Source organism: Eupeodes corollae, chromosome 2 (assembly GCF_945859685.1).
Source record: "Eupeodes corollae chromosome 2, idEupCoro1.1, whole genome shotgun sequence".
NCBI classification, from domain to species: Eukaryota; Metazoa; Arthropoda; class Insecta; order Diptera; family Syrphidae; genus Eupeodes; species Eupeodes corollae.
Window position 1 is genome coordinate 79,243,167 of NC_079148.1, and position 60,455 is coordinate 79,303,621.

At 31.6% G+C, this 60,455-nt stretch overlaps 4 protein-coding genes and 1 non-coding gene across 9 annotated transcripts; 1 reads left to right on the plus strand and 4 right to left on the minus strand.

Moving 5' to 3' along the window:
- The first annotated feature begins 213 nt into the window (after positions 1-213).
- LOC129944555 (catenin delta-2) lies at positions 214-4,374 on the plus strand. The gene is made up of 2 exons (XM_056054076.1): positions 214-623; positions 708-4,374. The coding sequence occupies exon 2, from the start codon at positions 1,047-1,049 to the stop codon at positions 3,861-3,863; it is 2,817 nt and encodes a 938-aa protein (XP_055910051.1). The 5' UTR covers positions 214-623; positions 708-1,046; the 3' UTR covers positions 3,864-4,374.
- A 5,495-nt stretch (positions 4,375-9,869) lies between these two features.
- LOC129946103 (uncharacterized) lies at positions 9,870-10,751 on the minus strand. Its single transcript, XM_056056140.1, has 2 exons — positions 10,296-10,751; positions 9,870-10,231 (listed from the first exon to the last, which is right to left on the minus strand). Exons 1-2 carry the CDS (start codon positions 10,636-10,638, stop codon positions 9,879-9,881), a joined length of 696 nt encoding a protein of 231 aa, XP_055912115.1. The 5' UTR covers positions 10,639-10,751; the 3' UTR covers positions 9,870-9,878.
- Positions 10,752-13,836: 3,085 nt separating this feature from the next.
- Positions 13,837-22,469, minus strand: LOC129947180 (proton-coupled amino acid transporter 1). Of its 5 annotated transcripts, none has more exons than XM_056057629.1 (5): positions 22,363-22,469; positions 17,246-17,365; positions 16,357-17,172; positions 16,114-16,286; positions 13,837-14,389 (listed from the first exon to the last, which is right to left on the minus strand). In XM_056057629.1, exons 2-5 carry the CDS (start codon positions 17,356-17,358, stop codon positions 14,145-14,147), a joined length of 1,347 nt encoding a protein of 448 aa, XP_055913604.1. In that variant the 5' UTR covers positions 17,359-17,365; positions 22,363-22,469; the 3' UTR covers positions 13,837-14,144. The 5 variants fall into 5 exon arrangements, with proteins under 5 accessions (XP_055913604.1, XP_055913608.1, XP_055913603.1 ...); XM_056057633.1 differs by lacking the exon at positions 22,363-22,469 and adding an exon at positions 22,170-22,320; XM_056057628.1 differs by lacking the exon at positions 22,363-22,469 and adding an exon at positions 22,067-22,152.
- Trnad-guc (transfer RNA aspartic acid (anticodon GUC)) lies at positions 18,366-18,437 on the minus strand. The gene has a single exon. It is a non-coding gene; the product is annotated as a tRNA-Asp (tRNA).
- A 4,542-nt stretch (positions 22,470-27,011) lies between the features above and the next one.
- On the minus strand, positions 27,012-52,931 carry LOC129945980 (proton-coupled amino acid transporter 1). The gene is made up of 6 exons (XM_056055977.1): positions 52,400-52,931; positions 29,131-29,248; positions 28,675-29,035; positions 27,855-28,306; positions 27,616-27,788; positions 27,012-27,559 (listed from the first exon to the last, which is right to left on the minus strand). The coding sequence occupies exons 2-6, from the start codon at positions 29,223-29,225 to the stop codon at positions 27,315-27,317; spliced, it is 1,326 nt and encodes a 441-aa protein (XP_055911952.1). The 5' UTR covers positions 29,226-29,248; positions 52,400-52,931; the 3' UTR covers positions 27,012-27,314.
- Between the last annotated feature and the right edge of the window lie 7,524 nt (positions 52,932-60,455).

The following is a 60,455-nucleotide window of genomic DNA, read 5'->3' on the forward strand; positions in this document are numbered from 1 at the left end:
TTGTTCCTCTTTTGGAGTTGTGAAATTCCATTCAAATCCTTAAAAGTTTGTTTATTCGAACACACCTCATTTACAAAAATATTCATCAATATGGGGAAATTCCGACCTCAACACCAAACACTTTTTAAGAAAATCCCAGTTTTGGTGTCAAATCGATGTCAATCGACTGTCATTGTGCCCCTCCTTTAAATCTGGCATCACTTATTTTGCATGTAAAAAGGTATACAACATACACTTTCTACATTAGTTATTAAATTCTATGTATTTTGCACGTCAAATGAGTGAAAAGAAGAAAAAAACGAACAATTCCAACATCGATGTGTAAAAAAGTGATTTTCCTCCTCGAATTTTGTTAATTAAAATGCAATAAAACAATTAAAATACAAAAGCTCTACAACTCGATCGGAAAATCGTTAAAAACAAGGCTGGCTTTTGCATTGCTTTGCAAAAAGAACGCCCTTCTCGGTAAACAAAAATCACAAGTGGAGTAGATTTTGTTTCGTTTTTTTCCTCACTTCGTCTTCGTCTTCGCCTTTTTTTTTTGCTTTGCTCTCCCGGAATCTAATCGAAAGAAAATTTTAAAAGAAAAAAGAAATCAAGCTATCGACCTTTTCTGAATAAAGGTAATTCACACTCTCCACAAGAGAGCGAACACTTATTACTTACTAGTTCTTTTGTTGTTTAAAAATAATTAATTATTTATGTAGAACACAATTAAAAGAAAATAAAAAGGGGAAAGAAAAAATGTTTTCTCCTTGTCCGTACTGGAATTGAAAAAAATTGAGGTGCCATTACATAGCGTAGACTGCGACGAGTAAGAATTCGACGACGACGACGACGATTCGATTACTATCATTAAAGCAATAGAAACATCAGGCCATTAGTAGAGCATTAGAGTAGTCTCGGTCTGGTCTCATTAAGAAAAAAGAAAAGAAGAGAAGAGAAAACGGGAGCAGGGGGTACTCCAAACTCCAAGTGTGCATCCTGCATGCGTGGATGATGTGCAGCACCACCACACCAACCAACCAACAAGCAGCAACAATCATATGATGCTTTGGACCAATAACGAAGGTCAGAAAAATCCATCGTCTGTGAACTTGGAATACAACAACTTGAATAATTCCAAAGACCCGAGGTGCCAATCGCCGAGCACCTATTCGCAGCATTCGCACAAGAGTGAGGACACCGCTTCGCTGCTGCATGCCCACAAACAGAAGACCACTCGCCGAGTAACCACTGTTACCAAAGTAATCCACGAAGTGAACCACATTCGTCCAGAAGCTATCGTTGCCGCCGCCGATTACATAAAGATGCCCTTGGAGGACAATCGCGAAACCAGAGGCGTATCCATTGACTATGTAACAATGCCGATGGGCGTTCACTCCCGATCTCAATATATAAACTACAATCAGATTGAGCAGCACACTGGTGCTCCCATCTACATGCAGGAGAACAAACAATTCCAGACCCACTACCAGGAATATGACAACTTTCCACCCGGTGGCCACTATCCGGCCTCGTCGACGTTCAATGTCATGCAGGCAGTCGGCAATGCCGGCTCTTATCTCTCAGAATACAGTTCCAATGAACGAATAGGAACGCCACAGACTCCCAACGAGCACAGCAGCTCTACGTCCCCTTTGCCGTTGAACACAGCCGCCGGGATGTCGCCCAGCTTGGCCCAATCGTACTTACAAACGTCGCAGTTCGACGAGCTCGCCGACTACCACACATCGCCATTGTCCGTGAGCAAGGCAGATAACCATTACGCCGAGGAGTCGGCCCTCCTTTACGGCTACATCTCGACATCTAACTTCGGCATTCCGCCCAACAACTTGGAGTCGAACGCCAACCCTGCATATCCAACCAGAGCGCTCATGTTCGGTGATAATCTAACTAGTTCCTCTTCGAGTGCAGTGCACTCGCGGCAGAGGTTCGGCACTGAGCAGGAGCTGCTGAAGCACATGTCACAGCTCTCTACCAACGACGCAACCACTTCTCCGCGTGGCGCCGACGACCGCTATGTAGAGAACAATGGCGAGCACTGTCAGGCAATTAGATGGCGCGACCCGAATCTTTCCGAGGTCATCAGCTTCCTGGATAATCCCAACAGTTCGGTGAAGGCCAACGCCGCTGCCTACTTGCAGCATCTCTGCTACATGGACGATCCGAATAAGCAAAAGACAAGAACTCTCGGTGGCATCCCCGCACTGGTGCGGCTATTGGACCACGAGAACCTCGAAGTACACAAAAACGCGTGTGGAGCTCTGCGGAACTTGTCTTACGGGCGTCAGAACGACGAAAACAAACGTGCAATAAAAAATGCCGGAGGAATTTCTGCTCTAATAAATCTGCTATGTCGTACGATGGAATCAGAGATCAAAGAACTGATCACCGGGGTTATATGGAATTTGTCGTCGTGTGAAGATCTCAAGCGGTCCATCATCGATGATGGATTAAACGTCATCGTGTCCTGCATCATCATGCCGCACTCTGGATGCGATCCCACATGCACAGGCGAGATGTTCACATCGACTGTGTTCCGCAATGCATCGGGAGCCCTTCGAAACGTCAGCTCAGCCGGCGAATATGCCCGCACCAAGTTGCGCGAATGTAAGAACCTCGTCGAGTGTCTGCTATTCGTGGTGAAGACTTCAATCGAGAAGAACAACATTGGCAACAAGATTGTCGAAAATTGCGTTTGCATTTTGCGGAACTTGTCGTACCGCTGCCAGGAGGTGGAGGACTCGAACTACGACAAGCACCCGACTCTGATGAACAAGACCGCCTCGTCGATCGAAGTGAAGGCCGAAAACTTCGGCTGCTTCGGAGCCAGTAAGAAGAAGCGCGAATACGAATACACCGAACCCAACGATAGCATGAAGTCGGCCGAGAATGGGGGCGCTTCGTCACTTCAAACTCTGCCACGCAGCAGCACCCACAGGAAGGGCTACGAACAGTTGTGGCAACCAGACGTGGTTCAGTATTATCTCGCCCTGTTGCAGAGCTGCTCCAATCCGGAGACTCTGGAGGCAGCTGCTGGGGCCATTCAGAACTTGGCCGCCTGCTATTGGCAGCCGAGCATAGACATTCGGGCCGCAGTCAGAAAAGAGAAGGGCCTGCCCATTCTGGTCGAGTTGCTCCGCATGGAGGTGGATCGAGTAGTGTGTGCCGTCGCCACAGCCTTAAGAAATCTTGCTCTAGATCAACGAAATAAGGAGCTCATCGGGAAGTATGCAATGCGGGATTTGGTCCAGAAGCTGCCTTCTGGCAACGCCCAGCACGATCAGGGCACCTCTGATGACACCATCACGGCTGTACTAGCCACCATAAATGAGGTAATTAAACGGAACGCCGAGTTCGCTCGCTCTCTACTCGATGCCAATGGCGTCGACCGTCTGATGAACATCGTGCGTCAGCGCCAGAAGTACACGTCATGTGTATTGAAGTTCGCCTCACAGGTCCTCTACACCATGTGGCAGCACAACGACTTGCGCGAGGTCTACAAAAAGCAAGGCTGGAAGGAGCAAGACTTTGTCACAAAAACAGTCGCCGCTCGCAACGCCGCACCCAACTCCCCCAACAATGCAAACAACACCCTAAATCGACCAATGGCATCACAGAGTCAAACACGTTACGAGGATCGCACCATCGGTCGCAATGCCCATCACAATTCAATGGCCAGTCGAAACATGGAGACAGTCATCTGCGAGAACGGCGAAGCGGCCAACTTCAACTCCGGCACCATGACGTACCGAAAGAAGAACGATCAGTTCTACGAACACCCCGACCGCGACGGTGGCATTCCAACCAGGCTCACACATTCTGATTCCGTGGAGAACAACCTCCAGGAGCCTGCCTAAGATTTAAGAATTAAACAAAATTAAGAATAAAATGCGTGCGCGTCATCTGTACTTTGATTTGATTTGTTTTTTTTTCTTCTCTCTATCTCGACAATGTTTTATATAACTAAAAAAAACAAAAAAAAACAACAACAAAATCTATAGAATCGTATTCAATTTATATATATAAATATAAATATTATATAATTTTTTGTATTTTCTAAATATATTATATTAAAATATATTTAACAGTAAACAAATTAGTTCTCTTGTCAACAAAACAAAAAATAATAATAAAAACAAACATAAAAAATCACTTAAGAATAAAAATAAACATTTTTTTTTAAACATTATTTTTAAACAATTTTTTTGTTTGTTTATTAAAGGACACCCCATACACACATAAGGATATACATTTGCTTAAACGATTTAATTGTTATAAACAGTCAATTGTGAAATATTCAAAATAAATAAATTAAAAAAATAATAAAAATAAAACGGATTGATGATTTTCACCACAAGTTATTTGTCAGTTGGGTTTTTGGTCTTTGGTCTTTGGCCTTTGTTGTTCTTGTTTTGTTTATTTTTGTTTTATATGATTTCTCCTGGGCGTGGCTGGTAGTTGCTGTGTTCGCATGTGTGGGAAGGAATTTGTTCGTTTTATTTGATTTTTTGAATTCTCGCGAAACTGTTAAGTTTCTTGAAAGATGTTTAAGATAGTTTTAGTTTTTAGATAGTTTTTTTTTACGAATTGAAATATTTCTTAAAAAAACAGGATTATTTGTGAATACAATGGGAGTTAATGGGGCTTCCACCAATTAGATAACATTTATTTTCGTTTTTTCTATGAATCGACCGAAATGTTTCTTTTAATTAAAAATTTAAACGTATTAGTAGGAGAGCATTGTTCATAATTATTCCAACAGTTTGGAGAATATTACAGTTGATAAGAGACATAAAGTCCAAGGAGTCAATATTTAAATTTATTATTTTATTAATAAAATAATACATATGTACATATGTAAATAAGAACGAATGCTCTCAGCATATCAATACGCTTTAGGGTGTGCTTTTAAGTAGGATCGTAGGGATTAGCACATCCTAAGCCCTCAGCGCAAATCTCAGGAACCTTTTTGTACCTGACAAGTGTATTTGAGAATGTTATAAAAAGCTGCTTCATGACATAAGGATCATAATATTTCTTTATAGTTTTTCTATATTAACTTTTTCGTTGGAAACAAATTTATCTACTGATATACATTTTACTGTAAATGAGTAAATTATGTACGTTCAAACAAATAGTCTCGAAGATATTTCGGAATTCGGTTTTGTCAAATACCTTATTTTTAAATAATCAAGGGGAAATTAATACCGGAAATTAATGTTTGAATTTGAACACAGTGCGAGCTTTACAAAAAAGAGAAGGTTTTTAAAAGAGGAGATAGTTGTGTCAGTATCAGTAAAACAACGAAAAGCATGGAAGTGGCTATGGTTCTAACGCCTATCATTTTCAAAGCACTTCTTTGCATTCTAATCAAGAGATTTAAATTTGTTTTTGGGGCACATGTCTAGATATGCGAGTTATATTCCAGCCTTGGGCGAAAAGAGGTTTTGTAAATTACAGCGGGAAACGAAGGCGAGACAAATTTCTTGCACTGTGGGAGAAATGCTAAACACCTAGCAGCATTTTTAGCAATGTCGAATGTGTGATAATTCCATAAAAGGGTGTCTCTGATACACATATCGAGCGGAGAGCGTATTATAAGTTGATTAGCATTCTAGATGCATGTTCCACTCATGGTTAAGTTACGCTTTAACGACAGGACACACCATTGAATTTTTGAAGCATTCATTATGCGATTAATAACTGCCCATTGGATAATGCTCTCAAGGTCGGAACTTAATAAGCTTAACATCAGACCAAAAGAGGTAAAAAACTTCTTGCATCGTCAGACCGAATCTTAACCATTTTTGGTGACTTTAAATATGTCCTCAATCCACAATAGATGGTTTGTGAAGCACATACACATACCTACTACTAAAAACTGCTCAGTCTCGTCAATGCAAGTACCACCCCATTGATATTTGCATTGGGGAGGGTTACGCTTTGAGATTTCAAGAATGTTGAGATCGGGGAGGAGGACTCGCCTTTTTCGGTATGGGCTGGAAAAATGCTGGTTTCTACCGTAGAGAGACCTTTAGAGGAGGAAAGATAAAAAAAACTTTGCCAGCGTCTTTATAACAGTGGGGAGATACTATTCGGTTCATAGGATTTGTGAATATCAAGGTCTTTCCGAAGTCTTTCAATTGCACTTTGTCCCATAAAATCTTCTCCGCACTCAAGTACAGCAGAACTTATGACTATCTTTGGTAGAGTTGAATTAACAGCAAACTGTAATGCAAACAAATTAGCTTTATTGATTAAGTCGAACCGAGGACGACGCGACATGGTACTAACAGAAATTTTTACTACCTTTGGGGCATTGTATTATTTTTTACCGTAATTTCTGGTCATGTAAACAAAATTTGAGCGTAACAGGTCATTTTGGCTTGTTTGAATTTATTTCAGCTTTCCCCAGTGGGGTTGGCTTTATAACAACAGAAACGTACGGCTCTGATTCTAATAACATCTTTGCCTTCCTTCGGGTGTTGTCTGTCCAGAAAAGCGTAGCCAAGTAGAATTGTGTGCATTGAAATGGATTATGGGCTGTAATTCTTTGAATAGATTCAGAGAGTTAAAATTGAATTTCTGTCCAGATTTGGAGTTCAAAGAAGGAAACTTTCGTGAACGATGTTTTTATTTGTCGAGAATTTTAATAAGATATATGTTAAGGCAGAAACCATATTGTGGATAGAATTGGTAGGCAATTTTTTTTTTTACACTTCAGAATTTCAGAAAGTAATTAGCTTAGGTTTCCTTAGGCGATGCAAGAAATATTTCACCCCTTCTGATCTGGCTATTATCTACAAGAGTTACATACGTCCAAGGCTTGAGAACTACTCCCATCTCTGGGCTGGTGCTGCTGCAACTTACTTAAGCCTCTTGGATAACTATAGAACGTAGAGCATTTAAATTGATAGATGATAATATCATCATAAGTTCATTTACTTCGCTTGAACATCGTCGTAAGGTCTCTTAAACAGTTTAACCGTAATACTCGCGCTTCTAGGAATGCTCATCAGTATACCCTCGAGCCAAATTCGGCCGTACTGTCAAATACAGAGATTCGTTCTTTAGCCGTACTACGCGAATGTGGAATGCCTTACCACACTCTGTCTTTCCTATTCATTGCAATATTCAGGAATTCAAAACCAATGTGCACCGACATCTCCTTTTCAACCCTCTCTCCTCTTCCTAGTGCTCACACTGTGCCTCTGCATAATAACGGTAGTAATATCCCCATGAGTGTGTTTTTATTACAAAAAAAAAACTTATAACAAGCTTCAAACTAAGATCAGAGGCTCATCATAAGTGCATGTGTGCATCAATTTCACCGTTAATGAGTTGATGAAGAAATATTAAATCATTATTAACACGCCTTTGATGGAGAGATTGCAATTGAAGAAGCTGAATACGATAGCGAATGAAATTATGTTGAATTGATTCAATACGTTTTCTATAGGTTTCGTAATAAGGAGTCCATACTTGCGATGCATATTCAAGATGAGGACAAACATGGCAATTGTACAAAGAAAAAATAACATAGGGATCATTGAACTACTTTGCCCAGCGTTTTATAAAACCAAGCATAGAACTTGCCTTATTAACAATAAAATTAATGTGATGTGTAAACTCTAAATTGGAACAGAAATGTACACCTAAATCTTTAAATGTGGAGACACGACAGAGTTTTTGCTGTGATATACAGTAGTCAAATACGTTACTGATTAGTTTTTTAGTGAAAGTTATAGTCTGGCATTTTAAAGGGTTGAGGGCAAGGCTATTTTTTCCACACCAAAATGTGAAACTATTAATGTCGGCTTGTAAAAGGATACGATCATGGGTGGACTTTATAATCTTAAAAATTTTCATGTCATCAGCAAAAATAAGAACTTCACTTGAACGTAGACATGACGATATGTCGTAAATAGACAGGATGAACAGAAAAGGGCCAAGATGCCTTCCCTGGGGAACACCAGATTGGGCAACAAAAGGTTCTGAAAGACAATTTCTAAATTTTACCTCATAGGATCTGTTTGCAAGGTACCAATCTAAGAAAAATGGTGGAAAACCAAGAGCTAAATAAAATAATTCCTTGGCTTAGTTGGGCAAAAGCTTTAGAGAAGTAAGTGTATACATACATAGTCAACTTCATAACCTTGTTCTAAAGCGTTTGAACATATGTTTGAGAATGTGAGGAGATTAGTAACGGTTGATCTGTTTTCCACAAAACCATGTTGCTGTTCGCAAATGATATTTTTGCTAAAAAATGCTACACTTTCACAAACAACTTGTTCAAACAATTTAGGAATGCAAGAAAGCTTTGCAATGGACCTGTAGTTTGTTATATCCTTGAAAATTGGTGTTTGAATTTACTTTTTCCATATGCTGGGAAATTTGCCAGTTTTTAGAGAAAGTTTGAATAAGAACGTAAGGGGTTCAACTAAAGCATTACTAAACTTTTTTAGTACTATCGGGCGAATACCAACGGGACCGGCTGAGAAGTCAACATTCAAAGCAGATAGAAGATCAAGGACGGTACTCTGTAGCACAGGTATGTGACTACAGCTAGTTTGCAAAAAGAAGTGAAGATTATGAAAATATACTTCATCAACTTCTTGAGGGCTATTAACAAATGCCTCATGGACATTTTTTTCGAAAGCGTTACAGATACCAACAGTTTTATCTAACGATCGGTTTTTGTAAGTGAAGTTAACTGGAAAGCCATCTAATTTTTTCTTTAAGTTTACAAGTTCCAAACATTATTTTTGGGATTCTCTTCCAAAGAGGTGCCCATATCAGTAACATAACAAGCGTATGTATGTTTATAGTGGGGCACTAAGTTAACCCATTAAGACTGAAATGGTCGTAATCTTGGACTATTTGAGTTTCAACTGGACTGTTTGTCACAGTGTGAACAAGTGTGGCACAGAAATTCTTTCTAAGACCACGAATTTGCTAAATTTTTTCTCAATTCACTCAGAACTATAATACGATTCGATATAAAGCTATTAATCTATTTTTGTAGAATTCCATCTAATACCAAGCTATTTATTGTTTCTCATTTTAAGAGGATGGATTCAAGGTCGCACAAAGATATGGCCCAGTGTTGTTCATCAAGAATATTTTTGGTTAGAGCAACAACAAGAGTTTTAAAATGTGCTGCTAATGTTTCAGCTGCTACAGTATTCAGCTAATTTTGTTGTTGAATTTTGCACGTACTCTTTTCTATTTCGTGCAAACAGTACTTGTTCACTTGTAGTCAAATGTTTTAGAAAAAGGCGTTTGTATATACATAGATCGAAGTAGCTAAAGATACAGAAAAGACAGTTTGCGGTGTCTTTTTCAATCATTATCGAACCCTATTTTCCGTGAAGTCAAAGAATAAATGTTAGAATAATGAGCAAATAGAGCTCGTAGAGAATTGCAGTGACGATTTAAAAGCTATGTGTATAAGTGGTCATTACTATCTATACACTTAATTTATAAATGTTAAGTCGCTCGAAATAATCAAGTTTTCAAAAAATTCGCTTAGGCCTTTCATTTTTTACATTGTAACCTATTAAATTATTATTTTTAAAAATTCGTTGTCGATATTGTTCCTTTCAACAGAAAACAACTTATCAAAAACATAAACTTGTTATGTGTACCTCTATTCCTATAACAATCTACTTTAATAGATCATAATGACTCATATTTAACTAATGCTTTTTAGTTTTAAAATAGTATCCTTATTCAATAGGAAGATATTTCTTAAGAGGAATAAAGTGACACCATGAAAAGTGGAACTTGAAATTCAGCTGCAGAAACGAACCCGCAAATGATTATTCTCTTTTCTGGAAATTTTGTTAGAGAAACAAAATTCATTGAGTCAATTATGTTGTTTTTTTATTATTCATCTTATTCTTTTTCTTAATAAATTCACTTTGATCTAGATTATTTTGGAAGAATGAAGTCTCCTTTCTGGCCTGTGAAACTTCTGTCATCATTCGTTGCTTGTGCACAGCTTGCTCATAGTTCATACGTTCTGTTAGATGAACCCATTTGAATCGTGGCAGGTATTTCATGCTCCACAATGAATCATAGAACTGGGATTTTTTTCTCGTTGATATTTGTTTATTATTGAGAAACTCAACAATTTGCTTCGCAGTTCGTTTGCTTTCAAACTCTACCCAGCCTTCGGTGAAGTGACGAGATAACCGTTTGCGTTTTTTCTGCTTCTCTGTTGCTGTGAATAATAAAAATACATTTTTTAAAACAACTAGTTTTAATTTAATAACTTTATGACAAACTTGGCATTTTTTCCGGTTGTAGGAAAACTCGACCAATCTTTCCATAGCCCCCTAGAATTTCTCGAATGCGTGTAACATTCATGTGCTTGGGTATATTCGATACGAAGATTATTCCCTTTTTTCTCTTCTTTTTTGGTTTGGAAAGTTGTTCCATTTCGATGTCACTAGGTTCTTCTTCATCCACATTGTCTATTGAACAGTTTCCAGCTTTGGCGGTTTCAGGTTCTTCGTTGCTAGAATTTTCGTCAGTGTTATTTTGATTTTCTATACTTTTGGCTGGTTTTTCAACTTCTTTTGCAGATAATTTTGGTGCGATTGGTCCATTAGATTTTCTTTTCTTCATTTTATTTTTTTTTATTGTAAAAATGATTAAATATTATTTTACTTGTGTTATGTGTTGCTTTTTGTTATTTTGATTTGAATGACAGAACATCTAATTTCACGTGCGACCAAATGAAACAGAACTTAATTTAAAGAAAGAGATATGTTTATCTTTTCATAGACGAACATTTTTGTGTACAGTACAAACAAAATATTTGAAAATGTAATTAAAATCCCTAATGGTACGTTCACACTCGTTGGTTTGAGATTGGAGATTTTCATTTTATTATTTTTAAACTTTATTTCTTCAATAAAATGTATATTAAATAATTAAAGAAATACATATTACGTTGAAATAGGAAGACAATTATAAAGATAAGGATCCCAAAAACACAAGTAGTTGAATGATTTTACCGATCTCAAAGATTTTTTAAAAGATGTTAACTCATTTAATATAATGTTAATTCTACTTCAATTTTTCAGAATTCCTACGTAGAGCTGTTGAATACTCAGTTGACACTATTAACAAAAAACATTTTAAAGATTACAATTTCAATAAGAATCTAACTTTTTAACTGAACTACTGGAATTTTTTGGATCCTGTGCATTGATTGGCTCGATATTATTAGATATGGTGAACTGGCGTATTCATGTGGCCAGGGAAGTTCAGTTATCGACATTTGTACTGTTTCTGAGGAATGGCTTAAAGCTGTAAATTATTTTGGAGCAATTTTTCAGTCCAAATTTCCACAAGAGCCTTTCTTCGCCTAGACTGGTATACTGTCTAAGTTTAAATGGTTATCTCATGAGGCAGATAGAATCAATAGAAGTTAAACCGCAACATTGTGTCATTTTGTTTATAATAAGCGCACACTATAAGTGCTTTGTATACCCTTAATATGCCAAAGTCACAGTGTGAGCATTAGGAAAAGAGAGAGGGTCAGATAGGAGGTGTCGGCTTACATTGATTTTTAATTCTTTAACACTGCGTTGGCAAGGAAGATAGAGCGTGGCAAGGCATTCTGCATTTAAGTAATACGGCTAATGAATCTCTGTACTTTATATTACGGATCAATGGTAAACTGATGGACATTCCTAGAAGCGCGTGTATTTCGGTTAAATTGCTTAAGGGTAGGAATGCAACTGGCTATTTCAAAGAGAATAGTCTGTTAAAATAACGGTAAAGAAACGTGAGACAAAAAACTTTACGAAGATGTTCGAGTGACGTTCGAGTTTATAAGTTTATGTCACCTCTTCCTTGAATACGTTCCAAGAAGTTTAAGTAAGTTACTGGTGCACCAGCCCAGAGATGGAAGTTATATTCAGGTTTTGGACGTATATAGGTTTTGTAGTTTGTACCCAGATCAGACGAAGACAAATTTCTTGCATCTTCTTAAAAAACCTAGACATCTAACGGCAATTTTGATAATTTGTTGCTAATGCATGTACTGAGTATATGAAGGTATTCAATTTCTTTGATACAAGTGCCACCCTTAGATAGTGACATGGAGGGTATGTCGTTGCAGTTCCACTTCCGAAGGGGAGGGAAGTGAGTGAAGTAAACGAATATGAAGAGCTAAGAGTACTAATGTTATCGAAACATTTAATTTATTAGAAGTTGCAGACAGTAGATCATTCATAAAAATAAGGAAAGTGGTGGAATAATCCCGAACAGTGGATTTATGGATTTTGAAATCTTTTTGGACTCCCACCACAGTTCGAGTGTAAAAAAGATTGGTCCCAAAGAAACATTAACGCGTTCAGGCATTAGGGGAGCCATGACATTATGGTAAGGTGGAATTTTCGGCGAGCTGCCTTGCAAACAAGTAAGCTTCTTCAATAGAGCTTACGAAAGGAGTGTCATTGACAACAAGAGTAGGGACCAAGGACGAGGGCGAATTTATCACTTTTTTTTTCTATTACAAATGTTAAAAAACTCTTACTTTCATTGGAACACTGTAGTATTGTTTGCCGTAATATTTGGTCATGCAAAAAGTTGGCCTTCCTGACTTATTTTAAGCTTCCCCTAGTTTTGCCTCTGTTGAAATTGTTGTAGACACAATTTCGAGTTCAAGCAAGCTTATTAAGCGTAGAAGAAAGTTTAGCTAAAAACTTATACAAATGTGAAGATTTAAAAACATTGGTGGTGTAATCTAAGGAAACTAATGTGTGATTTTTTAGATATTATCTTTTTTGCAACACTGGTTCAAACAGCTGAATCACGTTTCGTGTTTTGTTTCACTGTCAAACGTCTTGTCTATAATTTAACCATGAATCGTCCTAGAAACAGACAACGCTTACAAATTTTTAAATTTTATTTTCAAAATGCATGCTAAGAAAGTTCATCGCGCGCTTCTTTGTGTTGAGCGACGAAGCTCATTTTCGGCTTAATGGTTACGTAAATAAGAAAAATTGTCGATTTTGGAGTAAATATCATCCAGAAGCTTTGCAAGAGCTACCAATGCATCCAGAAAAATTCATAGTTTGGTGTGGTGTATGGGCCGGTGGCATCGTTGGGCCGTACTTCTTCAAAGATGATGCGAATCATGCGCTGCGGTGAGATGATATCCAACTTTTTTTTGTTACCAAAATGCAAGAGCTTGACTTTCATGACATGTGATTTTAACAAGACGTTCGGGATGATTAAAAGCATTTAGATTATTTTTTGTGGGGCTATGTTAAAGCTCATGCCTATACAGTCAAGCCCTCTCAATTGACGCATTGGAAGACAATATTGAAGCATTTATTCGTGAGATACCGGCCGAAATGTTGGAAAGAGTATGCCAAAATTGGACTAAGCGCATGGACCAATTGAGGCGCAGTCAAGGTCAACACTGTATGAAATAATTTTCAAACATTAAATTATATAGACACTGGTCAGTACTATCGATTCAAATAAAGATTTCATGCATTTTTATGAATTGTATGTGATTTTTTGAAAAACATTCCTATTACTTTTAAAAAATCACACTTTATATGGAAATAATCGATGAGCTGGCAATCCATTGCAAGTCGACATTATTCCACTCTTTTCGACTCATTTTCATGTGTTCTCAGATTAAAATATGTCTTGCAAAGATCAAAAAATGTTAACATATCATTCATATGACACTTGTGTATTCTTCGATATCGATATATCAATTCGAATTCAGGTACATTTTGAGATACCAGGTTTAATGTTTTAAATTAAATTATGGAAAAAACAGTGAAAAAATGTAAATTATTAAGAATGTCACGAATCACTTATGCATATTTGGTTTGGTAGTATAATGTACAATTTCGTATCAATTTTAATTAACATAACAATATTTACAATTATATATAAGCATATCAAATCAATAACACACTCTAATATCTTACAATAAAATACAATCAACAATAACAATATCTAATAATAATACAATTCTCTTTTCTTAATTATATAAATTTACAAAAGTAGGTAACAGTGGGTAAAATTCAGCATAATAATCACATGCAATAGTTCTCATAATTTTTAAGATTATGATGTTGGTATTATACTCAAACATATCACAAATGGAATTCTTGTATAATTTGTGTTAAACTTTGATAGGTACCGGTTCCGATTCCCAAAGCGGCAACAATCAAGATCAATATATTTTTAAGGTACAAATATGCACCGATCGATTTTTGTTCTTGGGATCGAACAATGAAGTCAACCATTACGGGTATCAATAATGACAACGATGTTGAACAAAGTGCCCCAATAAGTGATATGAATAGTCCTAGTGCAGGAACAATCAAAGCAACAAAAACTGAAAAGATAATTACAAAAGAAATATGAAAAAGGTTCAATAATAAAATTTAAATGTAAAAATTATGCTAATTTCATTAAACTACTAAACAAATTTTAAGTGGAAATACTTTTCAGTATTAAATTATATATACTTTGCTATGCGTAGAATTGTTACTTTTTTTCACTTATAATAATTATGAATCACAAACTGAAATATGTGAAACCAACACTGACCCTGAGACAACTCAAGCGAGTAGTATTTAGCGAGTGGTTTTCGTGCAGTTTGTTAAACCACTCCCTTCTATACTAGCTGTTGACTGGCTTTAAAAAATGCTAGTGACTGTAAGGTTTTGCTTCAAAGTTTTAATGTTTTTGCAAGTTGCTGTGGATTACTTCCGCTTACATCCTCAGAATTAGGAACTTTTTCAACTTACTGTTTAATAAGCGAATAGAAGGTAAACTATGTGGTAATATTTATTCAAGGGTTTAAATTACTACTGTCCGCATAATAGAGTATTAAACAAGAGAATAACGTGTTTTTGTAGTCGGGCTTTGGAGGCCAAATTTTGAAGGAAAGGTAGATATGACTTTTCCGGACTCTCAAAGGGTATGTTTCCATCTCGTTCGATTTCTGTTTACCCCCCAAAAATTGATCCAGTCACACTTAATACTTTCAATTACTCCTGAAAGTTAACGAAGTTTAATCAATCAATTTTCGTTTAATCCAAAGGGAACTTGAAGGTAAAGCAAGTTTCTAGTATCTGATTAGCCACATGCCAAAAAATTGTCTTTTCTGGAAACTGGACTTTAAATTATAAAAACAAATTAGGTGGCGCAAAAGACCATAGAGAACCAGGGCCTAGTGTCTTGCGACTCTCAACCAGTCCTGTGTGAGAGTCATTTCAGGGATGGAGTTGACCTATACAGTTTATATACCCAATCGGAACGGCTAATGTGAGAAAGTACTCTTCATGACAAGAATGACTCTTGGAGGATTTGTCAGTTCCTCACAAGAGGCAGTACAAGTGAAAACATAGCCAGGGATTGAACCCAAGACTTCTCGTATGACAGTCCTACTCAATAACCATCACTATTGGTACGGGACTGGAAGTTAGTTAAGAAAAATCTCTCTTACTCTCAAGTCAAGTGTACTTGGGTAGGTTCAGACAACATAAGGGACTTAATTTGCTGTCAAATTTTGACCAACGCAACTAATTAGTTTTTCAAAACAAAAACTACTAACACTATTATCTATACAAAACATTCCTCAGGCAAGCAAACGTTTATTTTGTATTGTAAAGAAATATTACTTACTTGTTTTACAATTTGCAAAGGAACCCTTTTGCAGGAAATATTTAATGAAGTTGTGCAGAAAATAAATAAATCTTTGAGTAATAAAGTTTTAGCCTTGAGTGGAATGAAAAAACATGTTAAACTGTTATTTTGACAGAAATAGACTTGGTTTGATTGTATAGGAGATTTTTCTTGACTAACTTTTCAGTCAAATTGACCTTAAAGTTGCCTTAATTGCATGGTTATTTTTTGGCAGCTGCCTAATCAGAGTTTATTTATGAACACTTTACCTATTCTAAATGATCTTAAACAAACATTTGAAATAGGCTAACATGCTTAAGAGCTTGATTTCCTTCAAAAGTTTGGTTTTTATACTGTAATACTCAAAATAGTAGTAAATACTCAAATAAACAAAATTTAAACTCCATTTCAACTATCTTAAAAACTTACATGTCAGTAAAACCATTAAAGTTCTAAAGAAAAGCTCTCCCATCAGTGGTCGTTTCGTGCAATTGATGGAATCCTTAACACCAGGCCACATTATTTGTATCAATATGTAAAATTGTAGGGGGTAACCAAAAAAGACTCCAAGAGCTGCAATCACCTTAACAGCTTGTGCTTTCCTTAATTAATAAAAAAAATAAACATTTAAAATTATTTACTGTTTAAATTGCTATTACTTTGCAATCTTACCAATCAGTAACATCCAAATTTAGAGTCAAACTACCAGCGACATCTTCACCCCACTTTAGGTAGCCAATAAACCCAGTAAAAATAAAAAGGGCTGTTATCAAAACCAGCGTAACATTCAATACACCAAATCGACTGTTAAAACCATCAGGTTTCTTCATGGCATTGCGTAGAGGTAAGATAAGAGCAACACCCTCGAATGAAAATATTGCGGTTCCAAAAAACAATGACATTTTCGGACCATCTGTCACCAAATTGCGTTGGTTTGGCGCTGGAAGTCCATCGATCATGGCAAATATCAGCGTGGTTGTTATACCGATAATTAATGATATACTCGCCAACATCGATATAGGAGCTAAGTACTTTAAGTTGGTTAAGAGCGAAGGTATAAGAACAGCCACCAGGGCTATTGTCATTGTAACATTAAAATCCAGATTAATTCCATTTTGTTGGAACACCTGCAGAAGGTTCTCGGTAATGAAAACAAAATAAATCGAACAGAACCCGAACTGTGTCACACAAAGGAACATTTCGACTACGAGGCGCATAAATTTCGATGCAAAACGGAAGCTTTTAGGGCCCAGTTCAAAGCTCTTTTCCACAGTATCTGGATAATCGAAAAATGAAGCACCTTTTGTGGCCAAAACAGCTCTTTTCGATGCCCTTATCAACATATGCTCACAGTGCACACATATTACGGCAATAATAGGCAAGAGAATCGAAGCTCCAATAAGCCCGCCATTTTTAAAAGCATCGCCCATTGCAAAGAGACCTGCTCCAACACTGCCCTTGAAAAGATGAGAAGCCGTTTCAAAGTACCTATAACAATGCATACAAATTATTATTATGACGTCAAAATAATTTACTGTACATTATCTCAAAAGCAACTTACGATGTCGTATGTTCCCGGACTTCGATTTGTTGTGAGGCTTCTGCATCCTTTTGTTTCTCCATTTTCCTTTCTTCCTGTTTGGGATCGATTTTCTCGTTCATGGCGATACTCATTTTATTGCTAAAATTAAGTTTATTTATTTAATAACTTTATTATTTTAATTTAACTCATGAAGATTATTTAATTTGAGGAGCAATGCGAGCTGTACACGCGTAGATAATAAACTGTCTAGGCCTTTGTTCTTTTCTCTTAACGTACACTGTTATATTGTTATAAAAGCCTAAATTACTGCCGCTTATTTTTATGATCTTTGTTTTCGGTAGGGTTCGGAGATCTTGAATAAAAATGATTTAAACCCGGTCAATGATCGACGTATATATTTCTAGCAAATTTTATTAGGAAACACATTTGATCTTAATTTTGTATGCAAAACACAAGCTCTCTTTTGTTTTAACGAATACTGAACCTTTTTTAAGAGATTTTGGTATAAGAAAAACAAACAAAAATATAAAACAATGTTTGATTTTTTTTTTGTGACATCATTTTTTTTAAGCAGTTTGAAGCAGTTTTCATTAAAAAAAATGTGTTTTTTAATTTTTTTCCCATAAGACCCTGTTAATTGTTCAAAATGCCAATATATTGCAAACTTCGGATCTATAAAATAAGATAAGATACTGTGTTTTTGATGGTGTTTCTCCAAAACAAATTTGTATTACCATAAAGTTTTGAGGTCTATAAAAACTTATTTTTCAAAAAATACAATATTTGAATCAAAGCTATGACCAAATAGTAGAGTATTAAAAAATCAAAATTCTTATCACTTTTAACATTACGTTGACAGGTAGTGAGAAAACGTCAGTTTCGCAAAACTATATGTTTTACTTTCTGTGGTGAACCTAAAATTGTACGTCGACTTAGTTGAAATTCCAAATTTTATTAGAAAAATATAAATAATACCATTTTGTTTCGGAAGTCGGATCAACGTATTTCTGCTGAAGCAACATTCGCCTAGTAGGTATTTGTTTCAAGTTTTTTTTTATTCCATGAAGCTTATATTTTGAAAATGATAAAACTGATCATAACAACAAAAATGTATTCAAACGTATTTCATCATACGCATCTCCCCGACGGGGAATTGAACCCCGGTCTCCCGCGTGACAGGCGGGGATACTGACCACTATACTATCGAGGACGTTGAATTTGGTTTTTCTAACTAAATCGAGATAACACTTTGTTATTGAGAGTTGTTATTTATTTTGCTTAAAATAACAGTGTTGCATAGATGCCAAAATAAACCATCAAAAATCTTGGATTTGTTTTATTTTATACTAAGTCGCTTTCATAATATAAAATACCCTTTTTTCGAAAATGCTACCCTTAAATGTATATAAAAGTATTTATAAAAAACAATGAGTTATTTTTAGTATGTATTATGTACAGTACATATACGAGTATACTATACTAGGTACCTTTCTATGCATCTTTAAAACTATGATAAATTTAATAGTAACTATTATAGTGACTTATTTGAAGAACAAAAAGTCTAAAATATTGAGTTATTAATAATTATTCATTATTTTGTTTGAAGATTTTTTGTCTCAAGTTGCAAGTAGATACATCAATAATCGATGAGATAATGTTGATTAAGAGCGTAATCGTAATTACATTTTTTATCATGGTTCAACTAATTAATAGATACAAACAGTTTAAATTATTTCACATTCAAAGTTCAAATATTGCGTTCTCATACATCAACACTTTTGTCAGCATGCGTAATATGTATGTACCTATGTTAATATACACGAAGTTTTTAAAACATTTTATGGTTTGGTTTTTAATAATTGTTTTTATGTTCAAAGCTGTTCGTTAACAAAGCAAGAATCATGAACCTCTATGAGGCCCTTTAAAATTTGTTGGTATCTTACGACATTAAAAATCCACATATTACCAGCTAGCATAGGCTGTAAACTAGGTAAACTACACAGATATACATTTATGCACAATAATATAAATTTAAAACTTACACAAAATCATAATTAACTCTATATTTATTTGTTAAAATACAAACAAAAATATTATTTAGAGAGATATTGAATCAAAAAAGTGTAGGACTCAAAAACAGCGTAATTTTTGATAACTAAGCTAAACAAGTTAAATACCCTTATAATGATTAAACACAGTTTAATTGGGAAGGGGGACACGATTAAAAAGGAGACTGTATTGATTGAATATATGCGCATTGTAATGATTTGGAAATATTCAGCCAGGTAAAGATAAAGCGTTCCACATTGGTGTAGTGCGGCTAAAGAAAGAATCTCTATATTACGGGTATTAAGGTTGAATTGTTTAAGGAAAAGAACACAACTGGCTATTTCACCAGACCACTGTTGGTGAAAATATCGATAAAACAACAATAGACATGCAACTTTTCTGCGGTGTTCCAGAGAAGCTAAAGTAAAGTCTTATTTGGCACCTTAAGGAAACCTATTCTGAAAATATTCATTAACTTCACATAGGAAGTTATTGTAATCGGTTCGATTTGACGAATTGAACATTTTCACATTTCCCGACGCTTCAAGGTCCTAAGAACCTAAATCTACGATTTTAAGAGTGATATGTGCGAGTGTATGTGTATGTACGCAAAGAATATATTTGTTCGTCCTCCATATTTGAAGAACTACCCTAAGTATCGACTTTATGTCTAGCTGAAAATGCTTTTAAATAAATCCGTTCAGTGATTTTTTTAAATATTAATTAAAAAACTAATAAGAACTGTTCAAAACCAATTTTATACTTAAATATCTCGAAACAAAGAAATAAATTGATTTCAAACTTGTTTTAATTCATACGAAATTTTAATATCAAAAAATGTAAATATTAAAAACAAATAAAAACCTACACCCTAATTCATTTACCATACCGAATATCTTGACTAAAAACTATTTAACTTTCAATTTTTAATACAATGGGAAGTTATCAGGTTGGAATCAAAACATTATACGAGTATGTGCCATAAATGCCACATGAGAAAAATATTTTTAGTCACAACTCTGTAAATGAACTGAAGAAGAAAAAAGAGGTGCACTACTCTTACATTCTCAATACGATTTTTTAGTATTTACAGCATTCTTTTTTAGTATTTCAAGCACAGACTACTTTTTTTTGAGAATAAGGTTACGGCCCTTTTTTAGTTAACATTATTGACGTGCCTACATAATTTGTTTTCAAATTGTGATATTTTGTGAGCTTCAACAGACTTTTGGTTGTGTAAACAATGAATTTAAAAATATATAATTTAAACAAAATGGAAATTGAATGCATAAAATTTATATATGCAATGGTCATATCGACAGTTAAAAATGAGTACTTTTTTGTGAAAATCCTTTTTGATGTAGTTTCGCTAAGAAATTTAATCTGCATCTCTGAACTATTAACATTTAAATAATTTCATGTCGTAGAGATTCACAATTGATAATAACTACTTTGTCAAATTTTATTTATATACGTTTTTATTTTGAGGAAATATATATAATAATACTATGCATTTCAATTTGTACATATAATTAAACTTTTACAAATAAGTTTTTTACTTATAATATCGGAAAACAATTTAACAATTAGTTGAAAACTGCTTTTTTCAAAGCAAAGTGGTAAAAACACAATTATTTACATAATAAATACATTTTCCTTTGTCAATCTTCATAACTTCGAAGTTCATAATTCCATGATTTCCTGGAAATTTTAAACCGTTCAAAATGTTATTAATTTATGTTTGTCTCTGTTTTGATGGCGAGCAATGCTGTCAAACGCGTACAGGATTTCACGCAGAGCTTTCTTAGACTCAAAAATATAAGCACCAAATGGAAATATTGTAAGAGTAAATTGAGAAAAAATTGATCTCATAGTTAACTTAAATACGTTTCAGAAATTACCTAATTAACGTGATATCTGACCAATCCATATCGCTGAGTTTTGTTTAAGGTCAAAAGGTTGAATTGTCGAATTTGCTGCCCTATACACTTGACTTAAATGTTAAGGAAAATATATAGCAAATTTTATTAAGACTAGAAGCAGACAAACAGTAAAGCATCACTTGTTCGGAATAAATATCATTTAGCTAATATGAATATAAAAATTTTGTAGTCTCTTGTTAAATGATAACTATTGCAAATGCAAACAACTCCAATTATTAATATGAACCGATTTGATTCCTTCCTTTTCCGATTTTGATTGCATTTTTTAGAGATATTCTGAAGTTTTGTTAGCAATCAATCGTAATGAATATATTGATCATGATTCACTCTTCAATTAAATTTTTGTAAATATAAATGACCTTGGTATATATGTAAATAGATATTTTTTTAAATATCTTTAAGTCATTAAAATTCTAAAGAATATGTTTTGTGTAGGATAAAATTTATTTTTTCAAAATTAAATTTACCACTCACATTCTTATCGTTGCAAAATCAGAAAAATTCCTTTTGTACTACTATTTTTAAAACTACAAAATAAATTTATATTTGTGGATATCACTTTAGACCTTAAGTCCCAAGTTAGGGCGGTATACTGAGTTACGAAAGAAAGTAAAAGTACACTGGAAGATATCCAACGTTAAAATAATGGTTTATCACAAATTTCCTCAAAATGCAAATCCAGAATTTATAAGAGCACTATCAATATTATTAATCCACAATGAAAATGAAAATTCTCAGAAAAAAAGTTCGCAGGCGTTATTAATTAGTAATACAAATTAAAAGCTAATTGTTATGTTCCTATATTTTCCAACAACGTTATACTCTTAATCAATGCACTTTTTTTTACCGAAATATAATACACCAAACATAATACAAGGTTATCCAGTTTCGAATAAGAACTTTTGTTCTCGATTTCATACAATTGCACAAAGCATGTAAAAATGTATTACCGTCCAGTGTTTAGTTTAATGCATTAACGTGAATATACACTTTTATTAAACTATGTATTTGTTTTGACTTCAATTAATCGACAATAGGCACTATTTTTTTTACAATACTCTTCGTTGTTTTTAATTTATTCATTTTCAATGCGAGTAGTCAATTAAAATCGTTACTACTCCCATTAAAAATAATATGTCGTACCTTTAATGACTATTGTTACACTACAACTTTAAAGAATAAATTGACAAATTAGAACACAACCGTTCGGCTCGATTTCCAGAGTGATACTTTTCTCGAGTTCTCAATAAAAAATTATATACCTGAGAATTTAAATTTAACCTGTTTCGTTGTTATAATTCTGTTAATCATTTAATTTCAATCTGCACACGTACATTTTCGTTCAATGTATGATCTTGAACAAAACTTTAAAAGGCTATCTCAAAGTACAATGCTTAGAGCTATCTACATACTTTTTTGTCTGATCCGATCATTAATTATGATCAATCTAAAGAATGTACAAGTTAAACGGTATGATTAAGCGATAGTGACAATCTATCGTAAATAATTCCACTGCGAAATCAAAAAATTGGAAAAGAAATTTTTTAACAATAAAGATTGTGTAATGTGATAATATTATTTCTGCGCAATCTAATAATCTGTGAATTAAATCAAAACTTTATTGTTATGTTTTTAATTGCTAAGAAACATCATAGATAACATATTTTAATTACTAGTATAATTTCCTGATAAATATATACTATTTTTATCAATTAAATAATGTTATTCTATAACTAAAAGTATGCAATGAAATGTATTTGTTTGATTGATTATTCGTTTATTTAATCTATTTAGATTTAAAAAAATAAATATTAAGAGTCATTAAAGATCCTTAGAACCCGGTTTTCAGGTCAGCATAATTTTATAATTGGATTTTACTTGGGTGCCATGATGGGAAGGTGACTCAGCTCAGCTGTGTTGTTTTATTTCTTGCGATCAAACAGGGATAACATTCCGTTAAAACCAGGGTTATGGCGTATGCGGAAAAATATTCTTCCAAGAGGATGAGGTAGAGGTTTTAGGTTGTTGAACCCATATTTTTAAACATCGCGACTCACCAATATCTTATCAAAATTCAAAAGTAATAAGCGTGATTTTATTATTTTACAAGCTTAAAGGATAAAGTAAACAAACGTAATACAAGGCTCATAAAAGTTAAATTTGTATGCATAATTTTAAATAATGTTTAAAAAAAGAACTTTTTTATATATATGTACATGTATATATATTTCCATAATATTTATTCCTTCTTGTAATTTACATACCTTTCTTTCATAACTTTTATATATTTAGATCTTCTTAATTTTTAATGAAAATGTGCTCAGATAAAAATACCTCAATCGTATTACTGATAATATGTTTATTGTTATTTATCAAATAAGTTTTTTTTGTAAGATGTATACACATTAATTAGTTTACTTTATTGACAATAAGTTGTCAAAAAAAACGTGCTTCTTTTTTTTATTTAGAACAAAGGTTTTAAACACGCTTTATGTGAACTGAGAATAAAAATCAATTGAGCATTTAAAGCAGTGTTGCCGTAGTCCAAACTTAAAACAAAAAAGGTCATTAGTAGACAATTGCTAAAATTACATTTTTACTGAGAACATGCCCTTGAACCATTAGAAATGAAATTTGTATGACTGGAATTTCAAAAATCATAAAATAACATAACTATATTTTCATTATTTTCGTGATCACTAAAAATTTATTAAAATATATGGTATACAATTGTATCAAAACTATCGTTCCATACCGAAGATTAATATTAACATAGAGTTTAAAACACGACTGCTTAAAGATTGCAACATTTTAAAATAACAACTACCCTAACATTCATAATGAATAATTGTGAACAATTTATTATTGCTTATAAAATTCTCTACCGCACGAAATGTTCTAGTTGGTATACTTTTTTTTGAACATCTGGGCTAATATACTTAAACGTTACATTTGCATAGTAAAACAAATGCAAATTAAAAAATAATTAAAAGTTGGTGTAAATAAAATTAGTAATTTACCATAAAGATGTCTATTTACTTGTAGGGCAGGTGTCTTGAATATATAGTTTAGTTATGTTGCTGGATTCAAGCAGCTGTCCAAGTAGTTTTTCTCCAAGTTCGGTTCGTTACGCGATGTAATCTGCGTAAGCAAATCTCTGGTGGCGATTCTCCTTGTTAATGAGGATATCTTGGATATTGCTTTTTTAAACATAATGATGAGTTTGAATAGTAATGGGGATAGTTAACCCAGATCAAATTTTCAGAAAAATCCAAGTAATGGTTTTCTTACAAATAATACAAAACTAAACAAAAAAGATTTCTAAAAGTAGGTAAAAATTGATTTGAAAAAGTTGAACTATTTGTATCTTATAAATATTATATGTATATTGCTTTCAACCGTCTTTTTTCTTATAAAAAATAAGAATCTACAAAAAGTTGGTAAAAACTGATGTTCGATTCGAATATTTCGATAATAGATGAAGGTATTGGCCTTAAAATTATTTTATTCTGTGCAAAATTTTGTTGTTATCGTTAGTTATTCTTAAACAAATCGAATCGGTATAAATTTTATACGAAATATAAAATTTCAAAAAAATGCTGCAAAATTGATAAAAATTGGTTTTCAACTAAAAATGTGGGGTAAAAAAATAAATATTGAAATAAAACTTATTAGTTAATATGTTAGAAAAATTCAAGCTAAAACTTTTTTTATATAAGACACGCACAGCTACAAAAACAACAAAAATGTGATAAGAAACTACTTGAGTATTATTAAAACAAACAAAGATATTGATTTAAAATACTGTTATTAATAAAGTTTTAGAAAAAATTACAGATAGGCATTAATGGGAAGATATCAGTGTATGTCGCTTCCCAGCTTCTTTTCTTGATATATAAGGATATGTTGTGGTATTTCTCCAAATGATATTGTATACAAAATAGACACACATTTTGACGTCTGAATTATTTGATAGGTGTAATATATTTGTAGACTTTTTCTTTCGCTAACGGTTGAAGGTGCATGTAGATCGTTGCAAGCTCGAACTCTTCTTTAACATTGCTGCATTGCGCTTACACTCTTCTCTGTGACTTATCCTACTTCTTAAGGATTTAGAAGTACTAATAGCAGAAAAAAATCATCATATCAGGACTAACTCAACTTGCCTGTTTGTGTTTAGTTACTTAGTTACATTTTGAATTCATTTCAAAACATTTGTATTGGTAGTTATGGTGATGTTTAACTGTTTTTTGTCAATGGTGATATTTTGTTTCAGATGCATGCTTATATTTGAATATAATAACTAATGCAGCTCTTTCAAATATTGTTCAATTGTAAAGAAATTTCGTAATGCAAGAAAAACTGTTTTTGGGAAGAAAATTCTCTAGAATCTTACTGTCTATTTTGTTCGTATTATCAAAAATGACAAACTTCTGCACTAAAATTCGTAAAAATAGATATTTTAAAGATTGGGGGTAAAATTCTCTCACAAAAAAAAACTACAAAAAAAAAGCGAACGGGAAAACAGAAAATTTTTCACACAATATTACTGTCAAAAATATAAATTTTGAAATATCATCATTTAATTTCGTATTTAGAATGTATTTGTTTTTATAAATGGATAAATTAAAACAATTACTGCCACATCATGCTGGTCCACTGTTTTTACCTTTTTTTATGGAAAAACTTGATCAAACTGAAACTCGAAAATTGCAATCTTGTTGCTGTTCTTTGGGAAAAGAATTTTTAATTTTATAAGTGACAGCAAAAGCGAACAATTTATTTAATTTATTTGAATTTATATCAAATTGGAAACTTTTCACAAATCAGGTTGGGGAAATATTTTACTTTCCCGTGAGCGCTCTCTTTTACGTAAAACTACGAAATTTTTTAGTACTCCAACAGGATTTGGTCAAATTTCGTATTTTTCGTAACATTGAACTGTTTAAAATGGGTACGCGAAGGGACCTATTATCACAAGACACTCAATTTGGACTTTTATTAAGAACTGCTTTTTTTTATAATTCTAATCGGAAATTTCGGTGTTAGTCAATTTGACTGTAAAAAATATGACAATCACTTATCACCATAGTGGATCCCAACCCAAGATGTTTTATTAAATTTGTAATTCCATCAGGATACAGCTTTAGAGAGAGAACTATTCAAAATTGTATTGGTCTACTGATTTCTCTGACTACTGTATTGTTTTGATTTGGTTAATCAAGTTCATATTCTGCCACCATATTTTATTTAAAAATTATAGTATACAAAATTGTAGTTTTATCATAGTAAAATAATAACAAATGGTACTCAGAGGCATATAAGTAGTTTTATAATTTAAAAATTAGCATTATTTTAAAATTAGTTTGACTTAAGAATGTTATATATCTCGAAATTGCAAGGTACCTAAAATCTAAATTGTTTTAAGAGTGATGTCTGCGTGTGCACGTTAAGGATCGTTCGAAAGTGTATAAATTTGTACTTTTCTCGGGCGAGTAAAAAGTAAGAACGAACAATAACATTGATTGAAGGTAAATTTAAGTCTGTCAACAGCAATAGTTTTGTTCAAAAATAATAGTTTTCAAATAAGATAATAACGTAAATATATGGTACAAGTTTTAAAGGGTATAATAATGGGTTACCAGTGTGGATCTTTATTGTTTGTTGTTCAAAAAAATTGTACTCCAATTTTGTTAAATTAGATGATTTTGTGAATTTATGTATTATAATTAGGTACTTCCCCTTAACTACGTTGCAAGCCATGATTACTTATATAAAAAAGAAATACATCATCCATTCAAGTGTAAGCATTTAATTGTTGTCTTATAAAATAGACTTATCATATAAATCAACATATATAAACATTGGTTTTAGTTTCTTTCTCTTCTTAATATCTAAAAGTTATAGCTAAAATTACAATGTAAAATACCACTCTTGTTTTAAAAGGCACTTATCAAGTGTATAAATTGTAAGGTACAAATAATCTTTGTTTTTTGTTTTTTTGTTTGTTTAAAATCTAAGAAAAAATTAAGATGTTATGCTGTAACTTATGATTCAATAGTGATTGTTGTATGTGTGTAAATATGTACTTAAAACTATAATTGAAACTCTTTTATAATCGCCGATATGCTTTCATAGGTTCCCGTTGAGAATCCCAGCAGTGCTAATATGAGAATAAAAATATTTTTTGCAAAAATTTGCACACCAGGCCCTTTCGAATTCTCGGTCCGGACGATTAATTCGATTAAAGGTGGGAACACCAGCGCCAAGGCTGTTGAACAAAGTGCTCCAATTAACGATATGAATAGACTCAGCTTTGGGACTAGTTCAGCAATGGCCACTAAGAACAAAAAATTAATTTCCAAAATGCATAAAATATTTAAAAAAAAAACTTACACGTAATAACGACCATAGCAGTTCTAAAAACAAGCTCGCCAACAATTGAGTTTTGATTAAGTTTAAACATTTGCTGGACAGCTGGAAACATTATTTGAATAGCTACAAAGAACTGCAATGGATATCCAAGAAGAACTCCCAATGATACAATCAACTGGACTACTTGTGCAAGCCTGGTTTTAAAATTGAATGTTAGTAAACATTGGAAAACTATGTATTTATAACTTTTAACTTCTTACCAACTACTTCCCAAATTAAGAGTCAAACTTCCGCCAACATCATCGCCCCATTTCAAATAACCAAAGAATCCAGCAAATATGAATGCAAATGCTACGAATGTCATTCCAACATTCAGCACACCCAATCGGCGATCAAAATTATTCGGTCTTTTCATAGCGTTCTTAAGTGGCAACACTAGTGCAATACCTTCGAAAGCAAATATGGCTGTGCCAAAAAACAGCGCTAGTTGAGGAGCATTCGTTAGGTAATGGCGTTCACTGGGCGCCGGAAGACCTCCTTTAAATGCAAAATACATCGTCAAGACCAATCCACTTACCATACTAAGATTTGCTAACAATGACACTGGAGTAAGGTACTTCAAATTTGTAATCAAGCAAGTCAATAGAATGGGTATAAATGCTATCAGCATAATAAGGTGTACATTCCAGTGATATCCATGGTGTTTTAAAATCTGAAATAAAGTTTTAATATGATATAAGCTGGGATACAAAATTAAGTTGAAATAATGTTTTATTAGATCAAATACTCGTAAGTGCCAAAATTTAGATAAAAAAACTGTTTCATTTAAAAGCTGATTAAAAACTCTTATTTTACACCAGAAAGAAGACTTAAAAGAAAAGTGATACATATAATCCTTAATTTGGAATTTCGGATATATTATATTATTCTAAAGAAATAATCATGATTTGTATGTGAAATAACATTATTTCTGTAGTAAAAAACTCCTTTTTAAACTTTGTAAATATATGTTGCTTGAACTTTTAAAATAAGGGTTGTGTCTTCTTTTACATAAATCAAAACAGCGTTATTTATATTTACCTGTTCAAGATTTGTGCTTATAAAAACAAAATAAATGCAACAAAATCCCAGCTGAGTTACACAAATGAATATATTAACAATTGTCCGCATATGTGTTGCCCAACTTCTTAATTTCGGTGGTCCTATTTCAAAACATTGACCAACTGTTTCCGCATAATCAGGACATTGCTCCGATTGACTAAGAACTTTAACTCTTTTTGAGCAATTTAAGAGTATGTGCTGGCAGTGAACTGAGATCAACGCTATCACAATGGTGAGTACAGGTGAAACTATTAGACCACCATTTTTGAAGGCGTCGCCCATTGCAAATAGCCCTGGGCCGATGTTTCCTTTAAACAGGTGAACAATTGTTTCCATATATCTTTGAATAAATGAAAAAAAAAGAAATACGATTATTTTTCATAATTATGTTTTATAAATTCTAAATTAATATATTTATTGAAATGTTTAACCTACGAGGTAGGATGTTCTTCGTTTTTATCAGGTGGCGATGAATTTTCCAATTTTTTGGAATCTTCACTGTTTTTTTCTGTCATGTGTAGGTCCTGCATTTTGCTGATTTTGAATACGTTTTCTGAAAGATAAATAAAACAACTCTATTAGATTTTTTTTATCCAGAATGGTTAAGAATTTATTCAATAACGGCTAAGGAATAAAAGCACAGATGTAAGACCATTTTATCAAAGGCTTTAAAAATCAGTCTGTAATATATTTTCACTTACTTCTACAGACAATTAATAATTATATCAGATTAAAAAGATAATGATGTTACATATTTTGAACCATATCTGAATTTAATGAGGAAAAAATTGCCTTATTAATTTTAATGAAAACGGAGCCAATTATTGGAATAGGTTTTATTAAATTCAGATTATATAATCTGGTTCAATAATTGTAAAGCAACAATTTCTTTGTACTAAAAGTGCTTACAACAAAAACAAGCATAGACAAAAATCATCACTTTAAGGAAGCATTCAATTTTCACAGTTGCCTTTTAAAGAACTAATTAAAAAAGGTTATAAGCGCCATGTTATAAGATAATTACGGTAAGTTTTTAGCACAATGATTTAATTTTTTTCGAGAACCACGTTCAGTGCATCATCTGTAATTTAAGCTCAGACAAAAATGTAGGAAACTATGTGCATTATTAACAAAGTTAATGTAAAAAAAAAGAGTTTACATCTCTTTACATTCCACTCACCTATGTTTTTAAAAAAGTCTTCGGGGGCTAATCACAATAATATCTGCTTGATTTTAAGAATTGATTCTGAAGTGCAGAAAAATTAACCAAATTGAAAGTAATGATGTATTCTTCATAGCTAATATCTTTCAAATGACAGAATGACGGTTTAAAATTAAACAAACGTTTCGTAGTGCCATCGTTACATTTTAAAGTTTTACAGTGAGGAGCAGTAAGAAAACTGTCAGAAAATTGTAATACAACATCAAGACAAAACTTAGCTTAATCTGTAAATGGTTTTGGACTCATGTAATACGAGAACGAAAAAAGATATTGACTTTAAATTTTGTATATCTCACACAAAATATTGGTATTAATATTTTGTTCAAGTAAATTAGTATACATTTTCTGACGCCCAGTGTAAAGTATTAAAAAAGAGGTAATTTAAAAACATGTTGCACATATTTTAACATGACAGGTTTCGTTTAGGCAATCTTTAATTCAAATCGAATAAATAACATTGGTTAACTATAGCTAACTCTTATCTAACCATTACCGGATTTCCAAAAACAAACTTTTGAAGAAATCTGAAAAGCGTAAAGTGTAAAAGCGAAGTGAAATTTATTACATGTCACATGTAGGTTTTTGTGTTAAGGTCATTGGCTAAAAAACTATCTTGTTAAGTAATACAGATGAAAAACAAACGGGTCATGAGAATATATACATAAAAAGCGATTTAATTATATTTTATTTTCAAAAACTTTATGGTCTTTTCGTTTTATTTATACGTTTACAGGAGCAATTTATTTAGACCAAACAGAATGACTTAATATTTCATGTTATCCTCAAAAATATTGGCCAGTTCACGAGTAACCAAAATGAAAATCTAGGCTCTATATAATTCATAAGAGAGGTATATTGACATTTCAAGTTATTGTAATCAGACCGATTCGTCAGATTGAAGAATATCTCACGAACCAATAACGCTAGAGACTTCCGTTAAATTTTATTTACAATAATATGACCGTGAATATGTGAAGATATTGACTTCAAAATAATTTCATTCCTTGCTATATTGTGTTGTGATAGTGATCATACAAAAATCCAATCTTTATTTTTATATAAGAAATAAAAAACTTTAAAAAAATGCGACTAGAATAGAACATCGATTTTCTATTCAAGGTCTCGTTAAAAAAAACTGATTTTGAAATCAACCTTATTTTATCATATGCAAAATATTGTTTTTAACTTGTCCTTAATTAATTAATTAAAATAAATTAAAATTTAATTGAGAACTATTTATACAAAACACGAAAACCTACAAAAACTTATAAGAGATGGTTTTCGACTTAAATATTCTGACACCAAATAAAGATATTGACTTTAAATTTTGTCCCCTTACACAAAATATTGTTAATAATGCTTTGTTGAACTTTAAGACAAATGGATGAATGGCACGGATTTTCAGTATACATTTTAACATTTCGAACTCCCTAAGAAATGTCTTATACCCGTCACACACTGTATGGTCAATTATATTTGAATAAATAAATTATAGAATGTGTGTAAGTGACGAGTTGATCGTAATTGCATTCTCTCTTTCTGATTACACACAATAATAAATCTGAGCTGCCCAATCGCCCGGCCACAGCCACTACACTACATGCGATGATGACGACGAGAAAAGATGCAAACAGGCCTTGCAATCTGACAATTGCAATGGTTTGAAGTGTGAAGACCGTTCTTTAGTCTTGACAGTTTGCAGCGGCTTACAGTGACTGTAGAAGTAGTCGGTATTCCTACGTTGAAACTATACAATCAATGCAATGGAACCGCATAATTTTAATTTATTTATATGCTCTACGTAAATAGATGGGTACTCTAAACACGTGACAAGAAAACTGTAAACTGCACGGGCTTTTTAACCTCAATATGCCTGGCTGGTTTAATAAGCGCGTTTACCGCTCGTGCTATATTCCTACTATTTGTATGTGCATGAAAAATTGTACAAATTGTACATTGTAAAATGCACATTAATGAAAAGGTGTATTTATTTTATTAAACACAAGTAGTTGCAGATAGTTTTGTTTCAAGTGGTTGCCGAATTAATTAACAATAATAACAAAAATAGCTATTTGGGATGGGGTTTGTCTCCTTTTAGTTTATTTTCAATTGCTTGCCACAGAATGTTGTGCGAAGTTTATTTCAATTTAAAAATAAAAATGAAAAAAAAAATCACATTCACATTGCCATCAGGGGTTTTTGCGGTGATGTTTTATTTGGTTGATGGTGCTGAACGAAAAGAAATCAATCAAGCAATTGAATCAACAAATTGGGTCTTAAATAAAACAAACTTTATGATACACAATTATAAATACATAGATACAAATAAAAACGCACACATTAAATCAGAAATTAGAATTCTTGATGAAAGCAGAGCTATATGGCAAACTTATTGATTTATACCTATTACTATATTAGTAAATAATTTATGTAGGTCCATTCACACATCTTGAACAGTTGTTTGTTAATGATGCAAAAAATTGTAAAAATCTTAAAAAAATGTTTGACTTTGACTGCATCTACAGTTCACACTTCTCATAGAACAACCATAATATTTCATAATACTTGAGTGGAAAACCATTTCTTATTAAGTTTTGTAGGTTTTCGTATTTTTTTTAAGTTGTCAATTGATTTTTTTATAAAAAATTACTAACATTTAACAAAAATATTTTGCATACGATAAAATAAGTTTAATTTAAATATCTGCGTTTGTTCGCGACATTTTTAGTTGAAAAATTACTTTATCAATTTTGGCAGCATTTTTTAAAAGATTTAAAACTAGTTTCAATGCTATATTTTTAATTTTTTTAAACTTATTCGAGTCGAAACTTAATTTTTCGATACTTTTATAAGTATTTTTTTTTTTGTAAAAATACCGTTACTTCTATTTTTTTTTTCAAAATTTTACCATGGTCGATTTTATTCGTTGCATACAATTTTCCGGAGTTAGGAGTTAATATAATTATTTATTCATACAATTTTTTTTTTTAGTTTTTTTTAGTTAATTGAATTTGTTCCCAAAATCTTACTTATTTGGTAACACTTTATGAATTCTTATATTAAAAAGAAATACCCACTCAATTTTTTAAAAGTTCTATCAGCATTTTTCGAAGTTATTATCTTGAAAACAAATTCTTTTTGGAGTCAATATTTTTACTGGTTCTTGAGATATGGGATGATACATATGATATGTATCTAGTGACCTTAAAACATCGAGTGATGTCAAAGTTTCCAATCCCCACGGACCGATTATATTACCTAGTTTCTAATGAGAAGTTAATAAGGATTATTAAGCTTCAGACGATCACTCTAATTAATTGTGCGTAATATAATCATTCGCAAGAAGGCTAAGTTTATGACTCAACAAATTGTGTAAAATTAAGCTGCAGTAATGCTAGATGTTACGACCTCAAGCTCAACTGTTCCATAACAAATGACCGCTCTTAATATCGCAACATGTCTTCACGTGTATGAAGACACTTCGAAGGCAGTTTTCTTAAGATTTTAAATAAGGGAACTGATTTTCACTAAAAGCAAAACTCTTATAATAAACGATGGAGTTTTCGATGTACCTATTCAGTTGACGCGTGGTTTTATTTGTATAATCTTCTGGGAATTAGTTTCCAACAATCTAGTGCGCGTAGTTAGTTTCAATAGTTTGCATATTTGCGAACATATTTGCAAAAAATGTGTGTGCGTATACAGTTGACGAGGAGTGACTAATTTAATCAAACAATTTGAAGCATTCTTTAATATTGAAAATTAAAATTTAAGATCGAAAAGCATCCGGATATCCGATTGTTTTAAGGAATGAGAAATAATAATGTAAAGTTTTTGTATAATCAAGTACTTTGGCCAGTTTGTTAGGAAGTATTCGTGCACACAACACAATCCCTGATATGTTGAAGAAATTCAGCGCTAATATTCTTTAAGATGCAAAACCTTAGGAAATACATATAAAAAAAAAGCTAAAACACTTAAAGCATCTTAGTCTTCTCTGCGGGAAGCTCGTTTGTAAAATATTTTCAATGACTTATTTTGTTTATTGCAGTTTTTAGTAACCATATGTTTGGCAAACTAATTGATTTTGAGTTATTTTAAAAGTGTAAATATACATCAATAGGAAGTTCAAATATATTTAGAATTCTTATGTCTCGTGGATACATATTTGTCTTTGAATGGTTTGATGCGCCAATAATTGAATTCCTAATCGGTCATTACTAATAGCTATTTGAAAACACGTTTTGGTAAGGTATTCAATAAACAAAAATAAAGAAAAAAATTCACTCACAAAATAATACAAATGTACTTATCGAAAGCTATATAAATTATGTGCTCATTTTTTGAAATATTTTTATTTAGTTCAAATTATTGTATAAAACAATTATTGTATTATTAAGCAACATAAGTAAATAAATTTAATAGACTTCCTGCAATTTATGGTTAAAAGAGATAGCAAAATAAAAAGAAAAACAAAACTGAATACTCTGTTTAAATAATTAAAACTGTTGTGATAAATGTTTATTAATATCAAGGATAAATAAATGTAAATTTTCCGGAAGTTTGTTCTAATAAAGAAAACATTTAAATGAATCCATTTAATCAATATGTTATATGCATATAACTGAGAAAATTTATTTTCCTTCTTCATTGAAGCATTTCCGTAAACATTTTTTTTATAAAGTACAAAGTTCTGAGAGAATGTTTATCACAAGAAATTGCATCTCTTGGCAAAATAAAATTTAGGTAATCTAATTAAATTCAATTAGAGCTGTTTACTTGTAAGACTCTTGTCAACATCATATATAATATGCTAAATAAAGAACTATAAAAATCGTTTTGCAATAAATTTTAAAAATGTTGTATGAAGAACTATAAAGGTGTAATATTATGTTTTCTTCAAAGCAGCTCGTGGTCTAATCCAGAAAAGTTTAACTCTGAAATCCTCATTTTTTTCCAATTGGGTCTAAACTATGTTTTTTTTCTAGGAAGTAATATGTTAATAGAATTTTCTTGTTTTTTAAAGCGTATCTTGCATTTCGAAGTATAGGTCCGTATTTATTTATTTTCTGACTCAAAAGAATTTTACAAAAATTGTATGTTAGTTAATCTGGTTTGTGTCTTTCAAATAAATAATGTTAATATTTTCATATTTGAAACAATGTCAAAATAGGTGGTGCAACATTGCGTAAAGATCTAGGCGCTAGTAACTTTCAACTCTCAATCATTCCCGTGAGCTAGTCATTTTAGGGATGGAGGGTACCTACAGTTTTTATGCCAAATGTGAATGGGTAATTTCTGAAGCACATTTCGCAACAAGAATTGCTCTTGAAATATTCGTCAAAATCAACCATATACATATACATATATCACAAGTTTACAAAAATATAATATGGTTTTCAAATAGGACTTTTTATTTCAATATTAAAATATGAATATTTTTGAAAAAAAAAATCAATTTTTTCATTATAAGGAAAGAATTATAAAATTAACAACGGATATTAATAATAACAATAAATAATAAAAATAAGTTCAAATGTAGTAAGTCATCAAGATCTCGATAGTCAGACGTGATCACCTCTTTGAAAAATAACACTGTGCAAAAAACTTTTCTTGCTAAATTGCGATTGTTTCGATGCTTTTGTAGAAATTTGCGTCGCCTTGTCCAAAGCCAATTTTAATAAGTCGAAAATAAAACTACACATAAATTATTAAATAATAATTAAACGAGTTTAAATTTTTTCCACAAAGAAGATTAAATATTAAATTAATATTATTATTATTGTTTGCATCGATACAAATATCTAGGATTTCACACAGCGGTTTTTTCGACATTTTTGTCAAAAAGGGAGAAGAGTCCAAACAAAAGCAATCTTATGTATATATTTCAAAACTGGGTATAAAACAATGTATGTACTTTAAAATAAAATGTTTGTTAAGTTTTCTTTGTCCTACCTCTAAGCACGGTGCTGACATCAATTGCTCTAAAATAATTTAATAACAAAAAGTAAATAAAGTTGCAGTGCAATTTATTTTGCTGCGTAGTTATAGATACCTATCAGATCTGCCTTTATTTTTTTAAGGGTATCAACATAAATATTAATAAACAATAAAAAATAAAATACCTACTAAATAGAAAAAACATCCGACAATTATTATTATTATACGTACACTTCTCCCTTATGAATGATACTTTACAACATATTTCAAGGGAATATCTTCATTGATCACGAACGTGACCTTTTTGCTACCCCGAATCAACACACAACTCAAAATGCATTCGTACGTACGAGTTAGTATATTGTGTACAATATTTTTTTTCTCGATGTCAATTTAAGACACACAATATTAAAATACACTACACAATCTTCAAATGATGGAATTCGCTAGACCATTGTACAATATTTAGTCAGTTCTGTAAATTTAACTGCAATCCCAGACATACTTGTTGTTTAATAATAGAAAAGAAAATATATAAAAATGTCTTGACTTGACTGCTTGGACTTGTACTTGGAAGAGAACATTAAAAAAGTCACTTCTTCTTGACTATATACTGACTGATGCAATTGCCACAAGAGTTCTGCTTCGCTTCAATAAAATTAGCATAAACATTATGATGCATTCATTTCCGACACACTATTGGCAGATTGGCAAAGTGGCAACCAGTACGCGTCTGAAGAAGACCCAGAGATTTACACTTTGCTACATGATTCCTTAGCGTCGTCGTTGTTGTCGAATTCGAATGGAAAGTTACCAGAGTTTTATTTTGCGCCAAAGCCAAACGCCAAACAAACATTATGACCTAAAATAAAAATTCGCCTGCGAAAAAAATCTAAAGATGTATCATATGCGTATGGGGACTTGAGAAACATTTTTCTTAGTTCATGCGGTATTATAAGTAAAGTCAGCTGAAGAAGGGAATATACAGAAATACCAGGGTTGAATTATAATTGAATGGCGCCTTTTATATTTGATTTATGGATAAGGTGACTTTTTGACTGAGTTATGACTTTTTTCGGACTTCAAAAAGAATCAGGAAACTTAATCCAAGAATGAAGACAGGCAATTTTTGGTATATCTCTGCTTTTTTCTTCTCTTCAATCTGTTTATAAAGAAACCTAACTCAAAAATCGTCATTGATGTATTAAATCAGACTTTCTGCTTGTTGAAAGTTAAAATTCCTTTTAATAAAATGATGTCACTGAATTGTAAATTTAAATGGATTTTTGTATTCGAAGAGAATTAAAATTTATCAAAATTTCCTGCCACTTGCAAGTTTCTCGCCGATTGCTCGTCTCAAGTTGATTAAATCCGGATTTTGTTGCGTGTAATTGATTGATGTGTCTTCAGGAAAGGTAAAATGGGAAAATATTACTTCTGAGAAGATATTATGTATTACGTATGAAAAAAAACGAAACCTCAGGCATTCATAAATAATACTGTAAAGTCACAAAAGAACATTTTCGAGAAGTTTATTATTGTAAGCATTTGCCTCGCTTGTCGGAGATGATCAAAATTATGAGTTTTATATTAACAGCTTACTAAACCTTAAACTTAACAACCATTTTTTGAATATAATTAATGCCTTGGGAATTGAACACCTAAAAGCAAAACTAAGATGCGACGACTATTCCAAATGATCTGCAACAACGAAACGAAATTTTACTTTGGTCTCCAAGAAAAAAATAACGGTGTCCCTACGAAACCACAAACTAATATTTTCTTTAAGTAACACCAAGTTTTACAAAAAAAAATTAAAACTTAAAAACCACAGGCTTTCAAAAAACGATGCTAACATTTTGATTAAAGTTTTAGTTAATCCTCACTTAAAAAATGTTTGGTCTATCATTCTGCTGTGTTGTTTTTATACAAAAATAGTTTTTAAATATATAATTTTACTGTAGGTACAATGATGTATTACTATACACCAATTGATAAATATGCCATAATACTGATGTCAAATTTAAAATTTTCACTATTAGAGTTTTCATTCACCGCTGCATGATAGTTTTTTTTTTTTTTTTATAATTAGCAAACACTAAAAGGGTTTTTTTATACCTTTAATATGCCAAAGACACAGTGTGAGCATTAGGAAAAGAGGGAAGGGTTGGATAGGAGGTGTCGGTGTACATTGGTTTTAAATTTCTGAACATTGCAATGACAGGGAAAGATAGAGCGTGGCAAGGCGTTTCACATTCGCGTAGTACGGCTAAAAAAAGAATCTCTGTACTTCATAGTACGTCCGAAGTTGGGCTCAAGGGTAAACTGATGGGCATTCCTAGAAGCGCGGGTATTACGGTTAAATTGTTTAAGGGGAGGAATGCAACTGGCTATTTCACTAGAGCATAGTCCGTTAAAATAACGGTAAAAAAGGGTGAGGCAAGAAACCTTGCGTCGATGTTCGAGTGATGTAAACGAGTTGATGATGTTAATGTCACCAATCATTTTAAAAGCTCTTTTTTGAATAATATCCAAGAGGCTTAAATAAGTTACTGGAGCACCAGCCCAGAGATGAGAGTTATATTCAAGTTTCGGACGTATATAGGTTTTGTAGATTGTAGCCAGATCAGACGGAGAAAAAAATTTCTTGCAACGTCTCAAAAAACCTAGACATCTTGCGGCATTTTTGGCAACATCGTGTATGTGATCGCTCCACAATAGGTGGTTGCTGATGCACATTCCAAGGATGTCAAGATTTTCTGTTTCGTTGATGCAAGTGCCACTCATAGATAATGGCAAAGACGGTTTATCTCGCTTTAACGATGCAAGACAGCATTGCGTTTTCGAAGCATTAAATTCCACACGATTTTTTATTCCCCATTGTATAATGCTGTGTAGGTCGGAATTTAATGAGCTAATCATATTTTGCCGTTGCAGTTCCACATCCGAAGAGGAGGGTTGTGAGTCTGGAAACGAATATGAAAAGCTAAGAGTGCTATCGTCAGCGAAACAATGTATTGGATTAGAAGTAGCAGACAGGAGATCATTTAAAAAAATGAGGAAGAGGGTCGGAGACAAAACGGAGCTCTGGGGCACACCAGCGTTTATTTTATGAGTTTCAGACTTGAATCCGTCCAAAACAACTTGTATTGAACGGTTCGAAAGAAAATTTCTAATCCAACGAAGAAGAGATTCGTCGATACCGAAAGCACGAATTTTCGATAAGAGAGCAAGATGCCAAACTTTATCAAATGCCTTTGAAATATCAAGTGCAATAATCTTACTTTCTCCAAAACGATGTAAAGATCTGTTCCACTGTTCGGTGAGATAAACCATGAGATCACCAGTGGACCTATTGCTACGAAAGCCGTATTGCCGGTCATTAAGAAGCTTCCGTTCCTCAAGATATTTCTTAAGCTGATAATTAATCAGCGTTTCCATGACCTTAGAAAGAAGGGACGTTAGTGCTATCGGTCGGTAATTTGTGGGAGAAGAAGATTCGCCTTTTTTTTGGAATTGGCTGAACGAATGCAGTTTTCCAACTACTCGGAACTAGCCCAGAAGAATAGGATAGATGGAAAAGCTTACGCAGTGGTTTTGCTAGCGTGGAAGAACACCTCTTCAGAATAATAGCGGGGATACCATCTGGGCCAGCGGATTTATGAATGTTGAGATCTTTAAGAACTCTCGCCACAGTTCGAGTACGAAAAAAGTTTGGTCCCATAGAATCATTTACGCGTTCAACAACTAGGGGAGTCATGACACTATCTGGTAAGGTGAAATTTTCGGCGAACTGCCTTGCAAATAAGTTGGCTTTATCAATAGAGCTAACTAAAGGAGTGTCATTGACAACAAGCGTAGGAACCGAGGAAGAGGAAGAATTCCTCATGTTTTTTACAAATGACCAAAAATTCTTACTGCCTTTAGGACATTGCAGTATTTTTCGCAATTTTTGGTCATGTAAAAATTTGGTCCTTCGAATATAGGCTTTGCAGGCCTTCCTGGCTTGCTTAAACTTTTTCCGGTTTTCCTCAGTTGGGTTTGCTTTAAAACACCGGAAGCTCACCTCTTTCTCCTTGATAACCTCTTTGCAGCTCGAATCGAACCATGATTTAAACTTGGGTTTAATACTTTTAACCCTATTCGGGATAAACGTTTCCATTCCCAAATGAATCATACTAGAAATCATATCTGCACTGGAGTCTACGTCGCTACCGAGGAAGCATAGCGACCAGTTAAAGATCCTGAAAAAATTATTGAGACCGTCCCAGTTGGCTTTCTCGTACTGCCAAAAGGTTCTCTTTGGAGCTCTTTCTTTAACTGGATTTGTTTGACACGAGAAATTAGCAGATATAACACTATGGTCCGATGTGCCTAGAGGCGTCAATACACTGATTGTGTACTTATCAGGATCAGAAGTGAGAAACAAGTCAAGGGTATTTTCTGCTCGGCCGTTAACGTCTGATATTCGAGTAGGCTCATTGACAAGCTGAGTAAGATGGTTATACTCAGCAAAAACCTCAGCACACATTCCTTCGGGCGTTGTCTGGCCCGAATGGCAAAGCCACGAAGAATTGTGAACATTGAAATCGCCCGTAATAAAGATTTCAGTGTGAGGATACAGGGAGACAATTCTTTGTATGGAGTCAGACAGAGCATCAAATTCCTGAGAAGTTGAAACTCTGTCCAGGTTTGGGCTCCGATAAAGAAAACAATAGTGAATGATGTGCTTATTCACGGAAAGTTTTAACCACATGAAATTAAAAAGGGAGTTGGTACAATGACCGTATTGTGGTAAAAGTTGATATGCAACATCATTCCTAATATATATGGCGAGACCATGGTGTGAGAAGAATAATGGCACTAAGCAATACCCATGAATAAAAAATTCAGCAGGATCGGAATCTTCACCTACTTGGGTTTCACTCAATGCCAAAACAGCTGGTCTGTTAGAATTAATGTGGATGTATACAGACAGAAAATTCGATCTTTATTTATAAAATTTTTATAAAATTCGATGGTTATTGCCAGAGGTCTTGAGTTCGATCCCTACCTATAATATTACCCGGACACAGGAATTATTGAGAGTTGTAAGTAACTAGGCCCTAGGTTTCATTCGAATAGCTTACTTTTTTGACAGTTTTCACTTTTAAAGCTGTCTTCTTTTAACATTTGACAGGTTAAAACTACATTATTACACAATCGTGTATTGTTCTCACCAATTCAACATTCACCATTCAATACAATTGTTAAAATCCACTGAAATTTAAACCTTTTACAGTCCTATCGAAACAATTGCAATTTTGCAAGAAAATTTAATTCACCCTGATATTTTTCGTAGATTTAATCACAATATGCCACCTAGATCTAATGGGACCAATTGATAAGGTTATGCCAAAACTTTACAACCGATTCAAGACCATCAAGATAGAATTCGTAAATTCATCGAGGAAATTATATACTCGTATGCATGTACGTAATGTGCATATGCAAAAAAAACGAATTGCAAATGAATAGGATATTGTACTGCAACCGTAGCCGTGGTGGCCATTTGGCTGATATTTTTTTCCACAGTGAATAATATACCTCCCTTTTTCCTATTCCAAAGTACATTCACAAAATATTCCCACTAAATTAAAATGTCTCAAAATACACGAGCTTGATATTTATAGACGAAGGAATTTATAATATAATATATTATATTTATAATAATAAAAGTTCTACTGTTAGCAATTTCCTTTCTTTTGTTTAGATTGTGTATTTACTCATTTCGTAAAGCGGTTGACAAGTTGTGTCATTAAAAACCAATTTTTAAATTGGGCAGGTTCAGTCAACATAACTTCAGAACTTTACTTTGCAAATCTCTACTTTAAGTTCATAGTAAAAGTACCAACAAAATTACTGTCTTCAAAACACTCCTCAGGCAAGCTACAAGTTCACCACGATTTCTATTTTGTATTGTAAAGAAATATTAGTTATTTCTTTTCCAAATTAACAATTAAGCCTTTTACAGAAAGCATTTAATAAAGTTGTGCAGAAAATAAATAAATCATAGAGTAATTAAGTTCAGCTTTCAGTTAAAGTTGAAGAAGTAGACTTGACTTGATAGTTAGGGAGATTTTTCTTGACTAACTTTCCAGTCACCTTAACATTTCTTGGCAGCTGGCCAATCAGATACTAGATACTTGCCTAACTTTCAAGTCCCTTATGTCGTCTGAACCTGCCCATTGCTTCGTCAACCAGGCAATTCATCATGAATGAATGAATTTGCATCGTTCATACAAAATTAGTTTGTTCTTATAACTTTTTTTTTTGTCAACTAGTGCTTTTTTCGTGAATGTTAACACTTAGCTCATGTCTGATTTGACAGATTATTAGTTGTATCCTTCCGTTAACCGAATATGGTTGTGTATACGCTTGAACCATACTGGGAAAAACGCTTAGAGAAGATACCGATTTTTCTTCGAAAATGAGCAGGGAGTGGCCGTTACAGTCAATGGCGATCGTTATCAAGCCTGTTGAACGAATTTTTGTTCACAAAAATATGAGAGGAAGATATTGGAAACATTTGGTTTCAACAGGATGGCGCTACGTGCCACACAGCCAAAGCTACACACGATGTTGTTACAGCATTTTCGAAAAAAAGTTATTTGTCGGACCCTTTATATCCTGAATACATTAAACTTTTCAAAAGAATGAACACTACATCTACGGCCTACTTTTGCAAGAAGACTTTATATTATTTAGTGAATGGTACAATAAAATTCGCCTCGTTTTAAATGTAGACAAATGTAAATCCATGAATTTTACACGCAAGAAAATTCCAATTGTTTTTAATTACATATTTAATTCTCATTCCGTAAGTAGAATATCTGTTTGCACTAACTTGGGAGTAGTTTTAGACCCGAAGCATATTAGCTTTGTTGATAAAAAATCAAATAGAATCCTTATATTCAAAAAGAGATTTGGTTGTGATTTCCGTGATCCTTATGTTGCAATTGTCAATTTTGGAATATTCCTGTCAAGTGTACGCACCTTATTATTCATTCATTCATTCTTTGCTATTAAATTTACTTAGTTGACAAACTATAGAAAATATTTAGAATTATATAATAATGAAAATCATCACCATCGGTTCTTATTCGTTTCAAAATTAGTAATTAGTCGATCGAGTTTACGTCTACAAAGACGACTAACACAACTTTTAGTAGATCGAAGTATGGCGTTCATAGCCCTTTTAATCAATTAATTGAAATATTCAATACATTTTATTTTCATGTAAGTTCACCAAATGACAATTTTAAGAATTTCAATTTCATAACAATGTTTTATAGCAGTATGTCTGTATTCATTGCATTCACAGATCATTCGGAATTTAATGAGAATTAAACTGTTTATCAACTGCATTAAAGTGACAACTAATTAACAATATTTAATAGACGTAGATTTGAGGCGCTCATGTGTACCGAAGTGCTATACGTCTGACTATATATTTACGATAAACATACATGCACACAAATCTTAAATGACCCCGCCTACATAAATAAAAATGCGCGTGTAAATTCTTTAGAGGCTATTAATGATAAGTGGAACAGAAATAAAATAAAATTTCTTTTAAAAACATTTTGTGCCAAAATAAATGTTGATATATTTGTTTTTGTTTTTATTTGACCAAAATTATGGGATTTTAAATTTTATTCATCATTGAAACCTACAAAATATTAAGATACATACTACATACAAAACTTTAAATACTTAGTCAGTGGTTTTCAAAGGGATATAAAGATATAAGCCTCAGTTCACTGTCACAATAAATTTGATATGCTTTGTTTTCGGATGTTATTAAAAAATATGACTTTTTCTGTTTTTCTACTTTTTATTCAACAATAATACACATAAATAACACGCAACAATAATATACAAACAGTATGTGTACTAGATGTAAATAAAATCACTTTTTTTGGTATAATTGCTTAACGTGTTTAGGATAATATTTGTATTAATTTTTTTGAGTTAAATCACTTGCCGGAATAAATTGTTGTTCTCTTTCGATGCTGGTTTTAAGCATAGTACATTAAACAAATTTATCCAAAATGGAAATGGAAAGAAATAGAAATGGAAAAGTATTGGAATTCATTATTTATTATATGACATCATTACTTTCGACATCATGGTAAATAGAGTTACATTCTATCAAACAAAGGAATAGTTCTGAAAATAAAAATAAAACTTATTTTGTTTGATTTCGATAAGAGCCCTTTTCAAAGAAGAGATCAGTAAATTTAGAAATTATATAATTTTGAATGTCCTTATTTTTGAGAAAGTCGCTATCGTTAAAACGTATTCTACAATAATTAATCTTAACCAAGGTTTTTTGAGCTTAAGAAAACAATTTTTTTCTTTTATCCTCAAAACACAAATAAAGCAATAAATAAATACAAATAATTTTCTTGTTTTTCTATAAAGAGAAAGGCAACATTAATTTCTTCAGACGGATTTATTGTTTTGAATTTTGTATTAAATTTATTGTATTTTTCGTCAATTTATATATACATAATATATGCATATATGTATATAAGATCCACGTTTTAGTTTTTGTATAAGCTTTTCTCGAAATAAGTTTCTCTATTATCAAACAATTATGAATGTATATGAATTTTTCAAAACAATTATCTGAGTGGAAATTATTGTGTTCTTCTGTTTTAAAAAATGTACATGTATGTATTTACATGAATTAATAGAAATATAAAAAATATTTTTTGGCTTTAGTTTGATCACATAATTTAATTATCTTTAATCCATGAATATCCTAACTTGTATTTAAAATTTGTATAATAGGGGACCTACAGTTTATATGCCGATTTTGAACGTCTAATTTGAGAAAGCCCTTTTTATGAGATTACACACAATTACGCTTAGATGATTTTTCAATTCCTCGCAGTGAACACACATTTTAGATTACACAGGCAGGGATTAAACCAAAGACCTTGCGCCTAACAGTCCTACGCACTAACCAACCGACAAATGTATTCATGCAATCCATGTCGATTGTCTCTAAAACTAATAACTTAAGTTTTAAAAAGTTTTCCTACAGAAGCGTTTAAGTTTTGAAATCTTTTACATTGGAAATAAGTTAAATTTTGAAATAGAATTTGAGACAATCTGATCCGGATAGTTCTTTCCATTATTTTTTATGAACGAGGATACGTTGGCCGGGTCATAGTGTCACCGATGAGCGTTAAAAGTCGATGGTTACGTATTTCTTTGTTGCATTCGATTAATTGACCAACAAACCTGATACAAATTTATATGAAATTTGTTCATATTTTCTCCATGATTTAAAATGTATACATATGTATGTAATTATTTCTTTGTCAGAAGGCATTTGAACAGCAAGTCAAGTAAACGATATTCAAATAACCGGGTAACGCTGTAATTAAATACCGCTTTTATATTACTCATACTCGTAATATTTATTCGTTTGTATAACAATACTTAAAAACTTCATTCGTCTTTTTTATCTACTCGATATTTTAAAGACAAACATTTTAATTATTGTATGTAATATTTTTTATTATTCACTTAACATTAAGTTAATAAAAAAACCCATTGAGATAAAGGCGCTTTTTCAGAATTAAATAAAAATTTTAAAAATATACCATTTTAAAACACGTGAAACCTGAATTATGACAATTCAATAAATTATAAATAATCAACATACAGACAGCTTAATTACGTCTCATGTAGCTTGTTTAAAATATTTATTAAGCAAGGTGTTGTTTTATTAATATATTTAGGTTTTTGTATACAATAATAAATAGGTATGTATGCGTGTAAAAAAGTCATTCAGTATTGCAAAATTTAATTCAGACTCAAGATATGGTTTATGGGGACAGATAAATGGATTATAATCGTTCTGGGAGACATCATAATTTAGTAGGTCAATAACATTGTTTTGGCTATGCCTTAGACAAGCTATAGAATGCAAGAGCTCAGGTATAAAGTGGCTTATGTTGAGCATTTTTGTAAAATGAAATTAAATAATATTTAATTTTTAATTTAAATATATATTCCGAATATTTATCACAGACTTTCAATAAATATCTTAGCTATTATGAAAGCACGAACTAAATTTGCTTTAGGATAATCATTCAATAATGAACCACTAGCAAACAAAAATGTAATTCTTCTACACACGTTCTTATCGAACTTCTATTAGTGTCCACTTAAAGCCAAGTGATCGTAGTTACTTAATCAATAATCAATTTTCAATAGGTTACTACGATATGACGCATTGTAGTTCTTCAAATGACGATTATCTTAATCCAGACCTTTGCTTTACCTTCTAGTATATTTTTATCATAAGATAAACAAAAGACAAGTTCAAAATAAACAAATAAAAATATTATAGTTTTACCAGTGTGATACTGGTGCACTGCCGCTGAAGTGTTAGATAATGTAAAAAAAAAGTTATCTCATGCATTCAATAATTAGTTAATAATTTTAATATATATATTTATATATATATAATTAATTGAAAGAAATTATAAAATGTATTGATATGATCTTTTATTCGCATTCAACAACTAGGACAATAAATTTGGAGTAGATCTATTATATGGTACACATTCGTTTAATAAGTTTTATCATGAAAACAATATAAATATCTAGTAATCAATATCTATTTGAACAATGTTTTTTGTGTTTGCATTACATGTAATTATAATTCATTATAGCCGGTGTTTTGCACACAAATTATCTTTTCATTCACTTTTGTATGAGGCTATTAGACGATAATGTGAAGATTTTAAATAATGCACTTTTCTGACTTATTTCCAGATATATGTAATTGTTGAGACAATGGAAAATTTAAAGCAATTTAAAAGTGTAAGATAGATTAATTTTTTGGGTGTGACTAAAGGCAAATAAAAAAGCTATAATGATTCAAAATAAGCACACCTACCTATAGGATTATTAATTTGGATTCAAAATTTATTCCCGGATTTTCCATGAGCACTTTTTTTAATTCAAACCATTCAATATAATATTTCCAAATGTTGACCATTGGTATAAAGAATAATAATATAATTTATGTATTTGAAGGTGATCATATGTACACAGGCACATTTGCGAATTGGTAAATTCGTTCAACTCAATTGTGGATGACTTTCTAGCAAAGCATTTCCAGTGAAAAGAATCATCCTAAATTATTAATTTTAAACTAAATGCATGACTAGAAAACGATCACTCATTAACTCCAATAAAATGTTTCTCATTTCTGTGATTTCAACTGATTCATTAAGAATAAAATAAAACAAACAAAAAGAGGCTGGGATGTGACCCACACTGATAATTTTCCATCCCGTATGTCGATTTGTCTTGCTTAAAAGTTTAATTATTCTTAAAAATTTTTAAATTACTAACAATATTTTTCATATAAAGAAATAGTTTAGTTTGAAAATCTATAGTTTTGTTAAATAGATTTTTAGTCGAAAACAAATTTTTACCAATTTAAATAGCATTTCATAAAATTTTTACAAATTGGATGAATGAAATTAATTTGAGAGGTATCAAGAACCGAACATCAGTTTTTACCAAAATTTGCGTATTGTTATTTTGTTAGGTTTTTATTTTTTTTAACTGTTAATTCGATTTTTCTCAAAATTTTAATGAATGTCGACATTTTTTTTAAAGATAAAGGTAGTTTAAACGCAAATCTCAAAGTTTTGAAAAGATATTTAAGTCGAAAATCAATTTTTACCAACTTTTATTAATATTTTTGTTTAGGTTTTTATTTTTTTTTATAAAAGAACCATCAATTCGATTTTTATCAGATGTTAAAGATAAAATCATTTTGTATTCGTAAAATTTTCGAGGTGACACATTTTTTTTCAGTTTATTTTAATTTAAAAAAAAACCGTTAATTGTTAAATAAATAACTTTCTAGGGGAAGTTAAAAATAATCAACACAACTGATTTGTATTCTTAAAAACAAAATCCTTTTTACACCTTTTTTATATAGTTGTTAGTGTGGAAAACTTTCGAGAGTTTCTTTCCTTTGCTTTATTTTACTTGTTATTTATTTATTTTTTAACTTTTTATTTATTTATTTTTGTATTAATTCATTTAAATTGTATAGTTATCTATCGGTTTTTAATATTCTATTAATTCATAAGACTCCAATTAGCTTGAAAAAATATAAAATTACTATACTAGGGTTGCCAAGTACTAAGACCGCTTGAATAGTGGCAATCCCTTTCCTCTTAAGCTATAAGTTTAAGTTTTAATAGTGATTCGACGATAAGTGCTCGAATATTGTTAGAATGATTTTTTTTTTTAAATATAACGTTGACATTTATAAAGTTCCTAACACACCTCTTTTCAATACTTTATGGTCAAAAAATTTAAATACTTATTAATAATGAAAAAAGTATAAATTGTAGTAGATACAGAATGATTAATATTATTAAGCATTTACAGCAGTTCGTGCTAGACTATTTATTTTTACCGGGTTTATTGTTTACGTTTCTTATGCAAAACAGCGGCACCAATGAATGAGACCTTCATTATAAACAAAACAAAATACAGCAAAATTAAGGGGAATACGCTCTGTACAATGCAATGAATAAAATCACGTGAACAAATAATGGGTAAATTACAAATGGCTTAAAAGATAAAACCAGCTTTTCAAACACAAACAAGTTCTGATGCATATCTAAAAGTACCTATATTTTTTAACAACATACATTAACACCAGTTAACTGATTTTCATCATTATTGTTGATTAATTTGAACAAAAAAAATGAATATTCGATTGATTTAAATTAATTTAAAAACGTGACTATAGGAAACACGACCTTGACCAATAACAATAAATTTTGCGATTGATCGGGGAAGAAAACAACTTTTTTCTTAATATATTCATCAATTTACTATATGTAAATATAGCAACTCCATTAATAATTTAACTTTGTCTCATTTGATAAAACTAAATTTAAAATCTTCCCCACGTACTTTTCATTTCAATGCGCCACACTTTATTGAACTTCTTGTTGTTGCCACCATTGGTTTGACTTTGAGACAGGTTCGGATCCAGAATTTTGAGTTGAAGGTAGGGGTGTGCAATGAGTATATGATATAATCATTGCACACCCCTACATACTACACATTGTATTTAATGTTTTTTCTAATTTATTTATGTTTGAATTCAGAAATGATTAAATATAACAATGTGTAATTTTAACAGTTAAAATGCAACAACATTAAGATAATCTTTATTCCTTTGAAATAATTATTAACTTCCCATAGGAAGTTATTGTAATGGGTCCGATTTGTCAAATTGAAAATTTTAACATTTCTCGACGTTTCAAGGTCCCTAGAGTCGAAATAAAAGATTTTTAGAAAGATGTCTGTGCGTGCGTGTGTACGTACGTTTGTACGTCCGTACGTCCGTACGTTCGCGACGTTTTTTTCGTCGTCCATAGCTCAAGAACCAGAAGAGATATCGACTTCAAATAAATTTTGTTATACAGATAATAAGGCAGAAAGATGCAGAAATGGCTCTCAAGAAAATTGCGTGGGTGGTTTTTTTACCACAGCAGTTTGAAAAAAAGGTGAAAATTTTGGTTAACCTTAAATATCTTACGAACCAAAAACGCTAGAGACTTGAATTAAATTATATATAATATATTATAACGTGATACCAAACAGGTATATTTTTTGAAAAAATTCAATATAACGTTTTTTTTTATAAATCAATAAAACTGAAAAAAAAATTTGTCACCTCCAAAATTGTACGACTGAAATATGATTTCATCTCTAAAACAATTTTGTGCAACGAAGAATAATGTTTTTGACATTTGATAAAATTTTGAGAAAAATCGAATTGACAGTTTTTTTTACAAAAAATAAAAACCTAAAAAAAATGTATAAAAGTTGGTAAAAATTGATTTTCGACTCAAATATCTTTTCAAAACTTTGAGATATTGGCTTTAATTTACTTTCATCTTTCAAAACATTTTGTTGTTAACATTCAGTTAAAGTTTGAAAAAAATCGATTTGACAGTTTTTGTAAAAAAATTAAAAACCGAAAAAAAAATTAACAAAAGTTCGTAAAAAATGATTTTCGACTTAAATATCTTATAAAAACTTTGCGATAATAGGTTCTAACTAATTTTTTTCTTATAAGAAATATTATTTTCAACATTAAGACAAATTTTGAGAAAAATCAAATTGACATTTTTTTTACAAAAAAATAAAAACCTGAAAAAAATGTATAAAAGTTGGTAAAAATTGATTTTCGACTCAAATATCTCTTCAAAAATTTTAAATATTGGCTTCAAACTAATTTCATCTTATAAGAAACATTGTTTTCAACATTTGATAAAATTTTTAAAAAATTCGAATTGACAGTTTTTTTACAAAAAATAAAACTCTAAAAAAACAATACTAAAATTTGGTAAAAATTTACTTTCGGCTCAAATAGCTTTTCAAAAATTAAAAATATTGGCTTCAAACTTATTTTATTTCAGAGAAAATATTGTTTTCAATATTCAGTAATTTTTATATAAAAATCCAACAGTCCGTTTTTTTCATAAAAAATAAAATCTACAAAAAATAGTGCGCAAATTTGGTAAAAATACATATAGACAAACTTTTAAGCAAGACAAATCGACAGACGGGATGGGAAGTTATCAGTGTGGGTCGCATCCCAGCCTCTTTTTTTATGTTACAGAAATTCCCTTGGAAGGAAAATCGTTTGTTACTCACTATGAAGAACATAACAATACAATTTCACTTTTTCATTTCTTTCGAAACTGTAGACTTAGAATTCATTAATAGATGAACATTTCAAAATTGCAGTTCATGGTACCACTAAATTTGTTTCATTCTTTGGTTTGCACTAAAGTTTATCTCGAAGGCGAGTAAATTAATAATTTTGTATAGTGAGTGAGCTAGTGAGTGAGTAAATTAATAATTTGTTTAGTGAGTGAGTGAGATTTAAACTGATTCATAAAAATAAAACAAAATACAAATTAAAATAATCAACACAACTGATTTGTATTCTTGAATTCTGTGAAAAGAATCCTTTTCACAACTTTTTTTATATATGTAGTTGTGTGTGTGAAAAATGTTCGATAGTTCTAACTTTACTTTTTTTTATTTTACTTGTTATTTAAACATTTATTGACTTTTCTTTTTACCTTTTTTGAAACTTTGTTTATATTTATTTTTGTATTCAGTGTGCGAATTTTTTAATTAAATATTCTTAAATTCGTGAAATATGCTGAGATTTTTTCTTTGGCTTATACTTTCTATTCTCGTGACACATATCTTGAGTGAGTGAGTGGGTGAGTGAGTGGGTGGGTGAGTGAGTGAGTGAGTGAGTGAGTGAGTGAGTGAGTGAGTGAGTGAGTGAGTGAGTGAGTGAGTGAGTGAGTGAGTGAGTGAGTGAGTGAGTGAGTGAGTGAGTGAGTGAGTGAGTTAGTGAGTGAGTGAGTGAGTGAGTGAGTGAGTGAGTGAGTGAGTGAGTGAGTGAGTGAGTGAGTGAGTGAGTGAGTGAGTGAGTGAGTGAGTGAGTGAGTGAGTGAGTGAGTGAGTGAGTGAGTGAGTGAGTGAGTGAGTGAGTGAGTGAGTGAGTGAGTTAGTGAATGTGTGAGTGAGTTAATGAGTATAGTTCATTAATATTTATTAATATATAGGTACCCTTGTTTTGGGTACAGTTCATACTCCTTCGAGCAAAAATTAGCATAACTAATATAAATGTCACTACGTTATCGAAAGGTACAGTAAGGTTTAGCAAATTTGAGCAAATCATAGTTTCGTTTTGATATTTGTGAAAGAAAAATTCAAAACATCCGTCAAAAAGGCATTAATCACTAAACTTCTGAACATTTTCTTATGAAATAATTCGTTTGTAGGAATATCTCTTTCACCTTTTTATACAAAATTCTATTTTAAAATAATTGAAGCCAGTTAATGGCTTGACTCAATGACTTAAGTGAGTTATCATTGGCTTACCAAACCGACTAAGAGTTGACCAGTAAAAAACACTCTAAATAAAAATTATAAAATTATTTTGACAGCTAAAAGTTTGTTGCTGAAACGAGTTCGTAATTCTATGCTCATATTAAAAATATTCAAATCTAAAAAATTATTAAAAATAAAGGAACTTTTTAAAATTTTTATCATAGATGTGCGAAAAATGGAGTGGACGGTAGTTTACTATGAGCTGATACAAATCTTTTAGCGTCTATTCGCATACAACAACTTTGTATCCACTGGATTACCCTATCCCGAATGCCAGAAGAAAATTTAACTATATCTAATGGTCACCTTCTGGATAAAAGAAGGGATACATGGTGCACATGTGTTCCTCCTCTGAATCCGCTCTTGAGTTGGGGTAACCAAAGTAACAGAGAAAGAGAAATCTTAAGAAGACATTTGGCCAGTACTTTTCCGCTTTGTTTACATACTGGTAAGAGACTTAAAATAAAACCATCTCGCTGCTGAGTGCATGTGCATGTAAAAAAAGCTACTCACATCAGGCCTAACTGTGACGAGTCGAGTAATCCACTTGATGATTCAGGAACTGGTTTAGCAATTTTGTTACGTTTTTTTTATCTTGCAATTTTTTGCTTTAGTAGCTCCTCAATGAAAACTATATAATTCCCATGAATTATTTTTATATTTTATCTATATCTTCTTTTATTTATATTTTTTGTTTGCTTTTTTTGTATTCACACAATTTTTTTCACAGAAAAAATAAATAGTACGACAACGGTGGTATTTATACTTTGTTTGTGTTTGTTTCTTTTTTTTTGTTTAAATATTAATTCTATTACGATACGATAAATACTATTCTTAGTTATAGGCGCACAGTACACGACTCTCGGGCCAGAGTATTTCTTTCTTTTTTAATTGAAAAAACTTGTCACATGTGTGTCTTTACCGGCTGACGACACCTTTAAGACTGAATGATTTCGATATTGATTCGCAGAGGCTTTACTTGACTATCGTGTCGCCCCAACCAAACCAACGACCGACCGCACAGTTCTTGAAGTTCTTTTCTTAGTACAGAAAACTGACTGACTTGATTTGACTTGACTTGACTTGACTGCCTGCTTCAACTTGGGGACTTCGGATTCTCTCGGGAGTGCGAGTAGTACCTACTCGAATTTGTGTGAATTAAATTGATAGATATATAAAAACGTTTATTGTATTGTACCTAATGTTATTTTTATTATTTGTACATTTTAACAACAATTCTCAGGGCATTCAATTCAATTGGTACAAAGCATAAGGAAGTCTCTGACATCAGATGCTAAGAATTATATAATTTATATAACATTTTATTTGAGAATACAGAGTTTGGCTGACATTGCAGAGATTCCAATTAGCTATGCCATGAAAGAAAACAAACAAAAAAAAAGAAACAAATGCAAGAAAACAAATCTTTAAAGAAATTGAGTCTTTGCTAATAAGCATGTGGTTTGTTGGCATCAACTGTTTTATGCTGAGAGGGTGATCCATTCGGATCTGAATCTTGAAAGTTGACAAAAGAACGGCTCTCTTATAGTCATGCAAAAAAGTCTGTGTTTGCATTTGAGAAACACGCATACGTTTGCGATAATTTAGCAAATTGAGCAGCGATATTTTTAAATGTTAAATTTAGGTACTCTTTAAATTTTTTTTCGAAACAGAGGGTGTTGCAAAAATAAAAAATCAATTGTTAATTTGAAATCTGTCAAAAATACGAAAGTATGCCTGGTCAACAATGGAGAGCTACAGCATCCTCATTAATTTTCGTTGCATAACTATTTAAAAGTGTGTAATCGTATTTTAACTGGCTTGAAAAATGTCAGTTAAATATACTTTTTTTAATGAGAGTACTAAGAAAAGAAACCATGTAAGCTATATACATTCCGAATTTATAAAAGCGCCTTAAATTAAGCAATATACATAAGTCTGGCCCTGTGTAAAAGAGTTGAACTAAAAATGTCTCATATCTACCTCTTAACCTCGGCCACGGTTAAATCATTTAAATTGTGGGCAGACAAGTTTTATATCTTTGCATTTCTATGAAGAGACCCTGTTCAAAATTTAATACCTTCGCAATTTAACAATTGTAAGGTGCCCTATAATGTCCTTTATTTTTTTTTTTTTTTTTTTTTAAATTTTTTGTAAGAGTTTCGAAAGAATATTTACGAGTGTAACTCCAGAAAATAAGTTTTGATATTTCTTTTTGAAAATGAAACAATTTTATTGGTATTCCTTTCTAATTCTGTAAATCTAAAAAAATCTTAAAAATTTAAATTTATTAAAAATTAAAACAAACATGTTAAAGTAAGGGTTTTTTGCCTCGAAAAATAAAAAAAAATCTTTTGACGCTATTTCGGGGAGCTGACATAATTTCTTATTTAAACATCTTTAACGTTTTAAACAACAAGTGCTTATTTAAAAATTTAATTTTGTTGCTTTTCTTGTCCTTGTTTATTCAATTTTGTAGTGTGTCTAATCTGGCTTTGAATGATGTGTATTGCTCTTTTGGGGGAGAGTACGATAACTTTGGCGACAAAGTTTGATGGCTGATTTGTATAGAACAGTTAAAAAAAAGCATTTTTACTATGGGAGGGAGGGGGTCTACCTCCCCCAGTTTAGGAGGTAGGGGATATTTAAAAAAATATGTACATTAAATGGAAAAAAATAATTAAAAAATAACGGTAATACTTACAATTAAGTTGTATACCTTTTTCAAAGCCAACATTTTTGTCTATTAGCTTGTTTTTAAATCAACTATGCATAGTTTTTGAAAAAAATAGTTTTAAAGTCAAAATTTGTGCAAACAAAATTAAAAAAAATGGTTAAAGTGTAATTTTTCAATACTTCAAGATTAATTACCACTGTCTTTATTTCAGAATTTATTACTCTTATTTGTTTTTGATCAAAAACTGAAAACTAGATGATTTTAATTCTTTTAGTTTTTGAAAAAATTGAAAATTACAAAAACAAAATATTTCAATTAAATTACTTTTTCCTTGCTTAAGTAATAACTTAGGCTTATTTTGATAGTAATAATCGAATAAGGATTAAGATATATTCATCTTGCACGCACTCCAACTTGCACCCACCCCAAATCCTATAGTGTAGCCAAGCAGAGGGGTTGCTCACTGTTTGCATCGTAAAGTCAAGTAAAGTAGCATAACCCAGAATGCACCACGAGGAGGTAGAATTGCATTGCATTCCGCGTTTCAGTCAGTCAGTCTTTAAGTAAGTCAGGAGTTAGTAAAAAATAGTCACGTCAATTTTAAATGTGTGAAAGGTATGTAAGTCTCGTCAATGAATTCATCGTCCGTACTAGTGTCACTGTGGAGTTCGTTAAGTTCGTCATTGATGGTCAAGATCCGAGGCTGTTTTGGCGGTAACACATCTTCTAGGTGTTCACTGCGATTGTCGACGAAGTCAAAGTGCCTTAGTTGCACTTTCTTTTCCATCAATTAATCATCTTGCACCCACCGAACCTTGCTCCCTTCTTACCTTGCACGCACTTCAACTTGCACCCACCCCAAATCCTATAGTGTATCCAAGCAGGGGGGTTGCAGGGGGCAGCTACCCCCCCCTACAGATCCCACTGTTGCATACCACTAAACTCGCACCTACCATTGTTACTATCAAAATAAGACCAGTCAAGCAAACAAAAAAAGAATTAAATTAAAATAGTAGTTGTGGTTATTTTCAATTTTCTCAAAAACTGAAAGACATAAAATCATCTAGTTTTCAGTTTTTGATCAAAAACAAATAAGAGCAATAAATTCTGAAATAAAAACAGTGGTAATTAATCTTGAAGTATTGAAAATTTACACTTTAAACCTTTTTTTACTTTTTTTTGCACAAATTTTGACTTTAAAACAATTTTTTTCAAAAACTATGCATGACTTGATTTAAAAACAAGCTAATAGACAAAAATGTTGGCTTTAAAAAAAGGTATAAAACTTAATTGTAAGTATTACCGTTATTTTTTAATTATTTTTTTCCATTTAATGTACATGTTTTTTTTAATTGCCCCTACCGCCTAAACGAGGGGAGATAGAAATAGTAAAAAATGCTTGTATTAAGCCCCTCTACCAAAAACAGTTAGTATATCTAGTCGCTAAAGTTATCGTACTCGTGCCCTCTTTTGTTTGCAACATACATAAATTTTTAAATGTAACTTAATACTTCACACCCTATTAATTTTTTAAATCATTATACCTAAAAAATAATCTGGTAAAACAAATCAAAAACAGAAAAGACTGAATTTATTAATTCCTTGAAGGAACATAGAATGCAACCAATTTATAAATACAAAAACTTAAATATTTATACTTGTCGTTTAAATTCTTTAGAACAATAATAACTTCAAGCTTTTTGAATCAGCTATACATGCAAATACATTCCAAAATCTTCGAAACGGGCATCAGCAATGCTCAAGGGCAAATATTAGGTACGAATAATGTATTTATAGAAAAACCGTCTTTCTGATACGAAAAAAATTGTACAGAATGACGAAAGTTAGGAACATTCACATGGCAAAATAAAAGAAAAACATTGTTTACTCAAATGACTCTAAATAACAAAAGAAAACAAAAGTCTATATACACAATTTGCATTGTTTTTTAAATATTTAAATAACCGAACGGTTCGAAAGATTTGGATATTATAATATAATGTTGAATGATGCAGTTAAAAAAATATTATGCAATTAAATAATCATCAAATTATTTACTTACAGGGTGTACCGTAAAAGATGGTCTAGGCCAAATAAGGTGGTAGGCCAAGTCATGATCATTTTGAATTTAATAACCTGTTTATTCCGAAACGTAACAGTTTTCGAGTAAGTAAGCTTGACTGAATGATTTGTTTGTGTCTTTTTAAATTACATATCAGGCGGTTTAAAGGTAAAACTCACTAAATGAAGAAATATTCAACTAAATGATATCTAAACCATTTTTTCTATCCAAAAAGTTGCGTTCTTCAAGATATTCATACAGGTATTGAAACAAATCAAATAATTGTGATTTAAGTGTGTATATTACGAAAAGAATAAGGTGTTAAAACGCATTGCAGTTTTTGTCAAGTGTTGTTATATCAAAAAAAAATTAACGGTAATTAAATTGAAAAATTATCAGCATGCCTAGTTGAAATTAATTCTGTTAGAAAAAGCATAAGATGAGGTAATTACAAGAGGAAATAAATAAATATTGGGAAATAAAAAAAAATATATGCCTGAAAAGTATGCCTTATTTAAATATTTATGAAATAGTTTTCGATGTTACTTCTATTTGGATAATCGTGATAATTTTAAAAAAAATATGAAAATGATTCACAATGATTCATGTGACATATTTCCATTTTGTAAGTCATAATGAAGATCAAAATCCTGCTTACAAAATATTTCCTTAAAACATACTTCCTTTCTTGTTTTTTTTTAATAATCTCCCGCTTTTTATAAATTTAAAACTTTTTATTATGTTTTTTTTTAACGACTTGATATAAGAAAATCGAATTACGCTTCAAATTTGGTTAAGATTTGTATATGGTTTTGCACTGCTGATAAAAAAGTAATGCTATTTTTTGACAAAGAGAGCACACTTTCCGAATTGGTCTTACATTAAAAGTGACATCTAGCTTGTTATGTGCAATACTTACAAAATCATTAACGATGATTTTTAGATATTTGAGATTAAACTTACATAGAAGTTTTAAACATAGAATATCTTGGCATGGATGTGTTTTGTATCTTGCGAGATAAAAGAGGTAGGAAAATAAATATGACCTGGAATAAATGATATTTTTCTTAACTTCAAAAAATAAGCTTAACGATTCCTTTCTGTAATACAGATTTTGAGTTAAAGTACGCCAAAATATTCCAATAGCCTTGGGAAGATGTAAATCAAGAGATTAAGACATGAACTTATGAAATGTTAAATTTTGTATAGGCATATAATTTTATTCTCAACAAAGAATGTAAAATGGTTAAAAGTATGCACTATTAAATTTTCATACAGATGCGTTCACACAAATAGAAAGATAACTTGATTGTTCGTTATAAATGGAAGTACAAAAAAGCTCTTAGCACATAACCGAAAAGATTGACATTTTTCATACCTAGTCATTGAATAATTTGAATTTCCATAAATTTCAGAAAATATCGTAAATATTAAAAATATCAAATTTTTGGGTTGTTGCTGAGGATTTATTTGTAGGAAATTAAATTTCCTATGCAATTGTTGTTTAGGTGGGGCCATTTCCGAGATATAAGAAAAGCAAGAATATAAAAAAAAGTTTAAGTGACCAATTGAGAGTTAGCGTTAAACCGCGTTGAATCCGAGGAAAAACATTTAACTGGACGAGATGATACATACAAATTAATGGAGCTACAGACAATTAAAGAAAAATTACCAAAAATAACAAGTGGTTTATGTATATGGGGAATCTTCAAACGTCGTCAGGGGCAAGACTAAAAAAATTTATATTAAGGGCTGAAATTTTCATGGATTTTTGTTTGATATCTTAAACAAATTTTCAACATGCAACCGATTAAAAAATAGTCGGAAAAGGGCATCCTAAGACATACATAAGTATGTGCTCTTTCTATTTCCTAATATTCCTAAATTAAGGAAAAATTAATACATTTATGTACTTTATTTTTTTTTTTAATATTTGTGTGTGCATTTAATTTCTTTTTTCCTAAACCAAAATCACAACAAAAAAATCTAAGATTTTTCTTACATTTTTTTTCTTACATATCTAACCTAATTCAATAAGTAATCAGATTTGCAATATATTTGAAGTTACTCCAAAGCCAAACGATACTTATGCTATGAATCTTGAAACAAGTAGATAATTTTAGCCCATAGTACATACATACATATTTATAAAAAGACCGATCTCTGATTAAAATAAAATAATTATACTCGTTAAATAATTGGTTGATCATCAGTTATTACTTTTAATTTCCGTTCAACTTGTTATAAATATCACCTAATTGGCATCAATATAATTACAAAAAAAACTGAAAGCTTCAAAGTATATGATTATTATTTTAATCTCAACTAGTAAAAGTACAAGTCGCTAAAGGTTGATAGCAATTATTATAATGTGAAAAAATCTATTGCCACTTTGATTTGTTAAACACTTTATTTTCATGTGTGAAATGATAGCAAATTTTCTCGAAACATATGTATATATTCCTGTTTTTTTCTTGATCTAAAAAGAAGACATTGTATGTGGTAAGCATTTAAGATTTTATATGAATACTTACAATAATAGATTACAGTAGCAGCAAAGAGTCAAGAATTGGTGTTAGCAAATCGAAATTTCAATATTGACATTTTAGCTAAGGAAATACGCGATACAAGTCCTTATTACATCTGACATTTTCTTTTGATCATTCGTTCTTCACTTTTCCTGGAAATATAAGGTCTGGATGTCTGCAAGTTTCCTATCAATACCTTATTTGACACTTATAACAAATCTATTAATTTGCATGTACCATACATACATATATGTACATTTGTATCGTTTGTGTAAAAAAGGTTAAAAGCTGTCATCGATCATTATAATCATTATCGTTACTCTATTGGTGAAAAATATTAAATATAATTCATATGGTGACATGAATCTCAATTTACTTAAAGATTTGTATGGATCAACCAATTTGTTGATATTGAAAACTTGTAGCTGCTTTATCTTTGTCATGAAAATATCGTAACTATTAATTTCCTTGTTTGCGAGTTACTTCCCCTTGTTAATAGGATCATCATTTTTATTTTTCTATTTACCTTCATTTCCAACTCAATATCTTCAGTTTAATGAAGTGTTAAGAGATTCATATTTCCATTTTCTAAAGTGTTTGACTTTTTTCTGCCATTAGTGTATAAGTTTGAAGTCTTAGCCTCATCATTTAAGTGCTCTATGGACAGTTGGACATTGTCTTTCATCTTCAATGAGATAATTTCTAAAGTAAAAGTTTTAATAACTTGAGGATAAGGATCCGGATGCAGACATCTCTTAATTATGAAAATGGAAGCGAATTCATGTAAGAACTTTTCACTTTCTACACACCCAACACATAAAATTCATGAAAAAAGAAACTTACTTTCTTTAAATAAATGAAATCATCAACCACCAAATTTCCATTTTTGTTCATATACCTACTTATTTGTAAGTTTTAAATGTCAGCCCTAAACATCAGATGACCTATGGCATGCCACATGCATAGCTCAAGCGTGTAATCGCTTTTCAGTTTTATTTTTTTGTAAGGAAAAAACATACACAGTATAAGAAATAGTTCGTAGTCGTCAGATAACTTGCATTATAAAAACAGTTAATATTTTGCGACGGAAATGTAAACAAGTTCAAGTTCATATTTAGAGCATGTCCCAGCCACGGACTGGAATATAGTTACCAATAATTATAACAATGATGATCCATGACAGAACTCTCGAACCTCACTTTAAAGAGCTAGAGAGTTTTGTTGTCAATAGTGAGGAAGAGTGGATTAATATCGGTTAAACGCTTCACCGCTGCCCAAGGTAATTATATTGTTGAGACGTTG

Excerpts from the sequence above, each read along its gene's own strand:
- LOC129944555 (XM_056054076.1), top strand. The coding sequence starts at position 1,047 with ATGATGCTTTGGACCAATAACGAAGGTCAGAAAAATCCATCGTCTGTG.
- LOC129945980 (XM_056055977.1), bottom strand. The coding sequence starts at position 29,225 with ATGCAGGACCTACACATGACAGAAAAAAACAGTGAAGATTCCAAAAAA. Across the intron at positions 28,307-28,674 it reads TAAGCACAAATCTTGAACAG|ATTTTAAAACACCATGGATA; the intron begins GTAAATATAAAT and ends ACTTTATTTCAG. Across the intron at positions 27,789-27,854 it reads CTTAATTTGGGAAGTAGTTG|GCTTGCACAAGTAGTCCAGT; the intron begins GTAAGAAGTTAA and ends TTTTAAAACCAG.
- LOC129946103 (XM_056056140.1), bottom strand. The coding sequence starts at position 10,638 with ATGAAGAAAAGAAAATCTAATGGACCAATCGCACCAAAATTATCTGCA. Across the intron at positions 10,232-10,295 it reads ACAACCGGAAAAAATGCCAA|CAACAGAGAAGCAGAAAAAA; the intron begins GTTTGTCATAAA and ends TATTATTCACAG.
- LOC129947180 (XM_056057628.1), bottom strand. The coding sequence starts at position 22,137 with ATGAAATCGAGAACAAAAGTTCTTATTCGAAACTGGATAACCTTGTAT. Across the intron at positions 16,287-16,356 it reads AATTTGGATGTTACTGATTG|GAAAGCACAAGCTGTTAAGG; the intron begins GTAAGATTGCAA and ends TTATTAATTAAG. Across the intron at positions 14,390-16,113 it reads TTTAATGGTTTTACTGACAT|TTTTTGTTGCTTTGATTGTT; the intron begins GTAAGTTTTTAA and ends TTATCTTTTCAG.